The 60,948-nt window shown below is 41.5% G+C and overlaps 1 protein-coding gene across 2 annotated transcripts; it reads left to right on the top strand.

The window, feature by feature from the left end:
- The first annotated feature begins 2,473 nt into the window (after nucleotides 1-2,473).
- On the top strand, nucleotides 2,474-37,420 carry LOC116810669 (plasma membrane ascorbate-dependent reductase CYBRD1). 2 transcript variants are annotated; one of them, XM_032755399.2, is made up of 4 exons: nucleotides 2,507-2,880; nucleotides 20,850-21,058; nucleotides 32,644-32,798; nucleotides 33,817-37,420. In XM_032755399.2, the coding sequence occupies exons 1-4, from the start codon at nucleotides 2,694-2,696 to the stop codon at nucleotides 34,118-34,120; spliced, it is 855 nt and encodes a 284-aa protein (XP_032611290.1). In that variant the 5' UTR covers nucleotides 2,507-2,693; the 3' UTR covers nucleotides 34,121-37,420. The 2 variants fall into 2 exon arrangements, with proteins under 2 accessions (XP_032611291.1, XP_032611290.1); XM_032755400.2 differs by lacking the exon at nucleotides 20,850-21,058 and having other exon boundaries at nucleotides 2,474-2,880; nucleotides 33,817-33,942.
- The last annotated feature ends 23,528 nt before the right edge of the window (nucleotides 37,421-60,948 follow it).

Genomic DNA, 60,948 nt, shown 5'->3' with positions numbered 1-60,948 from the left:
GGTCAGTGGGATATAAAAGTCTGGGCAGGGGCAGACTCAGGGAAAGTTTCTCAGTGGAGATGAGGGCCAGGGAAATTTAGAGGTAGTGGCATGGGTAGGAAGTGGTTAGAAGCTGCAGAGCAGTTTACAGCCAAGGACATCAGGGCCAGTCAGCTTGTGGTAAGAGACTGGGGCAGGGGCTAGGCTGGACCAGATGAAAGAAAGCCTTGTGCTGGGGAAAGGTATCCTTCTCTTCCATTTGCTTACTCTCCCCACCAAGGGAAAAATAATGACACAGGTGAGGTCTACAGCCTCTTACTCTGAGCCCTTAATCCTGCCCTACTACCATGGCTTGCCACTCCTATTTCCTTAGCCTGCTTTGAAAATCATCCCCGTATACTTCCTGCACATTCTAAGGTCTTTCAAGACGGCAACAAGACAATACAGCAAAGTAGTCCTTGGAGATGAGCTACAGAAGAGGGCTAGAAGTGAACGTTCCCAAATGCATTCTGGAAGCCCTGGCAGTCAGAACCCTTTTTCTTATAATAGCATTAGATAATGCTGACACTGCTTTTGTCCAGTGGAGAAGGGTGAGGATAATGTTGGAAAGAGGGCAGGGAGCGACCTTCACTTCATCAAGGAGGGGCTTTGATTCAAATCGGTTTGGGTGGGCGGGCACTTTGAAAATCCGTTTGCCACACTAAATGGCAAATCTAGGTCTAGGAGGTTCCTGTCTTCCCTCTCTCAACAGCAAACTGCAAGTAGTTTCATTGCAGGATAAGGCCAAGCCCACTGCTGCCCATGCTGTTTTTGTTTTGTTTCCAGACAGAGTCTAGCTGTCACCAGGCTGCAGTGCAGTGGTGCGATCACAACTCTCCTGAGCTCAAGTGAGTCTCTTGCCTCCACCTCCCAAAGCCCTGGGATTACAGCTGTGAGACACCTCATGGGGACCCGGTTTACTGGGGGTTTTTTTTTTTTTTTGAGACAGAGTCTCACTTTGTCACCCAAGCTGAAGTGCAGTGGTGCAATCTCAGCTCACTGCAGCCTCGACCTTCTGGGCTCAAGTGATCCTCCTTCCTCAGTCCCCCACGTAGCCGGGGCTACAGGTGCACGCATTTGTATTTTTAGTAGAGACAAGATTTCGCCTTGTTGCCCAGGTTGGTTTCAAACTCCTGGACTCAAGTGATCTGCCTGCCTCAGCCTCCCAAAGTGCTAAGATTACAGGAGTGAGCCACTGCGCCCGGCCTTTACTGTGAACTTAAAACAAAAATTATAAATTTGAAAAAGGAGAAGGAGACTTTATTTCTTATAAAAGGTTATAGCCTGCAAAGTGGCCATTCCATAGGCTGATAAACACAGCCTCTGGCCTAAGACCAGAGACAGGCACTTGGAAGGCAGAGGAGTTGGGGTAGGAGCTTTATGCTGAACAGTTTGGCCAAACATACATACCTAACAGGTTACAGGAGGAACTATGAATATTAATGGAGGTGGTCCTTACACATGCATATTGAACAAACATGCATGTAACATGTTCTCTTTGGGGTGGAGACTTAACATTTAATTGTATTACTTCAAATACATTTAAATGGATTACTTCAAACCTATACTTCAAAAGGTCTTTTCAGGACGTGAATGCGTACTAGTGCACAATCCCTGTACACTGGCCAGAAGCAGTCCATGGTTGGTGGTCTTCTTATCAGGAAAAAGTTCCTGAAATCAGTCTCTTGTCCAGTGAAAGCTGTAGTTCTGGCTGGTGCAACAGGGGTTCAGCTGGTCAGCATCTGTGAGCTGATTAAGTTGTAATTGTTTTAATATTGCTTATCTCAAGCCAGTGCTTGTTTAGCCTCTAGAGAAAAAGAAAACCTTTGTGGCAGTTAGACCATAGTTTATTCCTTAAGTGTAGGAGTGTGTGACTTAGGTCCTTTTTATAATTTGATGTCCTATTGCTACAAAGAGTCTGTTCTGTCCGCCTTACGATTTCTATTTTAAACATTAATGCTAGTCAGCTGTTGAGTCTAAATTCCAAAAGGGAGGGGGTAGACTTCCCTTCCGGCTGTGGCTAGAAACTCAGATTTAAGGTTTTTCTGGGGTCTGCTTTGCCAAGGGGGTCCATTCAGTCAGTGAGGGGCTTAGGATTTTATTTTTAGTTTACACCACCTTACAGGTGCCTCCTTAACACCCTTTGATGTCACAGACAACCAGTTCTCTAGCACTGTGGCTAAGGAGGCTTCATTAGTAGTTAAAAGCACACACATAACCTTACCCAACGGATCCCTCTCTTCTCTTAACCAAGACGGCGCACCACTGCCCTACTCAGCCTCCCCACAAATAAGGACGAGATACGGGAAGGGTTAAAAGCAAGCGGTGGGTACAAAACCCTCGGAATTCTCTCTTTGAGCAACTAATTCTGTTACTGAAGCCCTCTGCGAGCTTGGATGCTGGGCAAGGGCGAGGGTGGGGCCACCAGGCAGTGAGCGCCCTCGGCGGCCGCGTGATCCCGGGGGTGGGGCCCGTTTCTGAATTGGGGCCAGCTTCCCACCCCCAAGGGGCCCCACATTCCGGGCCAGCAGCCCAGAAATTCCCTCCCTGCAGGCGGAGACAGCCCCAAAAAGTCGACGCCCCGGTCCCGCCGCCCGGCCACTACCCAGAGGGCTGCCGCCGCCTCTCCAAGTTCTTGTGGCCCCCGCGGTGCAGAGTATGAGGCGCTGACGGCCATGGAGGGCTACTGGCGCTTCCTGGCGCTGCTGGGGTCGGCACTGCTCGTCGGCTTCCTGTCGGTGATCTTCGCCCTCGTCTGGGTCCTCCACTACCGAGAGGGGCTTGGCTGGGACGGGAGCGCACTCGAGTTTAACTGGCACCCGGTGCTCATGGTCACCGGCTTCGTCTTCATCCAGGGCATCGGTACTGGCACCTCCTGGGGGGTGCGGGGAGGAAAGCGGGGAGAGCGGCGGGGGCAGAGGGTCCTCCGTGAAGCCCCTTCCAGCTGAGGAAGTGCTGGAGGATCGCGGGGCCCGGAGGAGTGCGATGAGGAGCGCGCGGGAAGCCAAGTCGGCGGGGCGGGAGGGAGGCTGGCTGGCTCGGGGGCAGGACAGAGCTGCGGTTCGGGCGGATCGCAGCGAGCGCGGGGCCGGGGGTGCGCGGTGGAGACGCGCTGCTGGGGGCGGCGGAGCGGGGCCGGCCCCACTTGGTTGACTCTTTGCGGCGAGTGGCTAGGACGCATTGGAGGGGCCTCCAAGACCCAGAAACTTGAGCCCGGGCGCGATGCCGGAGCGCCGCGCAGTCGGGCCGCTGCCGCCCACGCGACCCGGAAAGTCGCCCCTGTGGACCGAGCCTGCGCAATCGGGCGCGCGGAAACACTTTCGCCTCAGCCTTTTGCTGAACTTGCTTCCAGGCTGCAGATGAGGAGGGGAAGGCAGCGGGGGAAAGATTGCCTGAGCGAGAATTTGACCGTATTTGTAACAGCCTCGGCCCTGGGTGAAGGGGCTGGCCAAGGGGCGAGTGAAGCATCCGCCCTGGGTTCCTCTCCTCCTAGAGTGTTAAACTCAGTCGAGTCCGGGAAGCCACCAGGACTTCAAAGTGTGTTTCGCCGCCCTGCCCAGTCATTGGACGGTCTTGAGCCCGACTTTTTTATGTGGCAGCAGAGTGGCGAAAGTTCCCCCGCGGGGCTTCCTATTGGGCACTGGCCCAGCGCTCCGGGTGGGAGATGCCGGGAGAAGGCCCGCGGCTGTCTGGCACCGAGGGATGCCTCTGCTCGGAATGCCCCCGGCGCGAGCTGCGTCCGTGTTTGGCCCGCGGCAAGCCAGCCCTGGGCCTGCATTCTCTGGGCTGAGGCTGGCGCGGGGATGGGGCTCAGCAGTCGCTGGCAGTGTTTGTTGTCATTGTGTAGTGCCTCTCACAATTTCCTGACAGCTTCCTTCAGTTTGCCGTGTAGCTGGAGGAACCTCTAGCTTTGGGCGCAAACACCATTTATTTGTAACCACTTCCCCAAAGGCACGGCCTTGAGAAAGTAGTTAGAGAAAGGCAGCAAGGGGTGGAGTGGGGTTATGTCGCAGAAAATAATGGAGAGGAGTAGCAAGGGTTTGGAAAGATATGGCCACTGGCCGAAATCTCCAGCTTTGCCTCCGGGCAGGCTGCCTTTTCTTCACCAAATATTTAACTCCCCACAAACGAGTGTGCAAAAGAGTGCTGACCTCATTCCTGAAGAAAAGTGATTTTGGCTTTTGTTTTTGTTGGTTGTTTTAAACTTGTACTGCAGCTTTCGCAAGTGTGGCCAGCATTCTCCCACTCTGGAATGTAGTGGAAGGTGTTACTAACCCTCAGCATTCAAAGGCTTCTCTGGTGTGAGATCGGCACCAGGGTGTGAGCACCACTGGGCACCTAAGGCATTTCGTTGCGTAACTCTCAGTTATTTTGCCACTACGCTTATAAGAGAAAAACATATTCAAGTTCCAAAATAACTGTCAGAAGCACACTTTCCTTCATGGTGGAGCCCTTAAGTTTGGTCCAGAGCTGTCTACACCTTGTTTGCTCAAAGAGTAGAACCAGTCTCCTCTTCTACCCAACTCTTCAGAGCAGCTTCTAATACCAAAAAACTTTCTGGAGGTTTTGGAATATCTTCTTATAATTGATGGTAAGGGAAACACAAGTGTTATTACTCGTTGCCTGACTTGCCACAGAGGAGAAGACGTCAGAATGGCTAACAGTGATTGCATGCTGTGTGTCCACTAAGTGCATTATCTCACATGTATGTAAGAGTAAACTGAGGCAGAGAAGAGTTATGTAACTTACCTATGAAAGTTGTTTTAAGTCTTCTCAGTGACCTTATTGTCAAAGTTGGATTCTCTGCTTTTATGGCAATATGCTTATTTTCTGCCAAATCTTTTTAGACAGCGAAAACCTTCATCTAAAATATGTTTTGAAACTCTTCATTCGTGTTAGAGTCCAATATACAGTTTTCCTAAAAGGTTTTTTAATTTCTCTAAACTTTGTACTTCTCTTAATCTGTTCATACTTAACTCTTGGACAGAAATGTGTAAATTTTGGCAATTTTCATCTGTTGCTCTTATGAATTTTGCTTCTTTTATTCTTTCTTTCAAGACAGAGTCTTGCTCTGTCGCCCAGGCTGGAGTGCAATGGCGCAATCTTGGCTCACTGCAACCTCTGCCTCCCAGGTTCAAGCAATTCTCCTGTCCCAGCCTCCCCTGTGGCTGGGATTACAGGTGCCTACCACCATGCCCAGCTAATTTTGGTATTTTTAGTAGAGACGGGGTTTCACCATGTTGGCCAGGGTGGTCTTGAGCTCCTGACCTCAAGTGATCCGCCTGCCTTGGCCCCCCAAACTGCTGAGATTACAGACGTGAGCCACCGTACCCAGCCGATCTTTTTTCTTTAGGTTCAATTACTGTATTTGTATCAATGGTCCAGAGTTTGTCCCGTCATTACTCATCCTGTTTCCTGTTTGGATCCTGGATGTGCAAATCACTTTAATCATATAATGCATGTAATTGACATGAGCATAAATGTTTTCATACGTGTAGGCACATGCATAGTTCTTACATATCTTGGCCCACCCACCCACATTCCTCACCCTAAGTATTAGGAAGGCTCCAGTGGAAGGAGGGGGAGTAATAAATAAAGTTTATAGGCTGCGAGGGACCCACACGTTACAGACTCACCATGTTATAACAGACTTTTTTACTGTGTGTGATTGCTGCAAGGAGGAATATTTTAGGCTATGAGATTTCAGATCTCTAACAAAGAACACGATGTAATGGAGTTCTTCTCTTCTGTAATACACAAATATTTGCAGATGAGGAAAGGAAGGGTAAAGTACAGTTATTACTGTAAGTATAAAATGCTTTAGAAATGCAATATACAAATAGTAAACAATATTTGAAACTAAGAACAAGTATGAGTCCTTTGAAACACCTTTAAGAAGCAAGCTCTGGGCCGGCATGGTCCAGCTACTCGAGAGGCTGAGGCAGGAGAATCGCTTGAACTCGGGAAGCAGAGCTTGCAGTGAGCCGAGATCTCACCACTGCACTCCAGCCTGGGCAACAGAGCGAAACTCCGTCTCTGTCTCAAAAAAAAAAAAAAGAAGAAGTAAGCTCTGGCCGGGCACGGTGGCTCAGGCACCTGTAATCCCAGCTACTCAGGAGTCTGAGACAGGAGAATTGCTTGAACCTGGGAGCCGGAGGTTGCAGTGAGCCAAGATTGTGTCACTGCACTCTAGCCTGGGCAACAGAGTGAGACTCTGTCTCAAAAAAAAAAAAAAAAAAAAAGTAAACTCCAAAGAAGCAAAGCTAACATAGAAGTTACAAAACAAATCTCCCTCTCCTTCTTTATTCTCCTTTCCCTTTCTCGCTCACCCTCTCTCTCCTTGTCCCATTTTCTCCTCTATGTCCCTCTCTCCCTCTCCCTCTTCCTTTCTTTCCCCCTCTCTCTCCCCACCTCCCATACTCCAAGTATATTTTGGAAAATGTATATATTCTAAATTAAAGTATAACAGATCATGGGAAATCTAAAACTAAAATAAAATTTAAACTAGTGGGAAATCTAGCTAACAGACTCTGACATGAATGAGGAAGAGTTTAGAAGAGGCTTTGTACTTCTCTGAAAGAAATGTTTCCCATGAAATAAGTATACTACTAGGAAATCAGAGAAACGAACCTTGAAAAGAAGGCCACAGAAAAGACTGAAACAAATAAACGCTGTCAAAGTGGCTGTTGACCTTTTAAAAGGTTCAGCAAGGTGGAATGTGTTCTTTAGTGAAAGGTAGAAAATTCAGGTGTCTAAATTTAGCGAAAAGAAGTCTTGGCAATTCTATACTCCTTCCTTTCCTGTGTAGAACTCCTTTTATTGTATAAACTGAAGGGAGAGAAATTAAATAGTTTAATGATCTCAGGTTGATTTTGTGAGAGAATATAACTACCTTAAGTAACATTTAAAAGACTAACAGAAATTAAGAGCAGTTCTTAAAAAGCAGTTGGGATATCCTATTAATTTATCTAAAAGTGACCAAATTCCAAGATTAATTAAATAGACTTGAAAAGGCTCTTGGGGTAAAATCCAGCAAATAAGATAATGGAGAAAGTGCCCCAAATACCTACTCTAAAAGAAGCTTCAGGGACACCATTGATAATAAAACCTATCAATCTTAGCGATACAAGGGTTTTTACAAAGCACAAAGAGATGATTTAAAGAAATTTTGTGACCAAAACCACAAAAAAAATCCCCAACATATTTTTTTTGTAAATAAATACACATAGTTGTTTTTTTTTTTTTGAGACAGAGTCTGGCTCTGTCCCCCAGGCTGGAGTGCAGTGGCACCATCTCGGCTCACTGCAAGCTCTGTCTCCTGGGTTCACGCCATTCTCCTGCCTCAGCCTCCCGAGTAGCTGGGACTACAGGCACCCGCCACCACGCTCTGCTAATTTTTTTTTTTTGTATTTTTAGTAGAGACAGGGTTTCACTATGTTGGCCAGGATGGTCTTGAACTCCTGACCTCGTGATACAGGCGCCTGCCACCACGCCCTGTTAATTTTTTTTTTTTGTATTTTTAGTAGAGACAGGGTTTCACTATGTTGGCCAGGATGGTCTCGAACTCCTGACCTCGTGATCTGCCCACCTCGGCCTCCCAAAGTGCTAGGATTACAGGCTTGAGCCACCATGCCCAGCCTAAATACACATAGATTTTTAAATAATGCAACCAATAAAAATGTTTTAGATATGACTGTGGTGCTCAGTGCTATATCCCCAGTACCTAGAATAACACTGAGAACTGGCACATGGTAGATGAGTAAGTGGTTGTTGAATGAATGAGTGATTATTTCTGTACCATCACTGAATTGTTAGTAACAAAATGCAATTTACAGCCACTTATTTGTGACGATAATAATAGTGTCTAAAGTAAACACACCCTCGCTTTTCCCTAGTGATTCTCCTGTTCAGCCAGTTTAAAAGCACTGGCTTAGTCAACCTCCAGGAAGAATGGACATCATATTGCACTGGAAATCTATCTTTATTCTGAGGCCTCTAGCTGATGAGAATGTTGCTGCTTAAGTATAATCTGTACCTCCTCTTCCCTTCATCCCAGTTCTCCCTCCTTTTTCTGCATCATTAAGTTTCTCCCCCAACTGGCTTATTTCCAACATGTTATAATTTCTATCATCTTCGAAAACAAAACAAAGCAAAACAAAACAAAATCACTCTTGACCCTGTATGTCCCTCAGCTACTGCCTCAATTCTCTGCTTGCCTTACTATGAACTTTTTGAAATTTTCGTCCATACCTGCAGTTTCTAGTTCCTTTCTTCCTGTTCTTTCTCATGTTGCTAATTCCATTGGTCAATTCTCAGTCCTCCATAGTGTTTGAGTGGAAGGCAGCATTTGACATAATTGACCCCTCACTCCTCCTTGGGACACTTTATTTTTTTTTATTTTTTTTCTTTTTTTTTTTTTTCTTTTGAGATAGAGTTTTGCTCTTGTTGCCCAGGCTGGAGTGCAATGGTGTGATTTGAGCTCACCGCAACCTCTGCCTCCTGGGTTCAAGCGATTCTCCTGCCTCAGCCTTCAGAGTAGCTGGGATTACAGGTATGCACCACGATGACTAGCTAATTTTGTATTTTTAGTAGAGACGGGGCTTCTCCACGTTGGTCAGGCTGGTCTTGAGCTCCCGACCTCAGATGACCCGCCCGCCTCAGCCTCCCAAAGTGCTGGGATTACAAGTGTGAGCCAGCAAGTCTGGCCAGGACACTTTCTTTACTTGGCTTCTCTTTCTTCACCTGGTAAATTGGGCGGCTTCCAGGACACCTGATTCTCGTGGCTCTTCTCTCTTTCCTGGCTGCTCCATCCTCAGTCTCCTTTGCTGGTTCTTCCTCATCTTCCTGATGACTTCAGGTTAGAGTGCTCAAGCCTCAGTCTTCTGACCACGACCACCTCTTTTTTTCTACACTCACTTCTTTGGTGGTCAATCTTATCCAGTCTCTCCTTGGCTTTAAGTACTATCTATACACTGAACCCTCTCAAATTTGTATATTCAGCCCAGACTCTTCCCTGAACTCCAAACCCAAATATCTATTTGCCTACTCAGACTCTCTACTTGAATATCAAATAGGCATGTCCAAATCTCAGCTCTTGATCTTCCTCATGCCTGCAAAACCAACTCCTCCCATAGGTTCCACCATCTCAGTAAATGGCAACTTTATCCTTGCAGCCGTTCAGGACGAAATTATGCAGTCATCTGTGATTCTTCTCTTCCATACTTCTCAGCCATTTCACTAGAAAATCTTATAGACTCTGAATTCAAAATGCAGTATTATCTAAATTCTGATCACTGACTATTAATTTATTGTCTGTCTTCTCCTACTAGAATGTAAGCTCCCAGAAGGAAGGGATTTTGTCTGTTTTCTTCAATGCTGTATCCATAGCATTACCTAACACATAATAAACATTCAACGAATATTGACTAAATTGATGGAAGTTTGGCCAATTCTTTAAACCAGAGGGTCACACCAACAAGGATTGGTGTACAAAGTAAATAGGTGAAGTAGATTTAGTATACAGCACCCACCAGGGTGTCTTTCTGGATTCAACTAAACATTCAGACACGAGAGACTACTGCCAGGGGTGGTGGCTCATGCCTGTAATCCCAGCACTTTGGGAGGCCAAGGTAGGTGGATCACCCTTGGTCGGGAGTTTGAGACCAGCCTGACCAACATGGAGAAACCCCATCTCTACTAAAAATACAAAATTAGCCGGGCAGAGTGGCGCATACCTGTAATCCCAGCTACCCAGGAGGATGAGGCAGGAGTATCCCTTGAACCCAGGAGATGGAGGTTGCGGTGAGCTGAGATCATGCCATTGCACTCCAGCCTGGGCAACAAGAGCGAAACTCTGTCTCAAAAAAAAAAAAAAAAAAAAAAAGACATGAGAGACGATTAAGACCATACTGGACACCAGTCTACTCAGAAGGATGTAAGACAGAAGCCAGAGCTTGCTGGCAGGACAGTGGCTGGGCAGTGGTAGTGGGCATCCTTGCAGCAGCAGTCAACATAGCCCTCAGTAAGCTATCCTTTCCTCAGGCAACAGCTGGGGCACCAGGAGATGAGCTCTGCACTGGTGAGATCAGAGCTTAAAGTCCCCATGCCCCATAGGAACCATTGTCTTTTGTAGTACTCTGTATGCCTAGTTCTATGATCCCTGCAAGGAATAGGTAGTGGGTTGAATAGTGCCCCCCAAAAAGATATGTCTAAATCCTAATCCCAGGTATCCGTGAATGTGACCTTACTTGGAAATAGGATCTTTGCAAATGTTAACTATGAATCTCAAGATGAGATCACCCTGGATTTAGAGTGGGCTCTAAATCCTATGATTGGTGTCCTTATAAGAGAAAGGAGAAAGAGATTTGAGACAAAGACACACAGAGAGGAAGGCTCTGTGAAGACAGGCAGAGATTGGAGTGATGTGGCCATAAGCTAAGGAAAATGGAGAATTGTCGGCGCCCGTAGAGGCCGAAGAGGGTATGGCATAGCTTCTCCCTCAGGCCCATCCTGCTATTATAACACCTTGATTTTTCATTTCTGGCCTCCAGAACTGAGAGAGAATAAATATATTGTTTTAAGTTACTAGATTTCTGGTAACTTGTTATGGTAGCTCTAGGGGATTAATATAGGCTATAACAGTTATCACTGCACTCTGGGAAGCCCAAAGTATTGGCATCATCATCAGGTATTTACAGATTTCTCATTGTTTCTCTCAGTCCAGACACAGTTTACCAATTGGGTCAGTTTTTATTATAACCAGCGTTGCCTAATAACTGGTGACAAACCACTTCATCTGTTTACTAGGACAGTTAATTAAATGTCAAATCCTCATGCAGCAGAGTATAGGTGTACACTTGTGTGAGAGGTGGGAACTGTAGGGAACTAGAGAGTGCTCACTCCTGGCAAAACAGGAAGCTTCCACTTAGCCCCAGTGGATTGTGGCTACGGGAGGATGCCAGTCCAAGGTTGCCAGGGCTTCTCATTCCCCCGAGAGAATCCAGATTTTTAAAAAATTGGTTCAAACGAAAAGTAAACCAGCCACAAAAACAAAACCTCTAAAACATTGGGCTGATCAAACAAAACAACATCTTTGGACCAAATTCCAGTCCATAGCTTCCAGTTTACAGGTGACTCCTGCTAGGGTTTTCTCACTTGACTTTGCAAGGTTTTAAATTTTTCCCTTAAAAGGTAGAACATTCTTCCTTTTTAAGAAACATAGAGGGCCAGGCACGGTGGCTCATGCCTGTAATCCCAGGACTTTGGGAAGCCAAGTAGGGAGACAAGCCTGGGCAACACGGTGAAACCCCATCTCTGCAAAAAAAAATACAAAAATTAGCCAGGCGTGCTGGTGTGTGTTGGTAAGTCCCAGCTACTCGGGGGGCTGAGGCTGGAAGATCACTTGAGCCTGGGAGGTCGAGGCTGCAGTGAGCCGTGACCATGCCACTGCACTCCAGCCTGGGGAACAGAGCAAGACCCTGTCTCAAAAAAAAAAAAAAAAAAAAAAGAACAAAAGAAAGACTAGAAATCTTTGTTATAACTTTTTTCTTTGTATAGAAACTTCCTTAAAAGGTCAAAACAAGCTTTGAAATGACTATACAGACTTGGGCTGTACTTTTCTAAGTTTTTGTTGTTGTTGTTCATTCAATTTCTTCATATTATCCTATCCATTTAATTAACATCTTTATTAAGTACTTACTGTGTGCCAGACACTGTGTAAAACAAGTAAGATACAGCTCAGTCTGCAAGCTGTTCCCATGTGATTTGGTTGGACACGAGTTATGGTTTCTTTCTTTTTGCTTGTTTGTTTTGATACAGGGTCTTGCTCTGTCAGCCAGGCTGGAGTGTAGTGGCGAAATCATGACTCACTGCAGCCTCAACCTCCCGGGCCCAAGTGACTCTTCCACCCCTCTCAAAGTGCTGGGATTACAGTTGTGAACCACCGCACCGTCCCAGCTCAAATTATGATGGGGTTTTTCGTCGTTTTGTTTAGAAATGTAGGTTATATTGATCCTTAAATATTTAGAGCTGGCTGGGACCTTAAGTTCTACCCTTCATTTCAGAGACCAAATGTCTGGCTAGGGTCAGATAACCAGGTAGTATCAGAGCCAGTACTCTTTCTAATCTGTCATAATATTAATATGAGGCACAAGAAAATATAGCTGATCTTTCTGAAAACACACAATTTCTGAATATTTTTACGTGTGTTGTCAATTAATTGAATTTTTTTTCTTTTTCTACATGTATTTGGTACCAAGTAGCTGCCTTTGTGAGGATTTTAATCACTCAGAGATGTGTCTAGGGCTAAAAATATCTTCCAAATCATCTGAATCACTTCCTTCATTTTGACTTTCCAGAGATTTTCAGTTTCATGACATTCATGCTGTGAGACAGTTTGAATGCACCAGACATGTTTCAAAGCTCTGATTCTCTTTGACAGCCACTGCAGGAATCTTTTCAAGAAGTTTATTTAAAGAAGATTCTCTGCTTTTTCATTTAAACTTAAGGTCCTTTGGATAGAATGTGGTAAGCTCTTGCGTGCAGAGGGAAATGAGTTGTGGAGACTGATAATCCTGTTCTGAGCATTCTGCCAAGGAGAGCGAAATAATACTTTATTCAAAGAGGGAAGGGAAGTGTAATGGGCACACCATGTTTAAGTAGAATTCATAAGTGTTTTAAAATTCCAGTGTACTTCAAACTCAATAACTTACTCTTATTTTATTTTTGAATTCACTTCAAGTTGTTAAGTGGGTCCAAGTGCAGAATGCTTTTTACTTATTTGAAAGGGCCATTTGGTCTTCTGTTAGCTAATACTTGGATCAGCAGTACAATTTTTCTTGAGTTTTTTGATTTGTGCATTTTATGGACCTGGCATGGTGGCTTATGCCTGTAATTCTAGCACTTTGGGAGGCTGAAGCAGGAGAATCACTTGAGCCCAGGAGTTGGAGACCAGCCTGAACATCACAGCAAAACCCTGTCTCTACAAAAAAATACAAAAATTAGCCAGGCATGGTGGTGTGCACCTGTAATCCCAGCTATTTGGGAGGCTGAGGCAGGAGAATATCTTGAGCCCAGGAAGCAGAGGTTGCAGTGAGCCAAGATCATGCCACTGCACTCCAGCTTGGGCGACATAGTAAGACTCTGTCTCAAAAAAAAAAAAAAGACTAAAAAATAAGTATGTGAGGTGATGGATATGTTAATTAGCTTGATTTAACCATTTCATGATGTGTATGTGTGTGTGTATATATATATATATATATATATGGAAACATGTTGTATATGGAAACATGTATAGCACAAATATGTGCAATTTTTAATTGTCAACTGTCAATTAAAAAAATAAATTTTAAAAAAAGTAAAAGAGGATTTGCTCATTTGCTGGGAATACTGAATGAACTACTGTGCTTTATTAGCAATTATTCCTGTGCTTTATTTAGAATTATTTGGGCCGGGCATGGTGGCTCACGCCTGTAATCCCAGCACTTTGGGAGGCCAAGGTGGGCAGATCACTTGAGATCAGGAGTTTGAGATGAGCCTGGCCAACATGGTGATACTCTATCTCTACTAAAAATACAAAAATTAGCCAGGCATGGTAGTGCTCGTCTGTAATCCCAGCTATTCTGGAGGATGAGGCATGAGAATTGCTTGAACCCGGGAATCGGAGGTTGCAGTGAGCCGAGATCCCACCACTGCACTCCAGCCTGGGTAACAAAGAGAGAGACTCTGTCTCAGAAAACAAAAACAAAAACATACTTACTGAATTCCTGCTATATGCCAAGCTCTATGCTAAATACTGTGATGTGACAGTGAACAGGATAGACATGTTCCCACCCTCATGAATCACAAGATTTAATCACAGAAGAACTAGAGTCAAAATGTTTTCCATGTTTGGGGACATTTCTCTCCCTCTAAGCACTCTTCCCCTACCACACACACTTTGACAGATTCTAAATTTGCATTGCCTGTTCTAAGACAAACTTGTGTATATAAATAGTTTTGTAATGGTATATGGATGGAAAGTTGGTGTCAAACCAGAGATTACATTTTAGAGAGTATACATTTTCACATATTCCCAAGTTTTGGTTATGCAACAAGGAGCTGAGACATTTTCCTTTCTTTTCTTTCTTTCTTTTCTTTTTTTTTTTTTTTTTTTTTGAGACAGAAACTCCAGCTCTGTTGCCCAGGCTGGAGTGCAGTGGCTCACTGCAACCTCCATCTCCCAGGTTCAAGCAATTCTCCTCCTGCCTCAGCTTCCCGATTAGCTGGGACTACAGATGTGCGCCACCATGCCTGGCTAATTTTTGTATTTTTTGATAGAGATGGGGTTTCACCACATCGGCCAGGCTGGTCTTGAAATCCTGACCTTAAGAGATCTGCCTGTCTTGGCCTCCCAAAGTTCTGGGATTACAGGCATGAGCCACTGCACCCAGCCAACCTTTTCTAATAATTAAACCCAAATTCAAGTTACTGTATTTTTCTCTCCATTGTCTTAAGATGATTATACACAGGTATTCATGTCTTCCTCCCTCCCTTTCTTTCTTTTTAAGTTTATCATGCTAGCATGTTCCACCATCAATATCTTTTCTTTTAAAGGATTTAAAATGTATTTCTCATATGTATGTTTGTATTTCCCCTCATTTTCTGGGAGAAATGGAATGCCAACTAGAGCCTCTAACAGCAAACCCTTGTTTCAGTCACAAGTAGCTGTTTTATACCATTTCCCCTTCTCGTGGGCTTAGGGGACCTTTTTCTTCCTTCTCATTGAACCTCAGGAATGGTGTCTAGGTAAGTACCAAGCCAAAGAAGCAAGAAATATTTAAATTCCACTCTCCAGGCAGTTTTTGTAACTGTTGAGAATAGATTCTTGTTTAGGAAATATGGCTTGATTTGTTAAGATTGCCCTTTTCTCCCAAAGTCCACCATATTTCAGTTACTTATAAATTTTAAAAACCATGTAAACAGCTTATGCAAATGCAACATTTTGCATTTATCCTTCATTTATCCAGAGAGCATTTTGAAGCATACTGAGCTTTGCAGCAGAGCCTCTATGTAGCCAGGATAGATGCTGTGAAAACTCCATGTGCTAGAGGTCACGTGCCTCACTTGTGTGAGAGCCCCTCAAATCTCTGCAAGCCACCTATTGAGTAGGTAAGACTAATTGGCTAGTGGGTTTGCAGGCTTATGAAAATATTGTTTTAACTTTAAAACTGGAATGAGCTCTTTCAACCATAAGAAAAAACATAATAGATCCCTAAGTACCCACGACCCAGATTTAACAGATGTTAAGATTTTCAGCAACATAAAATTTTATAAGCTGTTAGCTGGGTGTAGTGGCACACACCTGTAGTCCCAGTTACTCTGGAGGCTGAGGTGGGAGGATGGCTTGAGCCTGGGAGGCAGAAGTTGCAGTGAGCCAAGATTGCGCCACTACACTCCAGCCTGGGTGACAGAGTGAGACCCTGTCTCAAAATAAATAAATGAATAAATAAAAATGAGACATTTTATCAGCTAAAACTTAAAGCTGGTGGGAATCAAGGATGAGACAAAGTGATGGAGGAGAGAGGTTGGAAGTAGGTGCCCTAACTCAAGCCAGAAACAAAACGAGATAGAAAAACTCTGAGAGAGACCCAGGGACTCTCAAACCATAATTGTATAGGTTCATTTGGATCAGAGGTGAGCACCTCTCCTGCTTCAGAAACCCCTAAGGGCTTCCCCTTACAGTAACAGGATAATAATTGGTGTTTGATTGATGACCCCAAATGATCAATAAAAGATTAAATGTATTCTATTCATTCTACTGCTGGACAGGGAAAGCTAGTGTGCAGCCAATTTGTATAAATGTAAAAGGTTTTTAAAAATCAAGTTTTGACACTCAAAGGGGATGAAGTTCAGTTTTACAGCAAATTTGACACATTTCTCTGATGCTTCATAGCATTAGAAAGAGTAAGAAGTCTTCACTGGGAACACAGTTGTCTTTGAATTTTTTGCTTTATTTATTTATTTATTTTTGAGACAGTCTTGCTCTTTGCCCAGGCTGGAGTGCAGTGGCTCAATCTCAGCTCACTACAACCTCCACCTCCTGGGCTCAAGCAATCCTCCTGCCTCAGCCTGCTGAGTAGCTGGGACTATAGGTGCACACTACCAGGTCTGGTTTATTTTTGTATTTTTTTGTAGAGATGAGGTTTCACCATGTTGCCCAAGCTGGTCTTGAACTCCTGGGCTCAAGCAGTCTACCCACTTTGAACTCCCAAAGTGCTGGGATTACAAGTGTGAGCCACTGTGCCTGGCCCCGACATTTTTTAAAAGTAAACTTTTTACTGAAGAACAACATACACGCACAAAAGTACCTAAATCAGAAGGGATGTGTTTTTATCACATGAACACATCTGGGTACCCAGACCAAGAAACAATATTCAATGCACATCAGAACCCCCCAGCAACCTTCGTAACTCCTTTGTGTCATGATATCATGAAAGTTACTCTTTTTTTTTTTTTGAGACAGAGTCTCGGCAGGGTGGAGTGCAATGGTGCGATCTCAGCTCACTTCAACCTCTGCCTCCCGGGTTCAAGCGATTCTCCTGCCTCAGTCTCCCAAGTAGCTAGAATTACAGGCACATGCTACCACGCCCAGCTAATTTTTTGGGCTTTTTTTTGAGACGAGTCTGGTTCTGTCGCCCAGGCTGGAGTGCAGTGGCATGATCTCTGCTCACTGCAACCTCCGCCTCCCGGGTTCAAGCGATCCTCCTGCCTCAGCCTCCCAAGTATCTGGGATTACAGACATGCACCACCATGCCCAGCTGATTTTTGTGTTTTTAGTGGAGACGGGGTTTCACCATGTTAGCCAGGCTGGTCTCAAACTCCTGACTTCAAGTGACCTACCCACCTTGGCCTCCCAAAGTCCTAGGATTACAGGCATGAGCCACTGCACCCAGCCTGAATTTTTAGCAGAGACAGAGTTTCATCATGTTGGCCAGGCTGGTCTTGAACTCCTGACCTCGAATGATCTGCCTGCCTCAGCCTCCCAAAGTGCTGGGATTACAAGTGTGAGCCACCTCGCCCAGCCTACTCTTGACTTTTAATATCAGAGATTAGTTTTTATTTTGGGAATTTTTGATATAATATGATCCAGATTGGGGAGAAAATTCTGCTATGGTTCATTGTTCATAATTTGCTTTTCAAGTGTTGAAATCTTGAGGTTTTTTTTTTTCCTGTATGTAGATTTTCAAGTTCACTCATCTAAAACTCCTTACCCGGGGTGGTGTTTGTATAATATGATGGTGATGATGATAACAAAAAAAAACAATATTAATTTTAAACCATGAATTGAGGAGGGACAAACTACTTAACCTCTCTGCCTCAGCTTCCTCTGTACAATAGTAATAATAATTCTATCTTCACAGAGTTGAGGTGAGAATTATAATGAAACTGTGAAGCACTTAGATGGTACCTACTACCTAGCAAGGACTCAACTGTGTGTGTGTGTGTGTGTGTGTGTGTGTGTGTGTGTGTGTAATAAATGAGCCCAACCCAGGCAAGGGGGAGATGTGTTATTAGGTCTTCATATATCGCACATTTTTATTTTACTATTGCCTGATCACACACAGATTGCAGAAGGCTCCACTTTGTAGCTAAAAGGTCACTAGGTCATTGGGTAAAGAGGCATTTGCTTTCCCAGGAAACTAGAGAATTATGTAGCGTGTGCTTAGAGGAGAAAAAGCATGAGGAGGGGAAACCACAGCGTTTGAGTTGACGTCAATTTAGTTTCTAGATTTGATCAGTCTGTAGAAAGTGCTTTGTGTTTGTTTATTTAAACAATACTTATGGGTCACACATACACACAAGTAACCTAGTGAAATCTGAATAAGGGATGGAGGAGGAGGGAGAGAAAAAAATAAAAAATAAGCAAATTAAAAAAAAACCTGAATAAGGTCAGAGGATTATATCAATGTCAATTTCCTGGTTGTGCCATGGTACCATAGTTATGTAAGATGTTAGAGAAAACCGGGTGACGAGTATATGAGATTTCTCTGTACTGTTTCTTACAACTGCTTGTGAATCTACAATAATCTCAAAATAGTTTAAAAAATAAGTTCTAGTGTTCTATATAGCACTGTAGGACGACTAGCGTTAACAATAATGTGCTGTATGCTTTCAAGTAGCTAGAAGAGAGGATATTGAATGTTTTCAACAAAAAGAAATGAGTTTGAGGTGATAAATATGCTAATTACCTTGATCTGATCACTATACATTGTATGTTTTGAAACATTACTATGTACCGCATAAATATGTACAATTATTATATGTCAAGTTAAAATTTTAGGCCAGGCACAGTGGCTTACACCTGTAATCCCAGCACTTTGGGAGGCCAAGGTGGGCGGATCACCTGAGGTCAGGAGTTCAAGATCAGCCTGGTCAACATGGCAAAACTCTGTCTCTGCTAAAAATACAAAAATTAGCTGGGCGTGTAATTCCAGCTACTCAGGAGGCTGAGGCAGGAGAATCTCTTGAACCCGGGAAGTGGAGGTTGCAGTGAGCCGAGATCACAACATTGCAGTCCATCCTGGGCAACCAAGAGTGAAACTCCATCTCAAAAAGAAAAATAGAGATTTAAAAAATACTTATGGAGGAGCTACATGCTTTGAGTCCAGGGCTGCCTTAGCCTCTGGGGATACAGTGGAGAAACAGCAAGACACATTAATTCCCTCAGAGAAGATGAAGTAGGGGTGAGAGGGGACCTTGAGTTTGCTTTAAAAGTGTACTTTTTAAGGTATGGCATTAAATCATTTGAGAAGATTCCTTGAATATAGAAATGATTATCCAAAGAGTCTGCACGTTCTCAAGGAAGTATAACCAATCAATGTTTATAGGATACCCATGTACACACTAAATTTAGTAAGTAGCAATCCTTCAGGGTTGGGATTAAGTAAAAGAAATATTGTCCTAATGGTGAGGACTGTTAAGTGTTAGAATGGAACCAAAGAATAGGAAAAATGACATCCTGTGCTGAAAGCTTTAAAGAGGCTGAGTTCATATCTGTCTTTGTAGGTTTAGATGTGTTTCTGCCTGAAAAAGGAATAGATAATCCCTTATATTTTTATAATCCTATGAAGTTCTTTGGTGTTTGTTTGTTTTTTGAGACACAGTCTCGTTCTGTTGCCCAGGCTGGAGTGCAATGGCGTGGTCTTGGCTTGCTGCAACCTCCGCCTCCTGAGTTCAAGCGATTCTCCTGCCTCAGCCTCCCAAGTAGCTGGGATTACAGGTGCCCACCACCACGCCTGGCTAATTTCTGTATTTTTAGTAGAGACCAGGTTTCGCTATGTTGGCCAGGCTGGTCTCGGACTCCTGACCTCAGGTGATCCACCTGCCTCGGCCTCCCAAAGTGCTGAAATTACAGGCGTGAGCCACTGTGCCCGGCCCAAAGTTTTATATATTAAAATTATAAAAGCCTTTGGTGAAATGAGGCTCCTTTTTATTTTCTGGAATTAAGAAATGTACATGAGGCCAGGCACTGTAGCTCATGCCTGTAATCCCAGCACTTTGAGATGCTGAGGCGGGTGGTTCACTTGAGCCCAGGAGTTCAAGACCAGCGTGGGCGACATGATGGAATCCCATCTCTGCTAAAAATAGAAAAAATAGCTGGGTGTGGTGGTGCGTGCCTGCAGTCCCAGCTACTTAGGAGACTGAGGTGGGAGGATCACCTGGGCCCAGGAGGTCAAGGCTGCAGTGACCTGTGATCGCACCACTACATTCCAGCCTGGGCGACAGAGAAAGAAAAGAAATATACGTGATACTCTGCTGATATAGTGGAATCCATTGTCTGAGGAAGTATTCTATAAACTTTTTCAGTCTGCCACACATTTCCAGATATCTAAATTTTCCCTGACACAGACTGGAGGGATGGATAGGGGCAGGATTTTATCTTCAGAACAAAAATTAACTTCATGTTGGTTAAGGTGGCCATATAATTTATTGCTTAAACCAGGACACTTAAGAAAACCCTTTGTAAAAAAACTTTTTTTTTTCGAGACGGAGTCTTGCTCTGTCACCCAGGCTGGAGTGCAGTGGCATGATCTCAGCTCGCTGCAACCTCTGCCTCCCAGGTTCAAGCGATTCTCATGCCTCAGCCTCCAGAATAGCTGGGATTACAGGTGCATGCCACCCCATGCCTGGCTAATTTTTGTATTTTTAGTAGAGACGGGGTTTCATCATGTTGGCCAGGCTGGTCTTGAACTCCTGACCTCAAGTGATACCCCTGCCTCAGCCTCTCAAAGTGCTGGGATTACAGGCATGAGCCACTGGGCCCGGCCAAACTGAGACATTTTTAAGAAGAAAGGAGACAACAGGCATAAATCAGATTGTTAAGATTAGGAATTTGGTTTTGGATGTGGTAAGTTTGAGATGTCTGGGAAGCAAACACCGTATGGAAATACCGAGAAGACATTGGATTATGCAGGTCTGGAGCTTAGAAGACAGTTCTGGGCTGGAGATATAAATTTTTTGGAGTCCCTGCCATGGAGACAGCTTTTCAGTGAAAGAGTGAATGAGATCACCCACAGAGGGAGTGCAGAGGGAGAAAAAGCCCTAGGACCGAGCCTGAGAGGCACCAAGGTTCATTCACAAGTTGGGGGTGAAGAAAATGCCAGCAAAGGAACCCCTCCACCGTCCCCTAGAGGGAGCCACTGAGAGGCAGGGGTAACATGGGGAAGAGGGGAGAAGCAAAAGCCAAGAGAAAAAGGTTTCAAAACGGGAGTGTCCGGTGTGTCAAACTGTTCATTTTGTGTTGATTAAAAAACAAAACGAAACACATTCTGTGTCCTTTCGTCTCTCCCTAGCCATCATCGTCTACAGACTGCCATGGACCTGGAAATGCAGCAAGCTCCTGATGAAATCCATCCATGCAGGGTTAAATGCAGTTGCTGCCATTCTTGCAATTATCTCTGTGGTGGCCGTGTTTGAGAACCACAATGTTAACAATATGGCCAATATGTACAGTCTGCACAGCTGGGTTGGACTGATAGCTGTCATATGCTATTTGTTACAGGTCAGTATTTCAATGTATTTACAAGCAAGTTATAAAAACAATTCAGAGACTGTAAATGTTTTCTTTTTTTGAGACAGAGTCTTGCTTAGCCACCCAGGCTGGAGTGCAGTGCCGCGATCTTGGCTCACTGCAACTACTATCTCCAGGGTTCAAGCGATTCTCCTGTTTCAGCCTCCCAAGTAGCTGGGATTACAGGCACCCACCATCATGCCTGGCTAATTTTTGTATTTTAGTAGAGACGGGGTTTCACCATGTTGGCCAGGCTAGTCTTGAACTCCTGACCTCAGGTGATCCGCCTGCCTCGGCCTCCCAAAGTGCTAGGATTACAGGTGTGAGCCACCGTGCCCAGCAACTGTAAATGTTTTCTAAACATTCTTTACATTTGTTTCTATTATAACTATTTTCCCCTAAGAGGGCACCAGAATTGCAGAATTCACAGAATAAAATAATAAGAAATAAAGATTTCCTATACTAGATATGACTTTCAATCTGGATTCTCTAATCTCTAATACTCTGCTCTATATCTTAATATGTAAAAGTAAGAAATATCAGGCTGGGCACACTGGCTCATGCCTATAATTCCAGCATTTTCGAAGGCCGAGGTGGGAGGATTATTTGAGCTCCAAAGTTCAAGACCAGACTGGGCAACATAGGGAGACTGTCTCTACAAATAAAAGAAAGAAAGACAGAGAGAGAGAGAGAGAGAGAGAGAGATTGATCTAACAATTAGCAATAAAGAGAATACCTATTTAAAAATCTGTAGGTCTTGGCTGGGCATAGTGCACTGCACTCCTGTGATCCCAGCACTTTGAAAAGCTGAGACCAGTGGATCGCTTAAGCCCAGGAGTTTGAGATCAGCTTGGGCAACATGGAGGAACCCCATCTCTAAAACAAAAACACAAAAATTAGCTGGGCAGGGTGGTGCACGCCTGTTGTCCTGGCTACTTGGGACGATGAGGTGTGCAGATCCCTAGAGACCAGGTGGCAGAGGTTACAGTAAGCTGAGATTATACCATTGCACTCCAGCCTGGGCAACAGAGCCAGACCCTGATCTCAAAAAAATAAATAAATAAAAATATTTGGGGTTTAATTAAAATGGTTCCCAGAGGAATAGGCTTAAATGCTTTTATTATATTTTTTGGAAAGAAAACTTAAAATACATAAGCTATTTACTTAGGTAACTATAAGGGAACAGCAAAATACACCAGGAAAAGTAAATTAATAAAGGTAAAAAAAATCCATAAATAATTCATTTTCTATTGTGGTAACAAATTACCACAGACTTAATGGCCTGAAACAACATAAATTTATTACCTCACAGTATCTGTACCTCAGAAGTCCAGATTGGCTTGGCTGGTTTCTCTGCTCTGGGTCTAACAAGGCCAGTATCAAGGTGTCAGCCTTCCAGGGCTCTGATTGGGAGACTGGGGTAGAATCAGCTTAAAGCAAATTCAGCTTGATGGCAGAGTCTGGGTCCTTGTATGTGCAGGACTGAGGTCCCTGTTCCCTTGCTGGCCATCAGCTGGGGCTGCCCTGAGCCTTGGAGTCCTCTCTTCCTTGTACCCGGCTCCCTTCGTCTCCCTGCCAGCAGTGGACATCCAGTCCACCTCGCTGGCTTGGAAACTCTCTGACTTCTCCTTCTCCTTCCTCCTCATCTCTTCTCCTCAACCAGATAAAGTTCTTACCTACCCCAACCCCTAGAGGTTACCATTCTCCCGGTGTTTATTCTCATTCTCTGCTTTTTAAAATACTTTTATCACATACCGTGAACCAATATATTGATTAAACAAGATGTTTAATTAAATAATATTTATTAATTAAACAAGATGTTTAGTTAAATATTGATTAATTAAATAATATATTGTTTAATTTTGCTTTTTAAATGAAACTTTTTTAAATAAATGGTCTCATATATATTCTATTGCAACTTTTTAAAAATTCTACTGATTAAACTGTATTGATTCCTCTGGCTATAGTTCATTCACTTTTACTTTTGTATTCCACTGTATAAATATGCCACAAATTTACTTACCTGTTCTCTTGCTATTTTCAGTTAGAAACTATGCTGCATTGAATATTCATATATACATCTCCTGGTCCTCATATCTAAAGGTTTCTCTGGGCATATACATAGTAGTGAAATTACAAGCTCAACCTAAAAAGATAATGCTAAATTGTTTTCCCAAGTGATTGACCCAGATTATATTCCTGCCAGAAGTTTATGAGTTCCCATATCCTTACCAGCTTGCATCCTCTTTAAACTTTAAATCCTTGCTAAACTAGTTGGTACTTAATGATGTATTTTTGTAGTTTTAATGTTCATTTCACTTGTGTTTTATCTCCTAAGACACACCTGTTTGTGTCTTTTGTCTATTTAAAAAATGTTTCTCTTTTTCTTAAAGATTTATAGGAATTCTGTATCGAATTCTTTTTCATTTATATGTATATTGCTATATCTTCTCCTAGTTTGAAGCTCACATTTTTTCTTTTGTTAATATCTTTTGATAAACAGAAATTGTCAATTTTAATGCAACCAAATTAATCATCTTTTCCTCTGAGGCTATCATTCTTCGTTTTGTTTTCTTTTGGTGACTTGTTTATGAAATTCTTCTCTACCCTGAGGTCAAAATATCATCTAATGCTTTCTACTAAGAGCATTAAAATTTTGTCTTTTACTTTTCTACTCTAGTACACAGAAAAAATAAACCAAAAAAAACCCCAACAATATGAAAAATAGTTTTGTCTTTGATATTTCAGTACTTACTTCATCTGGAATTAATTTTAATTGTGAGGTGATGTGATTCAACTTCATTTTTTTCCAGATGGGTGAACTATCTTCCCGTCACCATTGATTGAATCATCTCTGCTCCTACTATTTATGTGCAAAGCCAATTGTGTCCTATAGAGTATCTTATCCTCTGTATCCTAGCTAGCGCAGTACAGAATTCAAGTGTGTAGAAGTGTACAGAAGACATAAGAAGTAGACAGGTAGAGAGAAAAATCTTTGACTTTTGGGGCCGGACGCAGTGGCTCATTCCCATAATTCCAGCACTTTGGGAGGCCTAGGTGGGAGGATTGCTTGAGCTCAGGAGTTCTGGACCAGCCTGAGAAACATGGCAAAACCCCGTCTGTACAAAAGATATAAAAATAAGCCAGCTCTGGTGGTGCACACCTGTGGTCCCAGCTACTCAGAAGGCTGAGAGAGGAGGATTGCTTAAACCTGGGAGGTCAAGGCTGCAGTGAGCTGAGATCCCACCACTGAACTCCAGCCTGGGTGACAGGGTGACACAGCAAGACCTTGTCTCAAAAAAAAAAAAAAAAAAAAAGAATCTCTGACTATTTTTTATTTTAAAGAGAATGCCTGCCAAAGGCTAAAAAAGAATTAATAAATAAAAAGAATGCTTCTAATATTTTACCATTGAGTACAGATGAGTCACATTTCCTCCTATCCCTGTTTGTGCAAAGGTTTTATTTTTCTTCTTAAATCATAAATGGATGTGGAATTTTATTGAATGCTTTTGCTATCTCTGCTGAGATGAATATAGCTTTTTTTTTTTTTTTTTTTTGAGATGGAGTCTTGCTCTGTCGCCCAGGCTGGAGTGCAGTGCTGCCACCTTGGCTCACTGCAACACCTGCCTCCCAGGCTCGAGCAATTCTCCTGCCTCAGCCTCTCGAGTAGCTGGGATTATAGGCGCGTGCCACAACATGTGGCTAATTTTTTTTTTTTTTTTAGTATAGATGGAGTTTCACCATGTTGGTCAGGCTGGTCTCGAACTCCTGACCTCAAGTGATCCACCCGCCTCAGTCTCCCAAAGTGCTGGGATTACAGGTGTGAACCATCGCGTCCGGCCAATGTTTATTTATTTTTAAATTGATGTATAATAGTCATAACATATTTTTGTGGTACATGTGATATTTTGATACAAGTATACAATGGGTAATGAACAAATCAGGGTAATTGGGATACCTATTATTTCATTTATCTTTACTTTGTGTTGGGAGCATTCCAATTCTTCTCTTCTAGGTATTTTGAAATATACAATAAATTATTATTAACTGTAAACACCCTACCTTTTCTTCTTTAATATCTTAATATAGTCAATTATATAAATATATTCTATTTTTAAACTTGGGTGAGTTAAAAACATACTTGTCTCAAAATTCTCTTTTGCTTTCTGAAATATCCAGATTCGTATCTCGCATTGTTGTCTTTGTGCTAACTGAGCTTCTCAGAAATATTATTTCACAACTTCATGGCTTTGCTTAGTGGGAGGAATTTTGGCACCTGGCTTCTTTCTTGCTCAGATCCAGAGGACAGGTAGGGTTTAAGAAAACAGGATTTGCAATTAGGGAGACCTCAGTTTGGATTAGGTTCATCCATTTGATAGTTGGTGACCGTGGACCAAGTTACTTCTCTGAATTTCTTTTGCTCAGCTATAAATCAAGGATTATAATCCTTCACAAAATCATAAGAATCAAAGCCAAATAATGCATCTAAAGGTTCAGCCCAGGGCTTAGCACACTGGCATGACACAAATTAGCTGTTGTTATTATAAGTGTAAATCTTGTGGTATGCCCCTTTATAACCTGCAGATGGCATTTTCCACTTCTACTATTGATCATAGGTACCTTCATGGTTAAGAACATGCATTTTATGTCATTGCAATTTTATTCCCAAATCTATTCATATATTCAGCAGTGAACTGAATACCTGTTATATGCCAGATACCTTGCTAGGCTAGGCTGTGGGTGATACCTGTTCCACAAGACAAATGTGGGCTCAAAGAGACATGCTCTCTGCCCTTGTAAAGCTTGCAGGGAAGATAGGCAATTGAGTATTTGGTAGATAGGAAGTGTTCTGGGAGACCTCTCATATAGTATGTGAGAGCTCTCATATAGGGGATAAAGGAAGTCACCTCACACCAAGACCTGAAGCCACAAGCCTGGTGTTGAAAGGGCAGAGAGTCTTCTAGGTGGATGGAATGGCATGTGGGGAAGAGTTTGTGGTATTTGAGGAGTAGGGAGGAGACCAGGCTGTCCAGAGCAGGGCACGGAAGATGAATTGGAGGCTGGACAGGCATAATTATAGGGAGACTAGCTTGCAGGTGTTTATGGAGTTAAGATGAGAAACGATGGTGGCCTAGAGGAGTAGCAGTAGCAGTGAAGCAAAGTGGATAGATTCTAAAGATACTTAGGAGGTAGAATTAATGTGATTTGGAAAGTAGATGATATAAAGAATGAGAGAGAGTCCCTCACAGGCTTTATTGAGCAGGTGCGTGGCCACAAGTTTGAATAAGTGGGTAGATGAGAAGGGAAACATTGGAGGGGAGGAGAGGGCTGGACGAGTGTTAGATGCTACTGAGGAGATAAGCAAAATAAAGTCTGAAAACTGATCATTAGGCTTAGTAACCTGGAAGTCACTATGACCCCAGAAAGCAATTTCCTGGCTTCCTTCCTAGGAGCCAGATTGCGATGGATTGAAGAGGGAGCAGAAGGTGAGGAAACTCAGTCAAGAGGTCTGGGTGAGAGGGGAGGAGACAGAGAGGGTGGCAACTGGACAGGGATGGGAGTCCAGGGAGGCATTTGGGTGCTCTTTTTTTTTTTTTTTTTTTCTACTTCTGCTTTTTATTGTGAGAAGTTTGGGCTTATGGAAAGCCTAACAGGATGGCACCAGTAAAGAGACACTGTGAACACTGGAGAGACACAGTGACCTATAGCTAGGTCCTTGGGAAGCAGGTCACAGAGCACAGGTGGAAAATTGGAGGACATAATCTCCAATGTAATTGAAGAAAAGAATTGTTGGCTTGGGGTGATTTCTTGCTTTGTTTTGTTTGGTGGCAGGAAATTGAGGCTCTTCTCTGAAATTGCCTCTGTTTTTCCCATGAGGTGATAGTAAGATCATCCCCCAAGTGTAAGGAGGCACATCAGAGAGTCAGACATTTCAGGATGGGGGAGAGCGGAGAGCTCATTGATAAATAAGACAATAGAGGTTTGCTGAGCAGGGTTGTTGAACTGCTCATAATCATGAACTTGGAGTGATGCTAGTCTCTGTGGTTGTGGTTTACTCCAGTATTACCTAGCAGACCAGGGGTAGTCATGAAGATGGCTGAGCCAGGGTTGGAGTATTGCCAGGTGGATGTGATGAAAAGACAGTGTAGCAAGGAGATGTAGAATATTGGCAGGAGACTTAATGACCAGTTTGAGTGTCTGTTATGTCCTTTATAAAAAAAAAACAATGGGCATATTGTAATTGGTGCTAGTTAGATTTATTTATTTATTTATGTATTTATTTATTTTTAATTTTTTTTAACCCCTGGAAGAAAAGTGTCATTACATTGGAGGAATGCAATTTGGCAATGACCTAAGACAGCGTTTGTTCCCTAGAACAGCAGCATTAGCATCACTAGGGAAATTAGAAAGACAGATTCTCAGCTTCCACCCTAGATCCACTGAACCAAAGACTCTGGGGCTGGGGCCCAACAATCTGTGCTTTAACAAGCACATAAGGTGATTCAGATTAGTGCTAATATTTCAGAATAATCAATCTAAGAGAAAAGCCTATGAATGGTCAAAAAGTTGGACATTAACAGTAATATTAATGAAAATAAAGGTGAGTTCTTTAACATCGGGACCTTGCCTGTCTTGTGTAGCATTCCCAACACTCAGAACATCTGGGTCATAAGAGGGGCAAAACGTATGTGGAATGAAGGACTGAATGAGTTTATAAAATAGCACAAAGATGAAGGAGATCTGGGAGGAGCTTCCATATAATAATCTATAGTTTACTTGAAAGATCATTAAATCTACCTCTACCCTAAAAAAAAAAAAAAAAAAAAAAAAGGCAACCATACCTACTACAAAAGCTAGCCAGGTAGGTATTTTTTGGTCTCATTAATGTCTTTTGCAATAAGAGCTTTTGTTATGTCTAAAAGCTTACATGCACTAAAAAAAAAAAAGAAAACAAAAGAAAAGAAAAAAACCAACCTCAGGCCAGACATGGCATGGTGGCTCACACCTGTAATCCCCAAAATTTGGGAGGCCAAGGTGAGAAGATCAATTGAGGCCAGGAGTTGAAGACCAACCTGGGCAGCATAGCAAGGCCCTATCTCTGTAAAAATAAAAACAAATAAAACTCATCTGTTTCATAAAGTGAGAAACTGCCATAGTAGTATACATTTATATCTTTAAGAATAGTAATAATTAACTGAGAAATGCCCAGACATTTAAGATGGAAACTTTATTTTATTCTATTCTATTCTTCTATTCTATTCTATTCTATTCTATTCTATTCTATTCTATTCTATTCTATTCTATTCTATTCTATTCTATTCTATTCTATTCTAATTTATTTACTGAGACAGCGTCTCACCCTGTCGCCCAGGCTGGAGTACTGTGGTGCAATCTTGGCTCATTGCAACCTCTGCCTCCTGGGTTCAAGCGACTTTCATGCTTCAGCCTCCCAAGTAGCTAGGGTTACAGGCCCATGCCACCACACCTGGCTAATTTTTGTATTTTTAGTAGGGACGGTGCTTCACCATGATGTCCAGGCTGGTCTCAAACTCCTGGCCTCAAGTGATCCACCCACCTCGGCCTCCCAAAGTGCTGGAATGGCAGACATGAGCCACTGTGCCCAGCCAACATGGAAACTTTAAAAGTAAACTTCTATTGTCTATTTGTAATTATAAAATAATACACATTAATGTTAAAGTTTATAAGATGTAGAAAGAGATAAAGAAAAAACCCTGGCTATTCTGGGCACACTGCCTGTGGGGTATCCCTGTTCCACAAGGAGTAGAACCTCTGCTGCTGCTACAAATTAAATAAAAAAACAAAAAATGAAAAACCCCACTGATACTGCCATAATCTAGAGATATCATTACCTTTTGGCTTATTCCCTTTAGGCTTTTATTATGCCTATGCAAATGTAGATATAGATATTTAATTTTTAAACATAATTGGGTCATACTGTATTTTCACTTTCATCTCTAAGTAATAACTTTTAATGAAAGTTTATTTTTCCTTAGCTCTTAAGAACTTCCACTGTGGTGAAGAACAGCTTCCTGTAGGTGTGATTCCTAAACACTGGGGCACTTTGTTTGCATATAGTTGGCATTTAGTGTGTTTGTAGACTATGTATAAGGGAAGATTCCACTACCTTCTCTTTTGAGGTTTTCCAGACTGTTTATCCATATCTCTAGAATAATTTGAGTGAATCAACAGCAGTCATTTTCAAACTTCAACATGTGTAAGAATTGCCTGGAGTGTGTTTAAAATGCAGATTCCTGGGCCCTAATCCAGAAATTGGATTTAGCAGGTCAGAATGTGGCCCAGGCATCTTTTTATTTTTTATTTTTTTGTTATTGTTGTTTTTGTTGTTGAGACAGAGCTTTGCTCTGTCACCCAGGCTGAAGTGCACAATGTCAGCTCACTGCAACCTCCGCCGTCCAGGTTCAAGCAATTCTCTTGCTTCAGCCTCCACAGTAGCTGGGACTACAGGCATGTGCCACCATGCCCGGCTAGTTTTTGTATTTTTAGTAGAGACGGGGTTTCAACATGTTGGCCAGGCTGGTCTTAAAATCCTGATCTCAAGTGATCCTCCTGCCTCGGCCTCCCAAAGTGCTGGGATTACAGCAGGCATCCCTTTAAATACATGCCTTCTGTGAACAGCACTTCCACTACTGACTTAGAGAGACAAAAGGTCTTATAATTTTCGGTCCACTAGGTTATAAATTATCACCTTCACTTGTAAGGTCATAAGATTAAGATAGTTAAAAGGAAATAATGATTATTTATAAATTATGTTATTATAAATTATAAATATGTATCACTGCAGCATTCAGAACACTTTTAATCAAAGTTAAGCATTCTGTAATGTTTTTCTTTTCCTTTTAAATGTAATTTTCTTTTGTTGCAAAAAATGTTTAATGGTGAAAGTCAGATTTAGGGTAGTTAAGTTGCTCAGGGATCCTGTAAGCAAATTTCTGACCTCCTACCTGCTTAGACTGTTGAGCCCTACAGGATTGTAAGAGACACACATGACAAGTTATGGAGGAAATGAGAGAAAACAGAAAGAATCTTAGGAATGAAAATAGGAGAGCAGGAATGAGAAATATATGTTTCTATGGGTAAGCCACAGAAAAGATAAGATGATTTATGGAGATATATTTGTGCTAAATCCCTGAGCCCCATTTTCTTTTCCTTTCTTTTCTTTTTTCTTTCTTAGACAGGGTCTCACTCTGTTACCCAGGCTGGAGTGCAATGGCACAATCTCAGCTCACTGCAACCTCCATCTCCAGGACTCAAGCAATCCTCCTGCCTCAGCCTCCAGAGTAGCTGGGACCACAGGCGTGCACCACCACGCCCAGCTAATTTTTTGTAGAGATGGGGTTTCACCATGTTGCCCGGGCTAGTATTGAACTCCTGGACTCAAGTGATCTTCCCACCTTGGCCTCCCAAAGTGCTGGGATTACAGGCATGAGGCACCACACTTGGCCCCCATTTTCATATAGAAAGCACAACATGGACATCAGGAAGCTTGCCCTTTGATACTAATAGAATCACTGAAGTTCACTGAAGAAGATTCAGGAATATTCTGAACCACCAAGAGGGAACCCTCTGAACCATTTCTAATATATTCAGGCATTTTGGGTATTAACTAAATAATAAAATATGCAAACCAACCTATCAAATGCATTTGTTATTACTTTTTTAATGTAAATTACAGAATTTATTGTATTAGGATATACTTCAGAAAACAAAAGTTAATCTTGGCTATTCTTGGCCCTTTGATCTATGTAAATTTTAGAATCAATGCATCAAATTCCACCAAAAATCTATTAGGATTTTATTTAATCTATAGATAAATTTGAGAACTGACATCTGTATAATACAAGTCTTCCAACTCATTATCATGAGCCTGTTTTTTTAGCCTTCTCCAAAATACTGCAAAGCTTTGTATTTTCTTTGTAGAGTTGTTGTCTCCAACTTACTGCTAGCTCCTTGCTATTAAAAATGGTATCATTAAAAATTAATTCACTTGTTGCCTCTTTACAAAAAGTGCAACTGATCTCAAGTATAAATTTATACCTAGCAAACTTGATAAACTTATGTTAGTAATTAATCTCAAGATTATTTTGGATTGTGTTTTATAATCTTATGTGATTAACAAGTTTTGTTTCTTTTTCTATCATCATTTCTTTTTCTTGCCTAACTCAGTAGCTGAGACTTTCAGAAAAATGCTCAATAGGAATAGGTGATAAGGGATATAAGACAAATCCCTTCTAGATCCGAGTCATGTCTTGGAAGAGAGCTACTCTGAAATGCCTATAGACCATAAGCAGACTGTGTGTGGGCAAGAAATATACTTTTATATGTTAAGCTCTTGAAAATGGAGCCTGTTCCTGCAGCATGTTCTGTCCTAATATAATCAGATTAAAATAATTATCTTCTATTCCTATTTGTTAAAACATCTTATACATGACTGTTGAATCCTACCAATGTTTTTCACCATCTGTTTTGATGATTATATGATTTTTCCTCTGCAGTCTGTTAAAGTGACAAATCATACAAATTGTTTTGATATTAGTTTCCATTTATTACTATTTGGTATTACACAGGAGCTGATTCTCAGTGTGAATTAGGGCGTTGGACCCCTCCCCCTGCCTCCCTTCTTCTGTCTGCCCATTGGCCCTTGGATCTCAATCAAGAAAGCTGAACAGTGATGTTAGTGCTTTCTCCCCACTCTCCTCTCTTTTCATAATTGTTTTGCTAGGATGGTAGATCCTAAATAGGCATCTGAAAAAAAATGTTCCTTTACACTCAGTAATTCAGTAACCACAAAGTCATCTTTATCTTGTTGAAGAGAGGATACTTGATGGGCAAAGGTGTGGGGTGACAAAACCGTGAAAGCGTAACAGACTTCAGTTTATATAGGAACCTTGCTGTCTTCTCTGCAAAGATGTATCCCACTAGCGATTTAATCATCAAGGAAGTGAAGAAAACTTTTCTGCAGAATTCATCCTTTCTCATAAAACAAAAATCACCTTCTTTCCACATAGCTTTTTAGGTCGAACTGACTAAATTCTGTGTCCTAATGTACTTGGTTTTAGTGATTTAAAAAATATTTTCCTTCCCTTCCTACTTAGCAACCTTAGGAGATTGGTAAAAACAAACAAGTAAGTACCAGAATGTTCACTATAGTCGGATTAAGCATAGCAAAAACCAAAAAGAAACATCCATAGAGAACTGTATAAATAAATTGTTATAGCCTTAGGATATTAACCATTAAAAGGAATAAATTAGATAAATGTATAGGTATGAAAAAGATTTCCAAGACATTCTGTGAAGGGAAAAAAGCAAGATGCAGAACAATATGTATAGGGATAATAAATTTTCTGGAAGGATCCATGAGAAGGTGATAAAAGGGGTTACATTGGGTAGTGGAACTGGAGTGAGGAAACTTCATTTTCTACCCTTTGGTTCTATATGAAAGGTTTTCTCATATTACACATACTGCTTTTTAAATAATTTAAAATTAGTTTAAAACTTAAAATTAAATGATAACCTTTGCACTTTTTGGTATTTAGCTTCTTTCAGGTTTTTTAGTCTTTCTGCTTCCATGGGCTCCGCTTTCTCTCCGAGCATTTCTCATGCCCATACATGTTTATTCTGGACTTGTCATCTTTGGAACAGTGATTGCAACAGCACTTATGGGAGTGACAGAGAAACTGATTTTTTCCCTGTAAGTTGCATAGTCTTCTTAATTGTAATACTTAAGCCACAAAATGTTAAATACTTGTTCATTGGGAAAATGTAATATAAATATAACAAAATTTTTTAGATATTAAAATTTAAAAATATTTTAAAGAATTTGTTATATAGGTAATATGATATTACTAAAAGTTTAGAAGGACCAAAAAGTCTGACAAATTGTATTACTCTTACGAAACAACTATTGAAGTTAGACATTCCCTTTCAATCTTGTTGATATGCATGTTTTTATATCAATTGTAATTATAGTGTACATACATTTTTGTTTCATCCTTTTTAAAATTTCTAAGTGATACTGTTACTGGTGGAGGGTGTCCAGGTTCTTGGCGTTTTGAACAAAGAAGTGGACAAAACACACAAACAAAGCAAGTAAGGAATGAAGCGACAAAAGCAGAGAGTTACTGAAAATGAAAGTACACTCCACAGGGCGGGAGTGGCCTGAGCAGCCACTCAACGGCCCCGATACAGAATCTTCTTGGATCCAAATAGCCCCTGGAGGCTTCCCATTGGCCACTTGGTGTTCACTGCATTTAAATGAAGTAGCGGCCCGCAGTCAGTTTGATTGGTTGTAGAAAGCAACCAATCAGAGATACTTTCAATTTTCCATCTGCCATGCAGAAAAGCGGGGTTTGCAAAGGGAGTAGCCTCCGGTCCTTTTGCTACTTAGATGTGGAAAGTTGGGGTTTTCCTTTTGGTTTAGTTCTAGGAAGTCCGTGTGAACTGACCTGAGGTTGCCTGCCTCCAGACCCTAGCTGCCTCAAAACAAGTGTTACAGATGCTATATTATTTTCATATTTATTATTTTTAAATCAATTTCATTATATATTCCTGAGTGAATTGTAGCATAATTTATATTTCTCCTTAATAGCAAGCTTTGAGAGTTTACATTGAAACTGTACTTGTGTGCATTTTGAGCAGATAAATTCAAGACTGTTTTGCATGTTGCTGTATCATCCTGTTTGTAATTGGATACATCTCTTATTTCATAGGAGAGATCCTGCATACAGTACATTCCCACCAGAAGGGGTTTTCGTAAATACGCTTGGCCTTCTGATGCTGGTGTTCGGGGCCCTCATTTTTTGGATAGTCACCAGACCGCAATGGAAACGTCCTAAGGAGCCAGATTCTACCATTCTTCATCCAAATGGAGGCACTGAACAGGGAGCAAAAGGTTCCATGCCAGCCTACTCTGGCGACAACATGGACAAATCAGATTCAGAGTTAAACAATGAAGTAGCAGCAAGGAAAAGAAACTTAGCTCTGGATGAGGCTGGGCAGAGATCTACCATGTAAAATGTTGTAGAGATAGAGCCATATAACTTCACGTTTCAAAACTAGCTCTACAGTTTAGCTTCTCCTATTAGCCATATGATAATTGGGCTATGTAGTATCAATATTTACTTTAATCACAAAGGATGGTTTCTTGAAATAATTTGTATTGATTGAGGCCTATGAACTGAGCTGAATTGGAAAGGATGTGATTAATATAAATAATAGCAGATATAAATTATGGTTATGTTACCTTTATGTTGTTGAGGACCACACCATTAGCACGGTGCCTTGTGCAGAATAGATGCTCAATATGTGAATATGTGTCTACTAGTGGTTAATTGGATAAACTGGCAGCATCCCTGGCCTGTTGTCATGCAGTCATTTCCTGTTAATTCTGGGAGACAATGATTTCACAACTAGAGGGAAGCAGTCCTAAAAGTTTAAAATCTGATAATGAATATCTGGGACAGGGTTTAGATCATGATGCTACACAGATACCATGATGAGAGTATATTAAAGAAATTTAGGAAAGCACCTGGTTCCTTTCTCCCCATGCCTGCCTTCTGCTCCCTCCCCAGCTGGTTTGGGCTCAAATTGTCCCTGGAGACTAGGGTTTATGTTAGGGTATTGATAGATTAGAGCAGGTGGTTGAAGAGATCTTCTCTGGTTAGACTTGGAAGAATTTCCAAAACTGAAGTTAGCCGCAAGACTTCCCTAGGGTTGATGTACTTTATGATCCAGATGCTAAACCTCTTAGAATGAAAATATGCTTCAACACTTAAGTAGCATACACTGCCCTACAAACCTCAAAGAGCACTTTTCCCCAAGTTCTTGTTTTTATTTTTGAAAGTACTCACATGGCACTTACTATGCTCCAAACACTCCTCTAAGCACTTTACAAATATTAGCTCATTCAGTCCCCAGACAGACGGGATGAAGTAGATATTGTTACTGTTCCCATTTTACAGGTGAGAGATTTGAAGCCTGGGGAGGCTCGTAACTCACCCCAAGGTCACACGGCTCATACATGGTGGGACTGAGACTCAGATGCAGGCAGTCTGGCACCTCAGTCTGGATTCTAACCATTTCACTGTGCTATTTTTGTCTTGTACTACTTTGACCCACCCCTGAATAAACCTCAATTGCCGGAGTGGGGTGGAGTTATTAAAGGGATGCTTTTTACCTTTTGCTGTCTGCTGAGGCAGATTCCCCAGATAACCAAGGAAAAGGGGCCACCCATACCTGGAAATAGGCCATAGGGCCCCTACCACTGCCAACAAGCCATGGCCTACCTTGATACTTGTTTGATCTTAAAATTGTGTCTTGGTAACACAAAGATTTGGACAAGCACATCTGTAGCTTTCAAGCTAATTAATTGCAATATTTTTTTCTTCAGGATTTTAGCTGCTGAACAACTTTCAGTTTGGAGCTAAAAGGGACCTATCTCATGGTCTGCCCTTCCCTGGGGCAATAGCTAGGGTCTTCCCTAATTTTTATGGAATTTTAGGGGACATTTTGAGCTTTGGGTTCTCAGTAGTGAATTGAGACTTGGAGGTGACTTTTCTTGCTTGGAGTATCATCTCTGTCTGGGCTCTGGGCTGACAAATTAAAACCTAGAGTAGTGCTTATGCTGAAATGATACTTTTCATTTTTTGGTTGATTTTTTTGTCTTCCCTTCAATTTTAAACTGAAGCATTTTAATGTGGGTAGAAACTCTACACCAAATACACTAAACATTTTGGTGCTCAGTGGATTTCTTTTTAGGTAACTGGTACTTACTTCCGAAGACTGAATACAAGCCACACTCCATCATATCCCTTAAACGTCATGAAAAACCATTCAAGACCCCCTTGCTGCAACACTGTTCTCTTCTTCTCTACTAAATTCTATTTCCAAAATTGGTAATAGAGCCAGAAGGATCCCCAGTACCCAGCCCTCTGCCTGGCACAAAGTGTTAGGACAATTAAATTCAGTATGGGTAAAGCATGGTACAGTCTTGGTGCCATAGAAGGAGTAGTTGCATAGTCACACATCATTTGATAAGTTGGATGTTCTATTACATAGAGGTACACAAAATTCCAGGGTTTTTGGAGGAAAGGATTAGATAGTGACTAAGCTGCCAGAATTGAGGCGGCCATTCCTTTTTATATAGGCTAAGAAACAGGTTATCAGTGAAAAGTTAATTATGGCTTTGGCACTAGAATAGCTCTGTTGCAAAGTATTTAGGCACCCCTCATCTCAGCCCTTTATTTTATCTTTCATGCGGGCTAATGTGAGGATAATCTTACAGATATTATAGGAATTTCTTTTCTATCTTTATGAAAGCAATGCATATAAAATATATCTAGAAAACCTTTGTTTGAGACTCTTATTTAATGGGCTTTTGATTCTAATGATAATTGTACCTTTATCTTTCAAAAGCTGATATTTCCTACCTAAGCATCTCCCCAGAAAAATATCTCATTAAAAAGCCCACAAATAATAGGGAAGAAGAAAGCCTTAGGTATCAATTCCAAAACAGTGATTGAAATTTCCCAAAATAATTATGGCTTCTGTCATCTCCAGAAATAATCTGGCTTGGTTTACCCCATAATCTAATTTCAGAAAAGAAATCTTTATTTTAACACTCATCTGAATCAACATTAAAGCCTTTTCTCTCAAAGCGTTTATTGAGAAACTCAAATGAATATACTTTTTGAATTAATGTCATCAAAACTGTACGGCTTCCTGTGCTGCTTGTGTCAAATGGAACCTGCCCTCTAAAGCACTTTCTTTCCTTTACTTGTGTGGTTTCACGTAAACTGTGCTGTTTAGAAACATCTCAGACTTTACAAAGAAATGACAAAGAAGGCAATTGCACTTTTTAAGGGATACAGACAAGCAGTTTCTGTTTTCTAAAGGACAAAATATAGAGTGTATGTCATTTTTAATTAGATTCTTTCCCCGCTGAGTTGGAAATTCTAGTGCAGCACTGATTGACCACAGTTGCCAATTTAAAAGCACAAAGACAGAAGTAAAGCTTTATGCTAATTTTATTTCGATATGATAGAAAATTTATCCTGGTATGTCCTTTTTTAGATAACTCCAGCAGAAAACTGTAACTGCTATGTCTTTAGGAAAATGTAGAAGAAAGAACATTATTATTCTTTAATTCCTACGAGGTACTTGAAAACCTTAAGTGGAAAAGATTTCTATCTTTTTATCTTAGCGCATTTATGGAAAAAATATTAACTATCCTGAATATTTTATAATTTTGTAGGAAAAATATGTATCTATTTTTTCTTGACTTCTTTTTATATAGTAATAAAAGTTATTTTGGAAGCTCTTTGTGTGTTATCAATTTGTCTGGGGTAGCAGGGGTAGGCATTGTTGTGAAAGTTTCTTTGCTGTGGTTTTTGGTTTGTTTGTTTGTTTTTCAGCAGAGATAGTCTTTTTTCTGTTTCTTGATTATGTTAACTGAAAAGCCAGACTCTGTAATATATAATACATATTTTATAATATTTACTATTATATTATATAATATTTAAGATTTTATATATATAAAATTTTTCGCAGTAAAGAGTTTAATTAATGCAAAGCAGCCAAGCAGAAGGACTGGAGTTATCACTCAAATCAGTCTTCCTGAAGGCTCAGAGGTTAGGGTTTTTCAATGATAGTTTGGTGGGCAGGGGGCAAGGGAATGGATGCTGCTGATTGGTTGGGGATGCAATCATAGGTGTGTAGAAAACAATCCTCATGCACTGAGTCACCCTCTGGAGGGGGCCACAGGACCAATTAAGTCATGAGTCACAAGTCCAGGTGGGGTCAGCTCTTCACTACCTGACCAATCTTAGGTTCTACAATAGTGATGTTATCTATAGGAGCAACTGGGGAAGTCACAAATTTTGTGAACCCTGGCCACCTGACTCCTGAGCAGTAAGAGATTAGAGAAACTGATGCAAGTCAGGGGAGCCCCAGCGTGGAGCTTAGCCCATGTAGGTTTTTGGCTTTGCCCAGGAAAGAATTTAAGAGCAAGCCAGAGGTGGAAGAAAACAGCTTTACTGAAGAGGCAGTGTTACAGCACCATGACTGCTCCTGTAGAGCAGTGCTACCCCCTAGGCAGAGAGTAGCCTGTAAAATATTTTAAAGAGGTTTATTCTGAGCCAATACAAGTGTCAATGACCTGGGGAACACAGTCTCAAGAGGTCCTGAGAAAGTGTGCCCCAGCAGTCGGAATTACAGTTTGGTTTTAGATATTTTAGGGAAGCAGGAGTTATAGGGAAAGGCATAAATCAATGCATGGAAGGTAAGCAGTGGTTTGCCCCAAAAAGGTGGGATAACTTGAAACAGAAGCTTGGTTTATAGGTGGATTCAGAGACTAATATGCAATTGGTTAAAGGAATAGAGCTCTGTCTAAAAATTTGGAGTTGGCCGGGTGCAATGTCCCATGCCTGTAATCCTAGCACTTTGGGAGGCCGAGGTGTGAAGATCACTTAAGCCCAGGAGTTTAAGACGTGCCTGGGCAACAAAGTGAGACCCCATCTCTAAAAAAAACAAAATTAAGAAGTTATCTAGGTGTGGTGGCGTGTGCCTGTAGTTCCAGCTACTCAGGAGGCTGGGGTGGGAGGATCACTTAAGCCCAGGAAGTCAAGGCTGCAGTGAGCCATGATCATGTCACTGCACTCCAGCCTAAGTGACAGAGCAAGACCCTGTCTCAAAAAAAAATAAAAATTAAAAAATTTTAAAAAATTTGGGAGTCCATAGAAAGGAATATTTTAAGATAAGGAGCTCCATTAACCAATACACTGAATTGGGGTGAACTGTAAGGGTGTGTGACTTAACCCTTATCTGACATGGCCTTAAGTCCTGTATATAATTTGGTATTTTATTGGCATAAAGAGTCTATTTTGTTAGTTGTATGATCTCTATTTTAACATTAATGGTGGTCAGTTATACCTAAACTCCAAAAGGGAGGGGTTATCATGAAGGGTGTCTGACCTCCCTTCTGGTAGTAGCTGGGAATTCAGTTTTTAAGACTTTTCTGGGGTCGTTTTGGCCAAGAGGGAGTGTAGTCAGTGGGGGGTGGGAGGTGGGGTTAAGACTTTATTTTTAGTTTACAATAGAAAATGCTGTCCGATTTTTCTATAAAATGTATATTGGTACCATGCCTTTTACATTGCTACAAGTATCAGAAGACTGTTTGAATATCATCATGGTGTTCCCTTCCATACAAGATCCGAATTGGAGCCACACTCTGTAGTGTAGAAAGGTGCCAGAGATGTAGGCAGCCCACACAGATGCGGTTTCAGTTGGAAAATCATGAAAGAAGAGTCTATTAAAACTGCCAGTTATTACAGAACTCTGTGTTTATAGTACATAAATTATAATGGTACATCATTTATAATGGGTGAACTGGGTTTTTTCCAAATAAGAAAGAAGGTTAATTAGCATTCAAGTGGTGCCAAAACTCATCCACTCTTAATATGGTCACTCATTTAGCTCTTTTTCACCTACTTTTTGTTTCCATGGTATTTTATGCCATGTTGCTGTAATAACACCATAATACTATATGTCCTATTATCCAATAGAGCTATATTGTGTATGCATTGAATTTTTATGTTACATCATATTTTGTCACTAACATATTAATTTCAGAAGAATTGTATTTCATTTCAGATTTATCTTAATTGGCAAGTACTTTTAACACATATAACTCTATGGCTCAAGCAGATTACTATACAATTTTACATATATAAGTTCATTTAATTTAATTTACAGTTGCACTACATAACTACTACCTGTAGTCTATACTTAATAATTTGTTATTTTTGCTTATTCACATTTCTAGTTATCTATCCATCTCTTTATTCAAATATTTCCTCTTAAAATTTTTTTTTAGTTTCTTTTCTTTACTAATCATCTTAAATTTTTGACACATTTCAAAATATTGCAACATCAGTAAATTAGTGTGGCTGGCCATTCTTGGTTTGTTTACTATCATAGAAGGAAAACATTCAATATTTTATCACTAAATATGTCATTATGACCATCAGGTTGGGGACTTTTAATTTGCTGAGTTTTAAAATTTTAATCATGAATGGGTGTTAAATTGTATAAAATGATTTTATTTATTTATTTATTTTGAGACAGACAGAGTCTCACTCTGTCACCCAGGCTAGAGTGCAGTGGCACAATCTCAGCTCACTGCAACCTCTGCCTCCTGGGTTCAAGCCATTCTCCCACCTCAGCCTCCCAGGTAACTGGGATTACAGGCGCATGCCACCATGCCAGGCTAATCTTTGTATTTTAGTAGAGATGGGTTTCACAATGTTGGCCAGGCTGGTCTCAAACTCCTGAGCTGAACTGATCCACCTGCCTTGACCTCCCAAAATGCTGGAATTACAGGCGTGAGCCCCCAAGCCCAGCCTCTTCAGGTAGTTTTTTAAAAAATGTTTTGCCCAGAATTTTTAGTGGTTATCTGTAGGAAGTTTGTACCAACAGAAGCTAATGCCTCCAGTACTGGAAGCCAGAACTTTGTAACACTTTTAATTGCTAGTATGTAATGTGATTTTTCCAAGATAGGGAATATAATATACAGTATTTATAGTTATGATATTTTCCTAACTTACTTGATGAAGGAGTTTTTGTTTTTGTCTTTAATGGGACAGCTACAGAATCACTACTTTGCTCTGCTTTGGGAAAAGCTGGTCAAAGAACAGCTTTACTCAAGATGCCCTTACAACTTTTTGCTAAGTTACAGACTGTGCTTTTTATCCACTTAAATTTAATGTTTGCCTAATTATCATAGCTGCCTAAATCATACCTGCTTTAAATACCTTGCAATTAAAGGCAAGAGTTTGACCCTCCTTGTAAGGTAAGTATGGTAAGAGTATATTAAGTACTTGTGATCTCCACTTAAAAATGTTAAGCATCGAGGTTTGGGTTATTGGACAAGAGAAAAATTCTGCATATAAGATTGTATTCTGGCAGCTTGACACTTTGAGATGGAAATACGGACAAAACAAATTCATGCAAAAAATAGATACATGAAGCAAAAATCATCATGTAAAGGCAAAGGCATTTTTTACATCTACTACTGACCAGTTCAGTCTTTTGTCCCAAGTGAGCAATCTATTCATATTTCCCCAACTTTCTTTTTTTAAATTTGAAACTGTAGAACAATTGAAAAATGGTATAATAAAGACACATACTGTCTAACAGATTTAACAATTATTTACATTTTGCATTTGCTACATTTGATTTTTTTCTTTCCATCTCTTCCCTCTCACACAGTTTTTAAGGTAAGTTGCAGACATGATATCTCCTAGGAATAAATTAATTGCATTATATCATCTAATATCCACTTAAGGAAAGCATATAGATCTTGTCCCAGATGATGTCTTTGGAATAAATTAGTTCCCTCTTTAGTACAGAAATTATGTTCCCTTTCAGAAAAGAAGGGTGAAATAGAAGAGGAAAGCAGAGGGGACAAAAGAAGGAAAAGATTATGTGAAGTTAATAATGGTTATTAGTCCATAAAGTACATATGTACATAAAGCACTATTGTACAGGATACTATAGTATTCTAGTATACTATTAATATACTCTATGGGAATAGCAAATTATTCTAAGTAGTGGTTCTCTGCTAGGTTTAAGACAAATTTCTGCCCTGTAATAGCTACAATATGGTCATGAGGATCTGGTAAAACATACTCAAATATCCTCCCCAACTTTCTCCACCTTGCTAAATTCAGCATCTCCTCTAAAACTCAGATTTTAGAGCTTTTCAGCTCCTGCTTCACCTCCTTTGCCCCTACTCCCACCACACCTCAGTCTGGGTGGAATGTTTCTCCTCACAGCATTCAAAGAACTTGGTTCCTGGCTCTAGCCCATCTTTTTTTTTTTTTTTCAGTTGCAAGATTTAATAGAGTGAAAACAGAGCTTCCATAAAATGGGAGGAGACCCAAAGGGGGTTGCCGTTGCTGGCTCGAATGCCTGAGTTTATGTCCCAATCATTGTCCCTCCCCCTGTGCTGTCAGGTGATAGATGATCGGCTATTTCTTTACCTCCTGTTTTAGCCTAATTAGCATTTTAGTGAGCTCTCTTTACTACCTGACTGGTCGGGTGTGAGCTAAGTTGCAAGCCCTGTGCTTAAAGGTGGATGCAGTCACCTTCCCAGCTAGGCTTAGGGATTCTTAGTCGGCCTAGGAAATCCAGCTAGTCCTGTCTCTTAGTACTCCCTCTCAACAGGAAAACCCAAGTGCTGTTGGGGAGGTTGGCCGAAGACCGCTCTAACTGCTTCCTGCTGAATTGGGACGTAGTAGGGGTCGTGCAGTTGAGATTTCCTCGGGAGGGGTGTCTTCGATGTCATTAACATCAGAGCATGGGCTAGCAGGCCGGTCCAGGGGTCTGTGGTAGATATTAGTCATGGACTGCATCTGGGGCTCCAATTGAAGAACGATTTGTAGTTTTACAGTTTTGATTCTGGAAGAGACAAACTTAACAAGGAGGTTAAAGATACAGGGATTGAAATGTATGGCCTGCAGTGCAGAGGATTATTTCTTTGGCACACTTCACAGGCCCTGACTATCTGCTTGATAGTTTTGAAAAGGCCTGGTCCCATAAATAATGATTTGGCCATATGATGGGTGCTATCAATGCCTAAGTGAAAGATTTGGTGAAGGGTTTTAAGTAATTTCCATTGGTTAGCTGAAGGCAAAAGTATTTTCGCTTCTTCGGTGGCTAGCCATCCTGAGGGGAGGAAACTATGTCCTCGTGAGTTTCCCCATTCTATTTCTCCTGCTGAGTACAGAGGGGATTACCCCATACTAGGGGTCCTTCAACAAGCATTTCTAATGGAGAGTCCCACCTTGCGGCTCTTTTGGCCTCAATATCCACTTGGCGGTTCCCTTCCAATGACCCCGACAGTGTAAGACTGCCACCTCTTTAGGTTTCTGTACAGCCAATAATAATCTCCTAATGGCTTCCTGATGTTTGATAGGTGTTCCCTCGGAAGTTAGGAATTCCCTTTCTCTCCATATTGCTGCGTGGGCGTGGAGGACTAGGTAAGCATACTTAGAGTCTGTATATATATTTACTCTTTTTCCTTTTTACCCTTTTTCCTTCTCCTAATTCTAGTGCCAGAGTGAGGGTTATTAGTTCTGCCAGTTGAGCGCTAGTTCCTGGAGTGAGGGGATTACTTTCAAGTATTCCATTATCACTGACCACTGTATACCCCGCTTTTTGAAGTCCTTTTTCTACAAAGGAACTTCCATCAGTATACAAGTTGAGGTCAGGATCAGTCAAGGGAATCTCTAGAAGGTCCCCTCGAGTGGCGAAGGTTGGAGCAATTACTTGTTGACAGTTATGTTCTATTTTTTTCTTCATTGTCTGGAAGAAATGTGGCTGGATTAAGAGTTGCACAAGTGTGCAGTCGCAGCACTGGTCCCTCAAGTAATAGAACCTGATATTTAAGCAAATGGTTGTCTGACAGCCACAAGTCTCCACACAGTAAGATCTCTTCCCTGTATCATTTTAACTGCTTCAGATGCTAAGACTGCTACTGCTGCCACTACCAGTAAAAAATGAGGCCAACCCGTTGTCACTACATCAGTTTCCTTACTCAAGTATGCCATGGGTTGCAAGCTGGTCCCTCGGACCTGTGTAAGGACTCCTAGAGCTATTCCTGTTTTTTTCTGTTACATATAAGGAAAAGTCTTGCCCTCTTGGCAAGCTTAACACTGGGGCTTGGTTAGGGCCTTCTTTAGGGCCTGGAAAGCCGCTTCTGCTTCAGGTGTCCATCTTACTAAATGTGTATTGGCTTTCTGAGTTTTCTTAATTAGTGTATATAATGACCTGGCTATTTCGCCGTACCTGGGAATCCATATTCGGCAGAAGCCTGTTATGCCAAGGAACCCTCTTAGTTGCTTTAGTGTTTTGGGATGAGGATAAGCCAGTATAGGCTGGATATGTTTCTCACCAAGGGCAAAACTTCTGGCGAGTGTACCCTTTCTGCAGGAAGTAAAAATGGCCTTACTAAATAAATTAAATTTATGTTCAAGTACTATTTCTTTACGGCACCTGGGAACAAGCATTTCAAACAACTCCTTACCATTTATTCCCCTGGGTCCACATCTCTTCTTAAAGGAATGTGGACTTTCTTCCATGATTATCGGCTGCATGAAGAACTGTCTTGGAACCAAGAGAATATATCTTCATAGGATGCTAGGCTTCAGGGAGCTAGAATAGAGGAGTGGGGAGCACAAACTGAAAAGGGTTCCCCTCACTCACTACAGAGGCACAACCCGTAAGGCCAGCCATTCTGAGGACAGGCCAAACTGGGTGGGTGAGGATGCTGGATACGGGAGCAGTACAGGAGCACATGTCTGCCGACCTTTGTTCCTGTCAGAGGTAGCCCACAGGGCAGTGCTCGTTTGTATCACCAATCCATAAGAACACATTTTTGTTTTGTCAAAAAGACAATGGCTATAGAATTATCTGAAACCTGTTTTTTCAGATCTGACTAGAGTGAGTTAGCTACCATCACTTTCCTTCTGGTAGCCACTCAAGGGGCGTGATAGGCGAGTGAGGTTTATAAGAGTGAAAGGAAGAAGGCTCATGCAGGATTTGGCTGGCGAGTGTTCTATTAGGGTGAGAATTTTGGAAGGAGGAGTTTTCTGACTGACTTTCAAATACAGTTGGCAATCTGGTTGGTTGAATATCTACTGGTACATAACTAGGAAATTTCTAGGCTGAGTGGAATAGTATGAGTTTTTCTGTTTTAACTGGAAGAATATCTGGTTGTCAGCCTCAGGGTCAGAACTGTACATAAGCATTCCCTCAGTTTGGTGAATGTTATGGTAGAAATTAGTCTGAAGTCTAGTCCAAATAAATGTTTTCTATATTCTCATATCTATTTATATGAATCTTATCACATTAAGGCTAGACTGAGACATGTCATAAAATGGAGCTAAGGATACCTTAATATTGGTGGTTTTAAAATAGGTCCTCAAATTCTTTGACACTGTTTCCCATCAAAAGATGGAACCTTATTCTCCCCTCCTTAAACATGGGCCAGGCTTAGTGACTCACTTGTAAAAAATCGAAGACAAGACTGGTGCAGTGGCTCATGTCTGTAATCCCAGCACTTTGGGAGGCAAGGTTGAAGCCAGGAGTTCAAGACCAGCTTGGCCAACATAGCAAGACCCCATCTCTGCTAATAAAACAAAAATTAACCAGGCATGGTGGCACACACCTGTAATCCCAGCTACTCAGGAGGCTTAGGTGGGAGGATCACTTGAGCCCAGGAATGCAAGACTGCACCGAGCTATGATCTGCCACTTGCACTCCAGCCTCAGCAACTAACTTTTAACCCATAAAATATGGCAGAAGTGAATCTGTAAGATTTCTCCGAGGAGGTCACCAAAGGGGACACAGCTTTTGCCTTCTTCTCTTCTCTCTGGGGATGTTTACCTTCGGAACCCAGCCAGTACTGTGTGAAAAAGCCAAGGAGCCCCATGGAAAGGTCATGTGGAGGTGCTGTGGCCATAGGCCCTGCTGAGCTCCAAGCACCAACTGGCTAACCTGTGGGTAAGTGAGATTTCATATGATTCCAGCCATCAGCCTCAAGTCACCCCTGCTGATGCCAAGAGAAGCAAAGACAAACTGTCCTTCTCAAGCCCTGCCCAAATTACAAACTAATGAGCAAAATAAATGCAGTCATTGTGTTAAGGAACAAAGTTTAGAGTGATTTGCTATGCAGCAACAGGTAACCAGATATTGATATGCAAATGCCTACTCAGAATATCCACATTATCGGTCAGGTACAGTGGCTCATACCTATAATCCCAGCATTTCAGGAAACCAAGATGGGATCGTTTGAGACCAAGACCAGCCTCAGTAACACAGTGAGATCCCATTTCTATAAAAATTAAAAAATTAGCAGGGTGCAGTGGCACATACCTGTGGTTCCAGCCACTTGGGAGGTTGAGGTGGGAGGATTGTTGAGCCGAGCTGGTTGAAGTTGCAGCGAGCCATGATCATGCTACTGCACTCCAGCCTAGGTAACAGAGCAAGATCCCGTCTCCAAAGAAAGAAAGGAAAAGAAATTCACATACTGAAATAAAATCTTGCAGCAGTTGGAACATTTTATATATTCTGAATTACAATGGCTTCATGGTCCCCAGCTTTATCACTTACTAATTGTGGGACCTTCAGCAAGTCAGTCTCCTGAGCTTTAGTTTCTGTAGCTGTAAAGTGAAGATTAGAATACCTGTCATTTTAATTTTCCAGCTTTATCGAGGCATAATTGACATATAAAACTATATATATATTCTTTTTCTCTTTCTCTCTTTCTCTCTTTCTTTCTTTCTTTTTTTCTTTCTTTCTTTCTTTTTTTTGAAATGGGGTCTTGATCTGTTGCCCAGGGTGGAGTGAAGTGGCACAACCACAGCTCACTACAGCCTTGACCTCCTGAGTGCAAACAATCCTCCTGCCTCAGCCTCCCAAAGTGCTGGGGTTACAGATGTGTGCCACCATGCCTGGCCAAAATTATATATATTTAAGGAGTACAGTGTGATGACCAATATACTATACATTGTGAAATGATTACCACAGTCAAGTTAGTTAACACATTCATCACCTACAAAGCCTACCATTTGTGTGTATGTTTAGTGAGAACACTTAAGATCTACTCTCTTAGCAAGTTTTAAGTACACAATACCGTATCGTTAACTAGAGTTATAGGACTTTCTCCTTAGTTCAGCTGAAAGCCTAGTTCCTGTCACATGGCCATGAGAGATTAGGTTCACAGACAATTTGGAGGATGAGAAAAATGGAATTTATTAGGCAAAAAGAAAAAAAAAAAAGGGAAACGGACTCTCAGCAGAGTAAGAGTCCTGCTAGCTGGTTTTCCAGAATCACAGATTGAATTCCAGGTTCCACCCTGGAACTAGAGAGGCCAGGCTCCTCCCTGCCTGCAAACGGAGCGAAATTCCAGAGGCTCCACCCCAGTGCACACTCCTTGGCTGTCTCAGTCACCATGTTGTATATCAGTACTTGTCTTATGTTAGAAAATCAATTATGAAAGCCATGTAGCAAGAAGAAAAATGGTAATATATTGTAGGCTATTGTTCTGTGAAATGGCCATATATGCAAAGCTGCTCTCAAATGCGGAAGAGCCAAGAAACCAAAGAAGGTGGCCGACAAATCCAGTGCGTCGGTAAAGGGTATTTTATTGGGGAACTTACAGACAGAAGCGTGGTCTTGGGCAGCAGCAAGACAGGCAGATCTCTGCACTGTTACTCCCCAGACCTAGGGCTGATGTACCATGGGGAAAAAGTATACGTGCTCCAGCAAGACAATGAAAGGCAACTCTCTAGAACAGGCAAGAAGGCTGTGCGTCATATCCTATAATTTGTGTGACAACATCAAAGTTGACATGTTCTTACTCTAAGGACAGCAAATAAAGTAGGAAGCAGGAGGCATTCACGGGACTGGAGGTAATCAGAAGTCAACCTGACAGGTTAGCATCCAAGAGGGAGCCACTTCTGTCTCTACAGTTATAATGCTAGAATCAAATGATTACAACTGTAAGTGTGTACAGAAGAGAAGTAGAGGGATTAGAGGAGTGAGTGGGGATGATTTTTTCTTCCATTACCCAAATTTTCTGTAATATTTTTACTTTAGTAATCCAAAGAAATGCATATATTTAAAAATTTTTATGGTGCATTCCCAGTCCAAACCCAGTTAGTTCTTTTCACTGACCTCCTTTCCTGTTAAATTGGCTAAAGTGGCTTGGAAGAGGAGCAGGGATGAAGCAGTATCCTATTTCTTGGAGCTTAGGGATCAAGAGAGAATTAACTCTAGGACCCAGATTGCCTGCCTTCCCAACTGATGTCCAATTCCTTGCCCTGTAACCCTCCAACACTAGTTAGTGCTCACCTATATAAACTGAGTATTGGATCCAGTGCCACATTAAATGCCCATTATTTGTGTAAGCAGAAGTTGCAGCTATCTGAGCTTAGAGGCGATGTCATCCAATGGTTGGAGGAGTTGGTAAAAATGCATGGGTTGGACACCTACCTCCACCATGTATTGCCTGGGGGCTTGGCAGGTGTAATTAAGGACCTCAAGGTGAGATCATTCTGGATCAGGTGGGCCCTAAATCCAATGACAAGTGTCCTTCTAAGACAGGAAGACACAACAGAGAGCAGGAGGCCATGTGAAGACAGAAACAGAGATTCACAAGTCAAGGAATGCCTCGGGCCACCCGAAGCTGGAAGAAGGAAGGAACACATTCTTCCTTAGAGCCCCAGAGAGAGCCCAGCCCAGCCCACCCCTTGATTTCAGAGTTCTGGCCTCCAGAACTCTGAGATAATAAATTTTCATTTTAGTAAGTCACCCAGTTTGTGGTTGTTTGCTATGACAATTCTGGGAAATTAATATGATGGATGGGTCTCACAATCCTAACACTGAATGAAAAAAATCCGAGTTACAGAAAACAAGGATACCATCTCAACAGCGTTTCAGAAACGTGAAACCCATACGTTGTACCATTTAGGAATACATATGTATTGGCAAAAGCATAACGAAACAAACGGGAATGATGAACACCAAATTTCGAGAAGTGGAAACTGTAAAGAGAATGAAGGGAATATAGCTGAGGAGGCACAAAGTCTTCACCTGTTTGGATAATAATGCGTTTCCCAAGCTGAGTGGCAGAGTCAAGTAGGATCAGTATCATAGGTTTACACCTTTGTGTAGGACTTAACTATTTCATTATAATAAAATTTAAAAGGGAAGAAATGAAAAAGGACAAAAAGGAAGGTTAATAGCACATTGAAGGTGGGGGAGCTTCTTTCTTGGATAAACATACAACCATTCAAGGTCAAAGCAGGATGATTTGGTGCATATGTATCTCCTGCTACTTAATAACCAGGTGAAATTCACTTTGTTAATATTCAGTGTTCTGATGTTGCTTATAAATAATTCCAACAGTAACCTTTTCATTAGAAAAACACCTGTACAGTGCCAACTCAGATTACTCCCTGTGGATATTGCTTAGCTAAAAATTAATATATCATACTTTCTAGAATGACAGACTGTGGGCTGGAATAAGAGAAAACAGTCATTTATAAGATGGAGTAATTATTGGAGGATCCAGGTACCATTTACTGACTTTTTTTCTTTATCCTCAAGCCAACAAAATTATCGAGTCCACATTCTCAGAGTCTTTTATTGGCCTTAATCTTAGGTTGTCTATCAAAAACAATATTTCTGTGGGTTAATAAACACCACAAACCCATAATAAACTACACGGGCCCCTGGTCTTCCTAGGTAATAAGTGAGCTAAGCTGAAGACCATCAAAGTGGGCTGTCTAGCGCTTGCTACCACGGCGTGGCTGAGGCCTCCTCGCTGGCTGCACTACCTATAATATGCACGAGGTGGCAGCAACGTCACGGCCGCCAGCCCGGGGCCTCCACGGGCGACTGAGGCTGCGCAGTTGACTTCCTCATCACCAACAGGGCGGTCTTGGTTTCAAAACCAGATCTGGTTGTTTCTTTGAGCGCTAGGATTTAGACAAACATTGTGATTATTTTCAATTAAAAATTATTCATGCCAATCATACAACCATAATTCGATATCTAGCATAAGCAGCCTTCTCTTTCCTTTTTTTTTTCTTTGTTTTTTGGACACTCGATGGTGAAATGCTTCATTACTTTAAAAACATGCCCAGGCCAAACGATGGGGACTCTAAAAAGATCAGCGGTTTGCCAGGGGTTGGGGAGGAGGGAGATGAATAGGTGGAGCACGGAGGATTTTTAAGGCAGTGAAAATACTCTGTATTATAGCATAATGAGTTCTATGTAGTTATACATTTGTCCAAACACACAGAATGTACACCATAAAGAGTGAACACATATAATCCCAGCGCTTGGGACTAAGGTAAATTGTGGACTTTGGATGATAAGGTAACAAATGTACCCTCTGGGGAATGTTGATAACGGGGGAGGCAGTGCATATGCAGGGCAGGGGTGGGGATATGGGAAATCTCTGTACCTTCTACTCGATTTTGCTGTAAACATAAAACTGCTCTAAAAAAAATAAAATCTTTTAAAAATGCCTATTTCCAAAAGTGTGCTAGGTATGTCAACATTTAAAAAATAATGACAATTATATAGGAAAGGTACCCTGAAAATCTATATCTACAGTATTCAGAGAGAAACAGTCTTCCAAATAATTAGCATTTTATGAAGGACAGAATCATTTGACAGCAGGTAAATTACAACTGGCTCCAGCCGTCTCTTCTTGTAGGGCACTATTGCTAAAATTCAGAATCAGCTGAGAAATGGCACATCAAGGCTGTGTCTTTCTGTGCCAGATTTGGAAGCTCTGAACCCTTGACAGCCCGACTTCTGAAGGATGATTAGATGGTGGCCTTCAGAATTTTCTCAGTAGATGCTGCCTAATTTTCTGCCTCATTTTGTGGAATTTAGGATGTCTCTTCTGTATAATGAACTTAATACCACTCCTACAGACCTACGGGTTACTGTGAGACTCAAAGGGAATAATCTAGATTCTCAATAAATATTTGTTGAATAAATGATGATGAGAGGACTTTAAAAACTGTACTTTTATAGACTACCAAAAATACATAATCATAGAGTTTTGTAACTGTGATATAATGAGAAATATGTATTTGTTCTATCTCCAATTCCTGGCACAGAGCTTCTAAAACCCTTGGAATTTTCCAAGTGATGGGGTGAGAGGAGGGTCTTTTGTTCTTCATAATAAGCATTTCAACCACACCTGAGTCCACCACACCTGAGTCCATCACACCTGAGTCCACCACACCTGAGTCCACTTTAGAGGCTGGGGCTGGTTGCCAGAGGAACCCACCATGTGATTAGAGGGTTGGAACTTTCAGTCCCACTCCCAGACCTCTGGGGAGGGAAGAGAGAGGGTGGCCATTGAGTTCAGTCACAAATGGCCAATGATTTAATCAATCATGCCTACGTAGCGGAGCCTCCATAACCACTCTAGATGATGGGGTTTGGAGAGCTTCCGGGTTGAATATATCCATGTGACAGGAGGGTGGTGCACCCCAGACTGTATAGGGACAAAAGCTCCTATGTTTAGGATACTTCCCGACCGCCCTCTAGGTACCTCTTCATCTGACTGTTCATTTGTTTTCTTCACTATATCCTTTATAATAATCTGGCAATAGTAAAGTGTTTCCCTAAGTTCTGTGTGCCGGCGAGGTGTCAGAGCCCCGGCATCGGAAAGTGGTTGACTCCTGGTTTGGTAGCTTTACTGACAACAGTATAGGTTTGAAAAAAGAAAGAAGACCGGGCACGGTGGCTCATGCCTGTAATCCCAGCACTTTGGGAGGCCAAGGAGGGCAGATCACCTGAGGTCGGGAGTTTGAGACCAGCCCGACCAACATGGAGAAACACCGTCTCTACAAAAAATACAAAAGAATTAGCCGGGCGTGATGGTGCATGCCTGTAATCCCGGCCACTCGGGAGGCTGAGGTAGGAGAATCACTTGAACCCGGGAGGCGGAGGTTGCGATGAGCTGAGATTCTGCCATTACACTCCAGCCTGGGCAACAAGAGTGAAACTCCGTCTCAAAAAAAAAAAAAAGAAGAAAGAAAGAACACTGCAGAAGAGTGCCGTGGGGCATCTCAGCAAGAGGACTGAACGCACCCCACACTGTTTTTTTTTTCTTAGGGGTATTTATGGACCTTAAGGCAGGAGCTGAAGGGTAATTTGGGCCATATTAGCCTTGTAGGTCATGACAAATGATTACATTTGTAGACATTTTGGTGCCTTAATGTCAGCAAGGGTTGCACACTGAGTTTCCGCATGGCATTCTGGAGATGTATAGGAATTCTAGTTACTTATATATTTTAAGTTGAAAAAAGGCCTGGAACCAGAAGCTGACTTTAGATACTAGGGAAGTTTAATTACTTCTAAATTCCCCTGGATAAGGAGTTTTGCCTATTTGATGGTCACCAGCTGTCTTTGTTGCCTTCTAAGTTCCTCAGAGAAGGAGTTTTTGTCTCCAGGGCTTGCTCAATGGTCACCAGCTGATTTCGCTCTTGTCGCTGTGAGGGGCTGGAGCAAAAGATGGAACCTAAGTAGGACATGGAAGTCTGGTTTGTAGCCAAGTCAGACAGAAGCGTGAGTCACCCAGGGACCCATGACCTGCAATAGGCATCTGAAGTTGTAAGTGGGCAGCTTTGTGGGACTGGGTACTTAACCTGTGGGGTCTGTGTGAACTCTGGGTAGTGTCAGAATTGAATTAAATGATAAGATACAAAATTGGTATCAGAGAGTTGGAAAATTTGTTATTATGAGGGGAAAAAAAACCCATGCATTTGGTGTCAGGAATATCATGAGAAACATTTTTTTCCTTTAGTAATTAAAACACACATTGTAGAAATGATTTTCTTTTTCTTTTTTTTTTTTTTGAGACGGAGTTTCACTCTTGTTGCCCAGGCTGGAGTGCAATGGCGCGGTCTCAGCTCACTGCAACCTCCGCCTCCTGGGTTCAAGCGATTCTCCTGCCTCAGCCTCACGAGTAGCTGGGATTACAGGCATGGGCCACCATGCCCAGCTGATTTTGTATTTTTAGTAGAGACGGGGTTTCTCCACGTTGGTCAGGCTGGTCTGGAACTCCCGACCTCAGGTGATCTGTCTGCCTTGGCCTCCCAAAGTGCTAGGATTACAGGCTTGAGCCACCGCGCCCAGCAGGAATGATTTTCAAAAATGAATGAATATGAATATCCTTCCAAACATTACTGAACAGCGGTTCTCAACACTGGGAAGGTTTTTAAATGTCCCAGTGCTCAGGGTTTTTTTGCCGGCCAGCAGGGGAGAAGCTTCCATTGTTTTAGTGGTGTTTGGTTGGTGGGTTGAAGGTCCCCTGGCAATGGTAACATGCAGTCAGCATTGACAAGGAAGTTAGTGTCATTGTTGAATATTGGCTGTCATCAGTCAGTAGAAATGAGTTACTAATTGGAAAAAAACTATGTGGCTAGAAATACAGGGCTGTGTCTTGATCACTTTTTTGTGACTGACTTTATACAAAAGAAATACAAGCTTAATGCAGAAAATGTGAAACGCACAATCAAAACAGAAGTGTTACCGGAAAGGGGTCCCAATCCAGACCTCAAGAGAGGGTTGTCGGACCTCGTGCAAGAAAGAATTTAGGGTGAGTCCATAGAGTAGAGGGAAAGCAAGTTTATTAAGAAAGTAAAGAAACAAAAGGACTGGGTGCAGTGGCCCACACCTGTTGGAAGGCCGAGGCAGGAAGGTGGCTTGAGCCCAGGAGTTCAAAACCAGCCTGGGCAACATAGCGAGACCCCAATCCCAAAAAAGAAAAAAAAGAAAAAGAAACAAACAATGAAAGAAAAGAATGGCTACTCCATAGGCAGAGCAGTGGCGTGGGCTGCTCAGCTGAGCATACTTACATTAATAGTTACTTCTTGATTATATGCTAAACAAGGGGTGGATTATTCATGAGTTTTCCAGGAAAGGGATGGGCAATTCTCTGCTATGAGGGTTCCTCCCCCTTTTAGACCATATAGGGTAACTTCCTGACATTGCCATGGCATTTGTAAACTGTCACGGGGCTGGTGGGAGTGTCTCTTAGCATGCTAATGCATCATAATTAGCATATAATGAGCAGTGAGGATGACCAGAGGTCACTTTCATCACTCTCTTGGTTTCGGTGGGTTTTGGCTAGCTTCTTTGCCACAACCTGTTTATCAGCAGGGTCTTTGTGACGTGAATCTTGTGGTGACCTCCTATCTCATCCTGTGACTAAGAATGCCTTAAACTCCTAGGAATGCAGCCCAGTAGGTCTCAGCCTCACTTTACTCAGCCCCTATTCAAGATGGAGTCGCTCTGCTTCAAACACCTCGGACAAAAGCACTCCAAATCTGTAACTGCTGTTAATACGTTGGCGTGTGTCCTTGCAGGGGTTTTTTTCTTGTGTATAAATACGTATTTCTAAAATGAAAATGGAATCCTGCATGTCTTATGGCCAGCTTTGTTCACTTAGGAACACAATGTGGACATTATCCCATGCCAATACTTTTTTCTATGACACAGTTTTTTAATTTATTTATTTAGAGACAGAGTCTCACTCTGTTGCCCAGGCTGGAGTGCAGTGGTGCTATCTTGGCTCACTGCAACTTCCACCTCCTGGGCTCAAACCCAATTCTCCTGTGCCTCCGTCTCCTGAGGAGCTGGGATTACAGGCACCCGCCATCATGGCTGGCTAATTTTCATATTTTCAGTAGAGATGGTGTTTCACCATGTTGGCCAGGCTGGTCTTGAACTCCTGACCTCAAGTGATCTGCCTGCCTCGGCCTCCCAAAGTGCTGGAATTACAGGAGTGAGCCACCATGCCGGCCTTATGACACAGTTTTTAATAGATATTTTGCAGCTATTGGATGCACAATTTCTTTAATCTCTTATTATTTAATATTAAGTTGTTTTCAATTATTCTATGATAAAAACATTAGAAGTTCCTTCAATACACTTTTTTTTTTGCATACAGCCCTGATAATTTCTTTGAATAATTACTTTTTTTTCTTTTTTCTTTTTTCTTTTTTTTTGAGACAGGGTCTCCCTCTCGTATCCCAGGCTGGAGTGCAGTGGCATAATCTCAGCTTACTGCAGCCTCAACTTCCCAAGCTCAGGTGATGCTCTCACCTCAGCCTCCCAAGTAGCTGGGACTACAGGCCCTTGCCACCATGCTGAGCTAATTTTTTTTTTTTTTGTATTTTTGGTAGAGACAGGGTTTTGCCATGTTGCCCAGGCTGTTCTGCCCAGGCTGTTCTGAACTCCTGGGCTCAAGTGATGCACCTGCCTCAGCCGCCAAATGTGCTAGGATTACAGGCATGAGCCACCATAGCCAGCCATTACCTCACTTTTAGTATTTACTCCTGACCAGTTTGGGCAGGATTCTAGATGAGTCAGTGACCGGAAGCTGAGCTTCTTGAAGGTGCTCATCAATGAACCACCTCCTCATTTCAGCAGTGCCTCCAGAACAGCTGGCTTTCCTAGCCAATACTATCATGTAGGGTGGTTCAAAATTAGCCAAATATTCACTAAACAGGGGTTCTCAAATTTTGATGTGCATACAAATCACCAGTGGATCTGGTCAAAAATGCAGATTCAGCCCCCGCCTCTCTGGAGTGGGGCCTGAGATTCTGCACCGTTTAACCAGCTCCCAGGGCATGCTGAGACGCTGGTCAGTGGACCACACCTGAGGAGCACAGGCCACAGCTCTATCACGTTAGGCTGAGTATATCGGTGTTTCATCTTTGAGCTTCCCAACTGTATAAACGAAATGACTTCCAAAATAAAGGGGCAGGGTCGAATCGAATATCTATTTTTAATATGTGTTTATTCAAGTCAGTTCATTTGAAACTTGTTTTTGAAAGAAAACAATTTTTGCTCTTTATTTTTAGTCCTAATTTCCAGGTGACTACAGGCAGCTTTTCTTTTAACGTTAGTAATTGTATAAAAGAGAAATTCTAAGATTTTATAGCTGAAATTGATATATATCAAAGATTCCAAAAGTGAACAAAGCAGAAATATTCTTTCATCCATTCATTATAGGAATCATTTCACTTTCATGGGTGGCTTATCTGAAGTATAATGAACATGCTTAGTAATTGGTGGAATGTTTTGGGAGACATGACTTTTTTTTTTTTGGCCAGATTAAAATAAATACTGCTCAGTTTTTTTTAAATATTTGGAATATTGACACTTGGCATTTAAATAACTTAAATTCTTTTTTTTAACTTTCATTTTAGATTTGGGGTACATTAGTAGCTTTGTTATATAGGTAAGCTCATGTCACGAGGGTTGGTTGTACAGATTATTTCATCACCCAGGTGCTAGGCCTAATACCCAACAGTTATGTTTTCTACTCCTCTCCTTCCTCCCACTCTCCATCCTCAAGTAGGCCCCAGTGTCTGCTATTCCCCTCTTCGTGTGCATGAGTTCTCATCATTTAGCTCCCACTTATAAGTGAGAACATGTGGTATTTGGTTTTCTGTTCCTGCATTAATTTGCTAAGAATAATGCTTCCGGCTCCATCCATGTTCCCACAAAAGACATCTCGTTCTCTTTTTATGACTACATAGTATTCCATGGTGTATATGTACCACGTTTTCTTTATCCAATCTGTCACTGATGAGCATTTAGGTTGATTCCATGTCTTTTTTTTAATTCCATGTCTTTGCTATCGTGAACAGTGCTGCAATGAGTATTCGCGTGCATGTGTCTTTATGGTAGAATAATTTATATTCCTCTGGGAATATACCCAGTAATGGGATTGTTGGATTGGATGGCTGTTCTGTTTTTAGCTCTTTAGGAATTGCCACATTGCTTTCCACAATGGCTGAACTAACACCAACAGTGTATAAGTGTTCCTTTTCTCTGCAACCTCGTCAGCATCTGTTATTTTTTTGGTTTTTTAATAACAACCTTTCTGACTGGTATGAGATGGTATTTCATTGTGGTTTTGATCTGCATTTCTCTAATAATCAGTGATGTTGATCTTTTTTTAATATGCTTGTTGGCCACATGTATGTCTTCTTTTGAGAAGTATCTGTTCATGTCTTTTGCCCACTTTTTAATGGGGTTGTTTTTTTCTTGTAAATTTGTCTAAGTTCCTTATAGATGCTGGATATTAGACCATCGTCAGATTCACAGATTGTAAAAATGTTCTTCCATTCTGTAGGTTGTCTGTTTACTTCATTTACTCTTTGCTGTGCAGAGGCTCTTAAGTTTAATTAGACCCCATTTGTCAATTTTTGCTTTTGTTGCAATTGCTTTTGGCATCTTCATCATGAAATCTTTGCCAGTTCCTGCGTCCAGAATGGTATTGTCTAGGTTGTCTTCCAAGGTTTTTATAGTTTTGGGTTTTACATTTAAGTCTTTAATCCGTGTGTGTGTGTGTGTGTGTGTGTGTGTGTGTTTTGTTTGTTTGTTTTGTTTTCTTTTGAGACAGAGTCTTGCTCTGTCACCCAGGCTGGAGTGCAGTGGCTCACTGCAACCTCCACTTCCTGGGTTCAAGCTATTCTTGTGCCTCAGCCTCCCAAGTAGCTGGGATTATAGGTTTGCACCACCATGCCCAGCTAATTTTTGGCATTTTTAGTAAAGACAGGGTTTCGCCATGTTGGCCAGGCTGGTCTCGAACTCCTGGCCTCAAGTGATCCACCCACCTCAGCTTCCCAAAGTGTTGGGATTACAGGCATGAGCCACCGCACATGGCCGGTTTAATCCATCTTGACTTGATTTTTGTATATGGTGTAAAAAGGGAAACTTTTAAATTCTTAAAAATTTAAATTGATAAAAACTATATATTTATTGTGTGCAACCTGTTATTTTGAAATATGTATACATTGTGGAATGGCTAAATCAAGCAAATTAACATATGTATTACTTCACATATTTTTTCATGGTAAGAACACTCAAAACCTACTCTCTTAGCAATGTTTAAGAATATAATACATTGGCCGGGAGCGATGGTTCACGCCTGTAATCCCAGTACTTTGGGAGGCAGAGATGGGCGGATTACCTGAGGTCAGGAGTTCGAGACCAGCCTGGCCAACATGGTGAAACCCTGTGTCTACTAAAAATACAAAAATTAGCCAGGCGTGATGGCACACGCCTGTAATCCCAGCTACTGGGGAGACTGAGGCAGAATTGCTTGAACTCGGGAGGTGGAGGTTGCAGTGAGCCGAGATTGTGCCAGTGCACTCCAGCCTGGCTGACAGAGTAACTGTCTCAAAACAAACAAACAAACAAAACAAAACAAAAAACAGTACATTGTTATTAACTATGGTCGCCATGTTGCACAATAGATCTCTTGAACTTATTCCTCCTATCTAACCGATATTTTGTATCCTTTGACCAACATCTCTCCAGATTCCCACTCCTTCCCAGCCTCTGGTAACCACCAACTACTCTCTGCTTCTATGACTTTGACTTTTTAAGAGTCCACTTATGAGTGAGATTATGCAGTACTTGCCTTTCTGTGCCTGGCTTATTTCACTTAACATAATGTCCTCCAGGATCATCCATGTTGTCAAAAATAAAGATTTTTTTTTTAAAGGCTGAATAGTATAAATATTATTACAACAGAAAAATGCTCTGGGCGCAGTGGCTCATGCCTGTAATCCCAGCACTTTGCGAGGCCGTGGCGGGTGGATCACCTGAGGTCAGGAGTTCGAGACCAACCTGGCCAACATGGTGAAACCCCGTCTCTACTAAAAATACAAAAAATTAGCCTGGTGTCGTGGCAGGTGCCTGTAGTCTCAGCTAGTCAGGAGGCTGAGGCGGAGAATTGCTTGAACCTGGGAGGTGGAGGTTGCAGTGAGCCAAGATTGTGCCATTGAACTCCAGCCTGGGTGACAGAGCAAGACTAAACCTAAAAAAAAACAGAAAAGAAAAATGCATGTGCATTGTAGAACATTTGGACACATTGAAAAGTAGAAAATAAAAATTACTCCTGTATCTCCTTAACCAGATACAATCATTACTAAAAATCTGTGACAAACACCTCCAGATGCCTCAGCAAATTAAGGAAATTCTCATTTCTTCTGTCTCATAAAATTCTATACCTCATTTCCAGATACAAATCTTGTCCAATTTTACTGCCCCTTATCCTAGGAAGTAGGCATAGTCAATCCAAGACACTATTGAGAACTACTTCTTTACTTTTCTTTTTCCTTTTTTCTTTTTCTTTTCTATTTTTTTTTCTTTTTTTTCAGACAGAGTCTTGCTTTGTCACTCAGGCCATAGTGCAGTGGTGTGAGCTCAGCTCACTGCAACCTCCACCTTCCAGGTTCAAATGATCCTCCTGCATAAGCCTCCTGAGTGGTTGGGACTACATGCATGCACCACCATGCCCAGCTAGTTTTTCTATTTTTGGTAGAGATGGGGTCTTGCCATTTTGCCCAGGCTTGCCTCAAACTCCTGGGCTCAGGAAATCTGCCAGTCTCAGCCTTCCAAAGGGCTGGGATTACAGGCAGGAGCCACTATCCCCAGCCAAGAATGATTTCTTCTTTATATCCTTTCTGAATCATATAAAATATGTTTTCCTTGGGGAAAGCTATTAAATCATCTAAAATTTTATATTTATTTTCATGGTGAAATTACTCCACTTGTTTTACAAGTGGAAATTTAATTGTTTAATAGTTTCTAGTTTATTTTTCCCCAACATCAGTTTAGCAACCCCTCATTAGTAAGATGGCAGCCCACCCTACAACAAGCTAATTAAGCACATTAAACCCTGCTTGTCAACTCACATACTGTGCCCAATCAGTTAAAATACTAGAGGGTACTGCAGAATAATTACTAGAGCTAAGATTTGATCAGTGTTTCAGAATTTACATTGTGTCCATATGCAGACATTTCACATGTTCTTTATTACATTGTCACCATAGCAACTCTGTGAAACACTAGTTTTATCTCTGTTTTATAAGTGAGAAAACTGAGATTCAAAGACATTAAGTGATTTTCTAAAAATCTCATGATCAGGAAGTGGAACAGAAAATGGTACCTATTAAAATTTTCTATTACTGATTGGTTTTTGTTCCTAATTTCCTATTCAAATGTTCAGAATTGAAACGCCTTCGTTTAAAAATAGAAGATACATATTGGAACTATGTACACTATCTTTTCAATTTTTCTATAAATGTAAAACTAAAATAAAAAGTTTATTTACATGTAAAATAAGATATATAATCTTACAAAATTACATACACTGTGTTTAAATATTTTTTATATAAATAGTTCCTTCCTAACTCCATTTCTGTCTTTACTGCTTTTAAAATCTTGTGATTAGCCAGGAGTAGTGGCATGTGCCTGTAGTCCTAGCTACTCTCAAGGTTGAGGCGGGAGGATCACTTGAGCCCTGGAGTTCAAGGTCAGCCTGGGCAACAAGCGAGAACCCCATCTCTTAAAAAAAAAATCCTGTGATGTTTAGCAAACACAGACCCCCGGTTAAAGGCTAGACTGCTGCGATCTTCCAGCTGACAGACCATAGCCTGCAGAATCGAGAGTCTCTGGGTATAATGAAGCATCTCTTCCAATGTGGCCAAATACATTTCCCCATTAGGTCTCTAACTCTTTCAGCCCCAGAGAAGTGCTGGCTTCCATAAATAAAATTTCACTCCTTTTGGAAGATGAGTGTTCCTAGGGTGATTGCCTTAGAACACTGGATGTACTTCAGGTCTCAGCTCAACAAGCCTGTGCCCCTCACTGGCCAAGAGCCCACAGCACTGCCTCTGAATTTTCTCTAGAGTTTCATCGCAATGACTAGCTGGTCACTCTTCTGGTAGAAGTGGGGACCCCAGGAGAGGACCTCAAGTATCACTTGGCTTTCCTGATGACACTTAATGTCCCCTTTCTTTTAGTGGTAACAAAATCTAACTATTTAGCAACCCCTTGTTGTTAAAGAGGATCTCATCTTTGCCACCTCTTTTTCATCTTCTGTCTTCTGAGGATGGGTCTGGCAGATGTGTTCTCTGGGCTTTTAGGAAATTGAATTTGGAGGAAAGGGAAGAAGACTGAGGACAAGAAGCACTCAGGTTAGTGGTGGTAGAGAAATTTCTCAGAGAAAACCCCTGCTTTTATCTGAGCACATGGCCTCCCAGAATCTCCAGCTTCCTTTGCAGCTAGATGTGACCATATTAGCCAGATGACTAGGTTTTGGCCAATGGAATGTTAGTCAAAATAATGTGTATAACTTCTGGGTTATGCCTTTAAGATGAAGGGATATGATTATCTCCTTTCCCTTTTTCTGCTAGCAGGAATATAGGAGTGGGAGTGGGTCA

The sequence above is a fragment of the Hylobates moloch genome, unplaced genomic scaffold (assembly GCF_009828535.3).
Source record: "Hylobates moloch isolate HMO894 unplaced genomic scaffold, HMol_V3 SCAFFOLD_1, whole genome shotgun sequence".
Taxonomy (NCBI): Eukaryota; Metazoa; Chordata; class Mammalia; order Primates; family Hylobatidae; genus Hylobates; species Hylobates moloch.
The sequence above is the reverse complement of the archived record's forward strand: the minus strand, read 5'-3'. Positions and strand labels throughout refer to the sequence as shown.

Bases quoted from the DNA above. Each gene is read 5' to 3' on its own strand.
- LOC116810669 (XM_032755399.2), top strand. From the start codon at position 2,694: ATGGAGGGCTACTGGCGCTTCCTGGCGCTGCTGGGGTCGGCACTGCTC. The intron at 21,059-32,643 runs GTCAGTATTTCA...TTTGGTATTTAG, and splicing joins TCATATGCTATTTGTTACAG to CTTCTTTCAGGTTTTTTAGT. The intron at 32,799-33,816 runs GTAAGTTGCATA...CTTATTTCATAG, and splicing joins GAGAAACTGATTTTTTCCCT to GAGAGATCCTGCATACAGTA.